The 65,791-nt window shown below is 43.1% G+C and overlaps 1 protein-coding gene and 1 long non-coding RNA gene across 2 annotated transcripts; one reads left to right on the top strand and one right to left on the bottom strand.

Moving 5' to 3' along the window:
* The first annotated feature begins 30,038 nt into the window (after positions 1-30,038).
* LOC306961156 lies at positions 30,039-30,489 on the top strand. The gene is made up of 3 exons (XR_013792740.1): positions 30,039-30,106; positions 30,234-30,261; positions 30,312-30,489. It is a non-coding gene; the product is annotated as an uncharacterized lncRNA (long non-coding RNA).
* A 3,408-nt stretch (positions 30,490-33,897) lies between these two features.
* On the bottom strand, positions 33,898-62,120 carry LOC306960525 (aftiphilin-like; the record flags this gene model as incomplete). Its single annotated transcript, XM_079552954.1, has 7 exons — positions 33,898-34,070; positions 42,152-42,266; positions 46,070-46,141; positions 55,989-56,049; positions 57,661-57,750; positions 60,888-60,944; positions 61,991-62,120. Coding segments are annotated over 7 exons (667 nt in total), but the record flags the coding sequence as incomplete, so codon positions are not given.
* Between the last annotated feature and the right edge of the window lie 3,671 nt (positions 62,121-65,791).

The raw sequence follows: 65,791 nt of genomic DNA, 5'->3' as shown, positions 1-65,791 counted from the left end.
CCATCGTTTCTACAGAACCTTCACTTCTTCACAAACTCTCCATCGTTTCTACAGAACCTTCACTTCTTCACAAACTCTCCATCGTTTCTACAGAACCTTCACTTCTTCACAAACTCTCCATCGTTTCTACAGAACCTTCACTTCTTCACAAACTCTCCATTGTTTCTACAGAACCTTCACTTCTTCACAAACTCTCCAACGTTTCTACCTCAAACATCTGAAACTTAAAGCCTTTGATTCACAGAAGCGTTTGTGTTTCTGTCGACTCTAAACTGCAGAAATAAAACACTTCTGTTCAAGTCTGTGTTTGTGGTGATTTAGGAGCCAGATGTTTTCGGATCTTTGACGTTTTTTCTTGTTTTTTTAGCTCCATCGTAGAAAAGCTAAATCATCAACTGGGTTTTGGTAAAGTTGAGGACGTTTCGCTTCGAGTCACAGAAGCTTCTCCTGAGCTCTTTAGGTCAGAGAAGACACTTTTACCCCACACTGCAAAAAGTAATTAACTAGATCAGTATAAACATCTCAATTTGAGCAAAATAATCCACATTTTAGTTGTTTTGACTGGTTAAGAAGTTGTTGGGCATTTGTCCTGGATTATTTCACTTGTTCTGAGATGTTTCTGACTCGTTTCGATACATTTCGTCCTTATTTCAGGTCATTTTCTTTGCCAATGGGGAAAGAAAATCGTTCTTATCTCATTGGCAATTTTACTTTCTTATTTCAAGCGAGATTTCCCCTAGAACTGGTCTGAAATGTCCTCAAACAAGCAAAGGAAACTCGGTCCGATCAGGAAATGTGTCTAAATGAGTGAAAACCGCTCAAAACAAGAAACATTTCCTCAATTCAAGTCATTTAAGACAATGCTTGATATTTACTTTTTGTAGTGCAGACTCCTCCAGTTCGTCTTTACCCAAATCTAAAAGCTTCTTTTAGATCTAAAAGCTTCTTTTAGATCTAAAAGCTTCTTTTAGATTTCTCTTTCTTTTTAGATTTCTTCTTCTGTGACATTTGACCCAAAGGATTTGTTTCTAAGTTGAAATGTGTTTATGTAGCGGCAATTTTAGTAAAAAACTCACGTTAAGGGAGCTTCGACACATATTGAGCTATAACTCAATGAAAGAACAATATTTTTTTTTAATGTTTGGTTTTATTTGGAGGCTGACCTCTCCTCTTGTCATACATATAAAAATAATCAAACTTTTAAAATATTAGAACCCTTTCATAGCCAACTTTAAATCGTAAAGTCACTAAAATGTATTGCCATTGTGGCCCCATTCATTTACATGGTCCATAGACTTACATTGTAATCACCATTTTTCAAAACGTTTCTAAAAAACAGATTAAAAATCTTATTTCAAACTTCTGCATATTTTCTGAACCTCGAGGCTTCAAACTAACCCTGACATGTTTTTTTCACCATGAGGTCATTTTTACCTAGTGTGGCAAGAGGAAGAACATGCCTGTTATTTACAGTATTAATACAGTCATAAATAACAGAAACACCTGCATTACTTCATTGTTACTGAATCTTTCCCTTTATTTTGTGCCAGTGAGTCTGTGGAAGTGTTTAGGAAGGGGAAAGACAGAGTTAAAGGTTTTTGAACTGGTATTTGGACAAAAAATATTGTAATTCTGCAGTCGTCTCCACACACCCTGTAAACAGCTGGTCATCAAGCCTGACAGTCTTTATTTACCTCTGCAAATGTTCCTTGTTTTTGTACAAATACCAAAAAAATAAGTAGGTTTTGAACTGAAATAGCCTAACGATCGTTATTAGACAGTATTTATAACCGTCGAACACAATTGTCAATGCTTTCAAAGCTGCTGTAGAATAAAATGTACCTCCGGGCTCACAATACGTGAAAGCAAAATAGAAAACAAATGGTCCAGCAGCAAAGTAAAAAAACACAAAAAAGGTAAAAAATGTTGTGTCAAAGCTCCCTTAACGTGAGTTTTTTTTTTTTGAGTGTTTACAATGGGATAAAAATCCAAATGACATCAAATCATCTTTCCTCCGGGGAAGTTTCACTCAACTGGCTTTAAAAATGTAGGAGTTATGCAAAAAACAAAAGTCCAAAAGCACAAAAATGTGCTTGGGTGTAATTAAGGTTAAACCCAGGAGTGACCGGGAGTGACAGTGAGTGCCCGTGAGTGCCCGGGAGTGACCGGGAGTGACCGGGAGTGACCGGGAGTGACAGTGAGTGCCCGTGAGTGCCCGGGAGTGACCGGGAGTGACCGGGAGTGACCGGGAGTGACAGTGAGTGCCTGTAAGTGCCAGTGAGAGACAGTGACGGTGTCAGGGCGGGGCTTCCTCATACCTGGGCTGTGTTTAAGTCTCTGCTGAACTGGACTGACTGAATTCTTCAGACGCCGTCGGTCGAGCTGCAGCTGCGACTCCGCGGTGAGTAACAAACAAACACTAAACACTTTATGTATTTATTAAAGACAGAAACAAAACGTCTCCTCGGCTGCAAAGAGGATGTTTCTCTAAGTTCACATGACTTTGTTTTCGTCGCTTACGTTTAGCAGAAACAAACTGGACACAATGTGCTCGGTTCAGGAGGGACAGTTCTGAGTCAGAGCATGAACAGTTTTTATTGTAGTTGTTTCTTGTGTCCACACTGTAATGTCATCTGGGATCAATAAAGTTTATATTTATCTCATGCTGACTCACTAAGTGTAAAATCTGCCTGGAATAAGTGTTTTTAGAATGATTTTGTTTTGGTTGTGACGAGACGCTGCCGGTAAACAGAGCTTTGAGGAAGTTCCTGAACATTATGACGTTTCCAGGAAGCGACTCCAACACGTCTTTCTCACACTGTTTGGTATCCACGTGTAGCACGACTAAACCAAATCCAACATCTCAAAATAAAACCACACTTTTAACCTCTTAACTCCCGCCTGAACCGACAAGATCTTTTTCCTCACGTCAGATTTTTTTTCCATCATTTTTTTGTTGGGTGTTCAACTCATTTTTGTCATTTTTTTGTCATTTTTTGTCATTTTTTGTCTTTTTTTTTGTCATTTTTTGTCATTTTTTTTGTCTTTTTTTTAGTCATTTTTTTCACATTTTTTTCACATTTTTGAGTTTTTTGTCAATTTTTGTCACATTTTTGAGTTATTTTTGTCACATTTTTTGTCATTTTTTTGGTCAAATTTTTGTCATTTTTTGGTCAGATTTTGGTCAGATTTTGTCTTTTTTTTTATCACATTTTTGTCACATTTTTTGACCATTTCTTTGTAACTTTTTTCATCCATTTTTTTGTCATTTTTTTTGTCAATTTTTTGTCAATTTTTTGTCAATTTTTTATCACATTTTTGTTACATTTTTGTAATTTTTTCACACTTTTTTGTCAGATTTTTGTCATTTTTCGTCATTTTTTTTATCACATTTTTTCACATTTTTTGTCATTTCTTTTGTCATTTTTTGTCATTTTTTGTCAATTTTTTTGTCAATTTTTGTCACATCTTTCAGTTTTTTTAGTCAATTTTTTGTCACATTTTTTTGTCATTTTTTGTCATTTTTTGTCCATTTTTTGGTCATTTTTTGTCCATTTTTTGTCCATTTTTTGGTCATTTTTTGTCCATTTTTGTCACATTTTTGAGTTTTTTTTGTCAATTTTTTGTCACATCTTTTGTCACATTTTTTGTCATTTTTTGTCCATTTTTTGTCACATTTTTTGTCCATTTTTTTGTCATTTTTAGTCCATTTTTTGGTCATTTTTTGGTCATTTTTTGTCCATTTTTGTCACATTTTTTTTGTCAATTTTTTGTCACATCTTTTGTCACATTTTTGAGTTTTTTTCGTCAATTTTTGTCATTTTTTCGTCAATTTTTGTCAGTTTCTTGTGACATTTTTGTGACATTTTTGCCACTTTTTCATCAATTTTTCGTCACTTTTTTGTCCCATTTCCATCATTGTTTTCATCTCAGTTTTGTCGCTATTTTCACACCTTTTATCCAGAAGCTTTTGGATTGGGGTAAAGCCAAACTGGAGAACATGTGCTCGGTTCAGGCGGGAGTTAAGGGGTTAATTAATTTGTTTGAGATGAATTGTGTCATATGCACTTTCAACGCCTGGTTTAAAAGTGTGGTTTTATTTTGAGATGTTGGATTTGGTTCAGTCGTGCTACACGTGGATACCAAACAGTGCGAGTGAATCAGTGTGAGAAAGACGTGTTGGAGTCGCTTCTTTAAACGTCATAATGTTTAACCCCTTAACTCCCGCCTGAACCGAGCACATGTTCTCCAGTTTGGCTTTACCCCAATCCAAAAGCTTCTGGGAAAATGTGTGAGAATAGAGACAGAACTGAGACGAAAACAATGATGGAAATGTGACAAAAAAGTGACGAAAACATTGATGAAAATTTTATGAAAAAGTGGCAAAAATGTCACAAAAATGGACCAAAAAATACCAAAAAATGACAAAAAGAATGGACAAAAAAGTGACAAAAAAATGACAGAAATGTGACAAAATGACAAAAATTTGATAAAAAAAAGGACTAAAAAAATGACAACAAATGATTAACATTTCACACAAAAAATGACAAAAATGTGACAAAAAATTGACCAAAAAAATGACAAAAATTTGATCAAAAAACTTGATGAAAAAAGTGACAAAATGAGTTGAAAACCCCACAAAAAAATGATGAAAACAAACCTGCTGACGTGAGGAAACAGATCCTCTCGGTTCAGGCGGGGGTTAAGAGGTTAACAAATTAATGAGTACTTTTTGTGATGTTTAAAGCTTCCTTATAAACTATATTAAACCGTTGCCGTGCCGACCATGTCAATGAGTCAAACTTTGCCTCCATCTGTGTCACTTCATGTCAGATTAAAAATTCAAATAACTTTTCTGCCGAACGTTTCTTCATTAAAACTGCTGCTTCACTGAAATAAAATGATAATTATTATTAAAAACAAATATTATCCATGTGAATGAGTCAGATTTTGTTAAGACTTTAAACCTGGCTCTGTCTGTTATTTAGATTCTGTTGCTGAAAATCTTCTTATAAGAAAACAGAAAACGACAGAAAACATGCAACACATTTGTTCCTCATATTCATTTCAGTTTGTTTAGCAGTATTTACTGTCTCACCGTCTCATTCGTCTCAGGGCAAAAGCACTCGTTTCAGTGACAGATTTCTTTACCTTAACCTCTTAACTCCCGCCTGAACTGAGAGGATCTGCTTCCTCACGTCAGCACATTTTCCATCACTTTTTTGTTGGGTTTTCAACTCATTTTTGTCACTTTTTATCAATTATTTTTATCACATTTTTGGTCATTTTTTGTCAAATTTTTTGTCAATTTTTTGTCACATTTTTGGTCATTTTTTGTCCATTTTTTTGTCGTTTTTTGTCACATTTTTTGTCATTTTTTGTCATTTTTTGTCATTTTTTGTCACATTTTTTGTCCATTTTTTGTCATTTTTTGTCATTTTTTGTCATTTTTTGTCCATTTTTTGTCCATTTTTTTGTCATTTTTTTGTTACATTTTTGTCATTTTTTTGTTGCATTTTTGTAATTTTTTTATCAATTTTTTGTCATTTTTTGTCACATTTTTGTCACATTTTCTGTCCATTTTTTGTCATTTTTTTGTCATTTTTTGTCAATTTTTTGTCATTTTTTGTCAATTTTTTGTCAATTTTTGTCCATTTTTGTGTCATTTTTTGTCCATTTTTTTGTCGTTTTTTGTCACATTTTTTGTCACATTTTTTGTCACATTTTTTGTCATTTTTTGTCATTTTTTTGTTAATTTTTTGTCATTTTTTGTCATTTTTTGTCATTTTTTGTCACATTTTTTGTCCATTTTTTGTCCATTTTTTGTCATTTTTTGTCATTTTTTGTCATTTTTTGTCCATTTTTTGTCCATTTTTTGTCATTTTTTGTCATTTTTTGTCCATTTTTTGTCCATTTTTTTGTCATTTTTTGTTAAATTTTTGTCATTTTTTTGTTGCATTTTTGTAATTTTTTTATCAATTTTTTGTCATTTTTTGTCACATTTTTGTCACATTTTCTGTCCATTTTTTGTCATTTTTTTGTCATTTTTTGTCAATTTTTTGTCATTTTTTGTCATTTTTTGTCAATTTTTTGTCAATTTTTTGTCAATTTTTTGTCAATTTTTGTCCATTTTTTTGTCGTTTTTTGTCACATTTTTTGTCATTTTTTGTCATTTTTTGTCAATTTTTTGTCAATTTTTGTCAGTTTCTTGTGACATTTTTGCCTCTTTTTCATCAATGTTTTCATCACTTTTTTGTCACATTTCCATCATGTTTTCGTCTCAGTTCTGTCTCTATTTTCTCACCTTTTTTCCAGAAGCTTTTGGATTGGGGTAAAGCCAAACTGGAGAACATGTGCTCGGTTCAGGCGGGAGTTAAGGGGTTAAAAGAAAAGCCTCCAAAAACAAAAATGTGCTGGAAAAGCAACAAAAAAGTGACAAAAAAGTGACGAAAACGCAGTGACAACGTGACATAAAGTTACCGTCACTTTTCTAGATTTTATCTTTCAAATGAGACGTTACAGTGTCGCTCTCCAGTCAAGAAGCTTTTAGATTTGGGCAAAGCCGAACTGGAGAAAATGCTCTGGGTGAAGGCGGGGGGTCAGAGGGTCACATGTTTATTTGCGGAAGTGTCACATTTACGCTGATTTGGGCCAGACTGACCAGAGTCCAGGGCTGGTTTTCCGTCCGGCCCTGGCAAGAGGAGATGGTTTGTACCACATTCAGCTCAGCAGATATATACTTAACCAGTCAAAACAACTAAAATCTGGATTATTGTGCTCAAACTGAGATGTTTATACTGATCTAGTTAAATACTTTTTGCAGTGTGCACACAAAAACACGAAACAATCTCTATAGTTTACAATACGTTCATTAATGCCGACACGACTGATGATCTAAAATGTACATTTTCAAATTTCGAGTAAAACTATTAAAACCCACAGACAGTTTCAGACGAAAGTTCATTCCTCTGTTTAATGGAGCGAAACGAGGAGGCTCATTGTGCGAAGGCCGACCATCTTTTTGGTTTGACACAGTTTTTATTTGCAGTGGATCGAGCAGCTCTTGTGTTTTGCTCAGAACAAAGTCTGACAAAGTTCTTCAGTGGTGGTGGAGCTGCGTTATTGGTGATTTTGAAAATAGTTCTTAGATTATTGTATAAAATTAGATAGTTTGTACTTACTCAGGATATAGGCTTGTTGCACAATGTGGCTACGCTAGTTCCTCTGAGCTGAAGCTGTGGGCGCTAGCACTTCCTGTCCGTATTCATTTCCATTAAGATGAGCTCAGACCAGTGAGTTTCTGGTAGAAATATTTCCATAGAGGAGACGTTTATGTTTGTGAGGATCAGAGAGTGTGTCTTGAAGCTAAAGGCTAATTTAACCTCTTAACTCCCGCCTGAACCGAGAGGATCTTTTTCCTCACGTCAGCAGATTTTTTTTCCATCATTTTTGTCATTTTTTGGTCACATTTGTTTTATTTTATTTTTTTTCGTCAATTTTTTGTCACATTTTTGCCATTTTTTGGTCAAATTTTTATCATATTTTTTTGTCATTTTTCGTCCATTTTTGGTCAATTTCTTGTGACATTTTTATCACATTTTTGCCACTTTTTCATAAATTTTTTGTCCCTTTTTTGTCCATTTTTTATCACATTTTTCTAATTTTTGTGTCACATTTTTGCCATTTTTGTGTCACATTTTTATCACATTTTTGTCACATTTTTGCCACTTTTTCATCAATTTTTCGTTCCTTTTTCATCAATTTTTTTGTCACATTTTTGTAATTTTTTGGTCATTTTTGGTCATATTTTTGTCATTTTTCGTCAATTTTTTGTCAATTTCTTGTGACATTTTTGTGACATTTTTGCCACATTTCCATCATTGTTTTCGTCGAGAAAATGTGCTCGGTTCAGGCGGGAGTTAAGGGGTTAATGCTTTACACAACTTGAAATAGTGCCTTTATATTTATATTCTTTTATAGCATGTTAGCCTTTAGCTTCAAGACAAACTATCGATCCTTCATGATCGTCTACCGGGAACTCACCGCCCACAACATAATCTTTAGAAAATATGATGATTATTCCAGGAAAAGAAAACAGACAGGAAGTCCAGGCGCTCACACCTTCAGGTCAGAGGAACTAGCATAGCCACACCGTGCAACAAGCCAATTGCAATGATGATGATGAAGTGGTTTTTTTTCAGTGACAGATTTCTTTCCCTTAAATCAACTGGCTGCTTTACTAATCGCATGAACATCCTCATTTCCAGATTAATCCCCCAGGCCGTGACCCTCCGTCGGTTCCTGCAGACATGTCCCGGAGCAGCAGCTGCTCCATCTGCCTGGACGTCTTCACCGACCCGGTGTCCACCCCCTGTGACCACACCTTCTGCAAAGCCTGCATCACCACGCACTGGGACAGCAGCGGCCGGTGCCAGTGCCCGCTGTGCATGAGGAGCTTCAGCGTGAGGCCCTACCTGCGCATCGACTCCCAGATCGCCTCCCAGGTGAAGGAAGGGCTCCGGCCTGTGCAGGGGACGAGACAGGGCTGCCACAGGTCTCCACAGGTCTCCACAGGTCTCCACAGGTCTCCACGGGTCTCCACAGGTCTCCACGGGTCTCCACAGGTCTCCACAGGTCTCCACAGGTCTCCACAGGTCTCCACAGGTCTCCACGGGTCTCCACAGGTCTCCACAGGTCTCCACGGGTCTCCACAGGTCTCCACAGGTCTCCACAGGTCTCCACAGGTCTCCACAGGTCTCCACGGGTCTCCACAGGTCTCCACGGGTCACCACAGGTCTCCACAGGTCTCCACAGGTCTCTACAGGTCTCCACGGGTCTCCACAGGTCTCCACAGGTCTCCACGGGTCTCCACGGGTCTCCACAGGTCTCCTCGGCTTTACTGTTGAGTTTTATCCAAACAAGAGCTCTTTCTTCTTTAGATAAATGATAGAAGGTTTGTTCAGGAGACGAGACAGGGCTGCCACAGGTCTCCACAGGTCTCCACAGGTCTCCACAGGTCTCCTCGGCTTTATGTGTCTTTACTGTTGGGCTTTATCCAAACGAGAGCTCTTTCAGCTTTACATAAATGATAGAAGGTTTGTTCAGGAGACGAGTCAGGGCTGCCACAGGTCTCCTCGGCTTTACACATCTTTACTGTCAGGCTTTATCCAAACGAGAGCTCTTTCAGCTTTAGATTTTTGTCACATTTTTGTCATTTTTTCGTCAATTTTTGTCAATTTCTTGAGACATTTTTGTGACATTTTTGCCACTTTTTCATCACATTTTTGTCATTTTTTTGTCAAATTTTTCTTTACTTTTTTGTCACATTTCCATCACTGTTTTCGTCTATTTTCGAAGCTTTTTTCCAGAAGCTTTTGGACTGTTCAGGAGACGAGACAGGGCTGCCACAGGTCTCCACAGCTTTACTGTTGAGCTTTATCCAAACGAGAGCTCTTTCTTCTTTAGATAAATGATAGAAGGTTTGTTCAGGGGACGAGACAGGGCTGCCACAGGTCTCCACAGCTTTACACGTCTTTACTGTCAGGCTTTATCCAAACGAGAGCTCTTTCAGCTTTAGATTTTTGTCATTTTTTCGTCAATTTTTGTCAATTTCTTGAGACATTTTTTGTGACATTTTTGCCACTTTTTCATCACATTTTTGTCATTTTTTGGTCAAATTTTTCTTTACTTTTTTGTCACATTTCCATCACTGTTTTCGTCTATTTTCGAAGCTTTTTTCCAGAAGCTTTTGGACTGTTCAGGAGACGAGACAGGGCTGCCACAGGTCTCCACAGCTTTACACGTCAGTCCTGTTAGGCTTTATCCAAACGACAGCTCTTTCTTAGATAAATGATAGAAGGTCAAGCTTTCCAACGACCCATCGCTCCTTCTACACCTTCTATGCAACATCCCTGAGAATCTGTAACTTTACTTCAGATGTACAGGTTCCTCCTTCCTGCAGTGACACGTTTCATGATGCACATGTTCTGATTTCATGTTGTGTTTTTATGAATAGATAATCATAATAAAATATAACGATGATCATCTAAATGAAATAAAGTAAAAACAACCTAAAATGCTACTTTTTTTTAACCTTTATTTTAACATACTGCATATTATTCATTATTTACATTTGTTTTAATCTGCTTTGCCCCACTTTTATAGATGATCCCGACTGAAAGTGGGTCATAGATCTGTCAGTGACTTCATTTACGATTAAATAAACAGTCCTGTTTCAAAAGGAATAAATCAACCTCAAATTAATCTAATTTATGAATATAAAAACTATGTGTATGTGTATGTAGTGCTGCCCCACAAAAATAATATAGCCACTTTTTTTAACCATTTTTAATCATCTTTTGAGCTTACAGTATCTTGGAGATCGGAGATATTTGCTTATATAGAAACTGTGATATGGTTTTGTGGACAGTAATATTGCTCACCTCTAATGCTGTGATGTTTCCTGTTTCTCAGGTGAAGAGCCAGGCCAAGGAGGAGGTGAAGAGCCAGGCCAAGGAGGAGGTGAAGAGCCAGGCCAAGGAGGAGGTGAAGACCCAGGCCAAGGAGGAGGTGAAGACCCAGGCCAAGGAGGAGGTGAAGAGCCAGGCCAAGGAGGAGGTGAAGAGCCAGGCCAAGGAGGTGAAGACCCAGGCCAAGGAGGAGGTGAAGAGCCAGGCCAAGGAGGTGAAGAGCCAGAAAAAGAAGAAGGCTGTCCCTGATGTTGGTGCTTCGGGTCCACAGAAGTCCAAACCCGGACACGTCCTCTGTGACTCTTGTACCGAGCCCAAACTGAAGGCCCTGAAGTCCTGCCTGGTCTGTCTGTCCTCGTTCTGCGAGAGCCACCTCCAGCCTCATCTGACCATGCCTGGGCTGAAGAGACACCAGCTGATGGAGCCTGTGGACGACCTGGAGGACAGGATGTGTCCCACACACGACCGGCCGCTGGAGCTCTACTGCATCACGGATCAGAAGACCGTCTGCATGATGTGCTCGGTGCTGGAGCACAAGAACCACGACTTCGTCCCCCTGAAGGAGGCGGTCGAGCAGGAGAAGGTCTCTCTGCAGCAGACTGTGGAGCTGAACCAGCGCCTGGTGGGGCAGAGGAGGCTGAAGGTCCAGGAGATCACAGCTGCCGTGGACCGGACTCAGAGAGAGGCTCAGAGAGAGACACAGCAGATGGTGAAGGTGCGTCCACACATGAAACTGTTACTGTGGTGAACGTCAGAGCCAGAAAAACAGATATTTGATTTAAGATTTTAGTATTTTATATTTCACCTATATTTTATTTTTCATGCAAATCAGCTGCAGATAAACGTCTAAAACTGCTGGTAAACATCATGATTACATTTCAGCTGAGCAGCTACAGTCAACAGTGAGTTCCTGGTCGAGGATACTTTCTGTGTGTTCAAAACATTATGTAGGATGTAACGAGTTCATAAAGGATGGAGAGTTTGTCTTGAAGCTAAAGGCTAACATGCATTAAAAAAAATAAATACTTATAAACATTTTTAAAATAGAGTAACTATCAACATTTCCAGAGGAGAACGAGCTATCTTACGAAGTCCTATAGTCGCTTGAATTTACATGATCAATGTATTTTCCTACAGCCGTTAGCATTAGCATTATCAATGTATTTTTCCTATAGCCGCTAGCATTAGCATGAGCAATATATTTTGCCTATAGCCATTAGCATTAGCAATGTATTTTTCCTATAGCCAAAATATATTAGCATGAGCAATGTATTTTTCATATAGCCATTAGCATTAACTTGAGCAATGTATTTTTCCTATAGCCGTTAGCATTAGCATGAGCAATGTATTTTTCCTACAGCCATTAGCATTAGCAATTAATTTTTCCTAAAGCCGTTAGCATTAGCATGAGCAATGTATTTTTCATATAGCCATTAGCATTAACTTGAGCAATGTATTTTTCCTATAGCCGCTAGCATTAGCATGAGCAATGTATTTTTCCTACAGCCATTAGCATTAGCAATTAATTTTTCCTAAAGCCGTTAGCATTAGCATGAGCAATGTATTTTTCCTATAGCCGCTAGCATTATCATGAGCAATGTATTTTTCCTATAGCCGTTAGCATTAGCATGAGCAATGTTTTTTTCCTATAGCCGTTAGCATTAGCATGAGCAATGTATTTTTCCTATACCCGTTAGCATTAGCATGAGCAATGTATTTTTCCTATAGCCGATAGCATTAGCATGAGCAATGTATTTTTCCTATAGCCGATAGCATTAGCATGAGCATAACCTTTGGAAAAATAGGCTGGAAATCGGCATCGGCCAGTGAAAATCCCTCAGATCAGGAAGCATTGACTGAGCAGGTGTTTCGTTAGCGTTTCGTTGACTTCTCGCTCCTCCGGGACTTCACGGTGACTCTGGTGGTTCCAGGTGTTCGGCGACATCGTGGCGCTGATGCAGAAATGTCTGGACCGTCACACGAAGGTCATCGATGAGACGCAGGCGCAGGTGGTGACGCGAGCGCAGACGCTCATCACGGAGCTGCTGCAGGAAGTGTCCGAGCTGGAAAAGAGGAACGCGGAGGCCAAGCAGCTGCAGCGCTCCACCGACGCGCTCCACTTCCTACAGCACTACGTCGCGCTGTCGCCCCCTGCTGGGCTCAAGGACTGGAGCAGCATGAGCTTCCAACATTCAGCATTTCAGGTAATGACAAAACAGGAAGCAACTTTCAGATCGGTTTAGGCTGTTCAATGTATTTTCCTATAGCCATTAGCATTAGCATGTTCAATGTAGTTTCCTATAGCCACGAGCACTAGCATGATCAATGTAGTTTCCTATAGCCGTTAGCATTAGCATGATCAATGTATTTTCCTATAGCCATTAGCATTAGCATGATCAATGTAGTTTCCTATAGCCATTAGCATTAGCATAATCAATGTATTTTCCTATAGCCATTAGCACTAGCATGATCAATGTATTTTCCTATAGCCATTAGCATTAGCATGATCAATGTAGTTTCCTATAGCCATTAGCATTAGCATGATCAATGTAGTTTCCTATAGCCATTAGCATTATCAATGTATTTTCCTATAGCCATTAGCACTAGCATGATCAATGTATTTTCCTATAGCCATTAGCATTAGCATGATCAATGTAGTGTCCTATAGCCATTAGCACTAGCATGATCAATGTAGTTTCCTATAGCCATTAGCACCAGCATGATCAATGTAGTTTCCTATAGCCATTAGCATTAGCATGATCAATGTATTTTCCTATAGCCATTAGCATTAGCATGATGAATGTAGTTTCCTATAGCCATCAGCATTAGCATGATCAATGTATTTTCCTATATCCATTAGCATTAGCATGATCAATGTAGTTTCTTACAACCGTTAGCATTAGCATGATCAATGTATTTTCTTACAACCATTTGCATTAGCATGATCAATGTAGTTTCCTATAGCCATTAGCACTAGCATGATCAATGTATTTTCTTACAACCGTTAGCATTAGCATGATCAATGTAGTTTCCTAAAGCCATTAGCACTAGCATGATCAATGTAGTTTCCTATAGCCATTAGCATTAGCATGATCAATGTATTTTGTTACAAGCGTTAGCATTAGCATGATCAATGTAGTGTCCTATAGCCATTAGCACTAACACGATCAATGTATTTTCCTATAGCCACTAGCACTAGCATGATCAATGTAGTTTCCTATAGCTATTAGCATTATCAATGTATTTTCCTATAGCCATTAGCACTAGCATGATCAATGTAGTTTCCTATAGCCATTAGCACTAGCATGATCAATGTAGTTTCCTATAGCCATTAGCATTATCAATATATTTTCCTATAGCCATTAGCACTAGCATGATCAATGTAGTTTCCTATAGCCATTAGCACTAGCATGATCAATGTAGTTTCCTATAGCCATTAGCACTAGCATGATCAATGTAGTTTCCTATAGCCATTAGCATGATCAATGTAGGTTTCCAATAGCCGTTAGCATTGGCATGATCAATGTATTTTCCTATAGCCATTAGCATTAGCAAGAGCAATGTATTTTCCTATAGCCACTAGCATTAGCATGATCAATGTAGTTTCCTTTAGCCATTAGCATTAGCATGATCAATGTAGTTTCCTATAGCCATTAGCATTAGCATGATCAATGTATTTTGTTACAAGCGTTAGCATTAGCATGATCAATGTAGTTTCCTATAGCCATTAGCACTAGCATGATAAATGTAGTTTCCTATAGCCATTAGCATTAGCATGATCAATGTATTTTCTTACAAGCGTTAGCATTAGCATGATCAATGTAGTGTCCTATAGCCATTAGCTCCAACACGATCAATGTAGTGTCCTATAGCCATTAGCTCCAACACGATCAATGTAGTTTCCTATAGCCATTAGCATTAGCATTATCAATGTATTTTCCTATAGCCACTAGCACTAGCATGATCAATGTAGTTTCCTATAGCCAATAGCAGTATCAATGTATTTTCCTATAGCCATTAGCACTAGCATGATCAATGTAGTTTCCTATAGCCATTAGCATTGGCATGATCAATGTATTTCCTATAGCCATTAGCATTAGCATGATCAATGTATTTTCCTATAGCCATTAGCATTAGCATGATCAATGTAGTTTCTTACAACCGTTAGCATTAGCATGATCAATGTAGTTTCCTATAGCCATTAGCATTAGCATGATCAATGTATTTTCCTATAGCCATTAGCATTAGAATGATCAATGTATTTTCTTACAAACGTTAGCATTAGCATGATCAATGTAGTTTCCTATAGCCATTAGCATTATCAATGTATTTTCCTATAGCCATTAGCACTAGCATGATCAATGTATTTTCTTACAACCGTTAGCATTAGCATGATCAATGTAGTTTCCTATAGCCATTAGCATGATCAATGTTCACGTTTCTGACAGATTTGGAGCTCATAAACAAAAACATGTACAATGTGCTGCAGGGAGCGACGGCTCGCGCTGTCGCGGCGCTGAACCGTGACCTCAGAAGGACGAGCGAGAGCCTCGTCATGGTGGAGCTGCAGCGCGTGAAGAGTCTCGCCATCGACGTGACCCTCGACCCCGACACGGCTCACTTCCAACTGGTCCTGTCCAAAGACAAGAAGCAGGTCCACCACAACGACAAGAAGAAGGAGGAGAAGAAGAAGGACGAGAAGGTGGAGGAGGAGAAGAAGGAGGAGGAGAAGAAGGGGAAGGCGGAGGAGAAGAAGAAGGTGGGGGAGGAGAAGGAGAAGAAGGAGGAGAAGGAGAAGAAGGAGGAGAAGGAGAAGAAGGAGGAGAAGAAGGAGAAGAAGGAGGAGAAGGGAACTCTAGAAAACACAAAGAGGTCAGTGATCCCACTTTTTTGTTTTCCCCCATATCCGCCAGGGGACACGACAAGAAATGTTTTATTACGTTATTTCCCAGTTTTGCCAAACAAAACAATCACATTTTGGTGGAGAATGAGGCCATTTACAGCGACTTCCACCCAAATATGATGGCGTTATTAAGACGTGTTATTACATAAAGACGTGTTATTACATAAAGATGATGTTATTACATAAAGATGATGTTATTACATAAAGATGATGTTATTACATAAGGATCATGTTATTACATAAAGATAATGTTATTACATAAAGATGATGTTATTACATAAAGATGATGTTATTACATAAAGATGATGTTATTACATAAAGATGATGTTATTACATAAAGATAATGTTATTACATAAAGATAATGTTATTACATAAAGATGATGTTATTACATAAAGATGATGTTATTACATAAAGATCATGTTATTACATAAAGATAATGTTATTACATAAAGATGATGTTATTACATAAAGATGATGTTATTACATAAAGATGATGTTATTACATAAAGATCATGTTATTACATAAAGATAATGTTATTACATAAAGAAAATGTTATTACATAAAGATGATGTTATTACATAAAGATGATGTTATTACATAAAGACCTGTTATTACATAAAGATGATGTCATTACAGGTTCTCTGACAGCCTGGCGGTGCTCGGGAAGCCGTTCTCGGGCAGGGCGTACTTCGAGGTGCAGGTGGAGGGAAAGACCCAGTGGGAGGTGGGAGTGGCCAAAGAGTCCATCAACAGGAAGGGGAGGAGCCTCGCCGCAGGTTGGTCACTCCTCTTTTTAACATGAACCATCGACACAGCGCTGTCGCTTCGAACTTCAGCCCCGTTTGGCCCCACAGAGGAGGAGGCGGAGCTTAATGAGGAGCTAAACGAGGAGCTAAATGAGAAGCTAAATGAGGAGCTAAATGAGGAGCTAAATGAGAAGCTAAATGAGAAGCTAAATGAGAAGCTAAATGAGGAGCTAAATGAGAAGCTAAATGAGGAGCTAAATGAGGAGCTAAATGAGAAGCTAAATGAGGAGCTAAATGAGGAGCTAAATGAGGAGCTAAATGAGAAGCTAAATGAGGAGCTAAATGAGGAGCTAAATGAGAAGCTAAATGAGGAGCTAAACGAGGAGCTAAATGAGGAGCTAAATGAGGAGCTAAATGAGGAGCTAAATGAGGAGCTAAATGAGAAGCTAAATGAGGAGCTAAACGAGGAGCTAAATGAGGAGCTAAATGAGAAGCTAAATGAGAAGCTAAATGAGGAGCTAAACGAGGAGCTAAATGAGGAGCTAAATGAGGAGCTAAACGAGGAGCTAAATGAGGAGCTAAATGAGGAGCTAAATGAGGAGCTAAATGAGGAGCTAAACGAGAAGCTAAACGAGGAGCTAAACGAGGAGCTAAACGAGGAGCTAAATGAGAAGCTAAATGAGAAGCTAAATGAGGAGCTAAACGAGGAGCTAAACGAGGAGCTAAATGAGGAGCTAAATGAGGAGCTAAATGAGGAGCTAAATGAGAAGCTAAATGAGAAGCTAAATGAGAAGCTAAATGAGAAGCTAAATGAGGAGCTAAATGAGAAGCTAAATGAGGAGCTAAATGAGGAGCTAAATGAGGAGCTAAATGAGAAGCTAAATGAGAAGCTAAATGAGAAGCTAAATGAGAAGCTAAATGAGGAGCTAAATGAGAAGCTAAATGAGAAGCTAAATGAGAAGCTAAATGAGAAGCTAAATGAGAAGCTAAATGAGAAGCTAAATGAGGAGCTAAATGAGAAGCTTAATGAGGAGCTAAATGAGAAGCTAAATGAGGAGCTAAACGAGGAGCTAAACGAGGAGCTAAACGAGAAGCTAAACGAGGAGCTAAATGAGAAGCTAAATGAGGAGCTAAACGAGGAGCTAAACGAGAAGCTAAACGAGAAGCTAAACGAGGAGCTAAACGAGGAGCTAAACGAGGAGCTAAACGAGAAGCTAAACGAGGAGCTAAATGAGAAGCTAAATGAGAAGCTAAATGAGGAGCTAAATGAGAAGCTAAATGAGGAGCTAAATGAGAAGCTAAATGAGAAGCTAAATGAGAAGCTAAATGAGAAGCTAAATGAGAAGCTAAATGAGAAGCTAAATGAGGAGCTAAATGAGGAGCTAAATGAGGAGCTAAATGAGAAGCTAAATGAGAAGCTAAATGAGAAGCTAAATGAGGAGCTACATGAGAAGCTAAATGAGAAGCTAAATGAGGAGCTAAATGAGGAGCTAAATGAGAAGCTAAATGAGAAGCTAAACGAGGAGCTAAATGAGGAGCTAAATGAGAAGCTAAACGAGGAGCTAAATGAGGAGCTAAATGAGGAGCTAAATGAGGAGCTAAATGAGGAGCTAAACGAGGAGCTAAATGAGGAGCTAAATGCTAAATGCTAAAACTGGATGTTTTGCCGTGTGTCTGTAGGCGGGCTCTGGGCGCTGGCTCTGCAGGACGGCGGCGAGTACGTGGCGTTGAGTGACCCGCCCGTGCGCCTGGCTCCTCGCCGCCCCCCGCTGGTGGTGGGCGTGTTCGCGGACGGCGTGGAGGGCGTGGTCTCCTTCCACGACGCCGACACCGCGGAGCTGCTGCACTCCTTCAGCCGCTGCGACTTCGCCGCCCGCCCCCCCCGCCCGTACCTCAGCCCCGGCGCCAAGGACAGCAAGAACTCCGCCCCCCTGGTCCTGGTGGGAGGAGCCAAGCACGACCCCACCCCTCCCGCCAAGAGGAAAATATCTCTGTTGAAATCCTTGTGAAAACCGAAGTAAACGATCGAGGAATCTGAATCGAACTCTCCAATAAAACATCTGCACTCGTGATGACGTGTTTTCAGAAACCACATCTGGATGAACAACACTGATGTTCGAGCTTCTGCACATCTGCATCTATGAATCAAGTAACATGTGTGTTTTAACAAGATGGAAAAGGCTTCAGTTTTATATTTAGTGATACAAATGTTTAACCCCTGAACTCCCATCTGAACCGAGCGCATTCTCTCCAGTTTGGCTTTACCCCAATCCAAAAGCTTCTGGAAAACCGGTGTGAAAATAGCAACAAAACTGAGACGAAAACGATGATGGAAATGTGACAAAAAAAGTGACGAAAAATGTCACAAGAAATTGACAAAAAATTGAAGATTTTTTTTTTTTTAAATGTCAAAAAATGTGACAAAAAAGTGACCAAAAAATGTAAAAAAAAAATGACAAAAAATGTCAAAAAAAATGTCAATAATGTGACAAAAAAGTGACAAAAAAATGACAAAAAATGTGAAAAAAAAATGAAGAAAAAGTGACAAAAAAGTGACAAAAAATGACAAAAAAGTGACAAAAAATGTCAAAAAAAAAACTGTCAAAAATGTGACAAAAAATGACCAAAAAATGACCAAAAAAATGTCAAAAAAAATGTCAAAAAAAATGTCAATAATGTGACAAAAAATGACAAAAAAGTGACAAAAAATGACCAAAAAATGACCAAAAAAATGACAAAAATGTGACAAAAAATTGAAGAAAATATGACAAAAATGTGACAAAAAAGTGACAAAAAACTGTCAAAAATGTGACAAAAAAGTGACTAAAAAATGACCAAAAAAATGACAAAAAATGTCAAAAAAAACTGTCAAAAAAGTGCCAAAAAAATGACAACAATGTGACAAAAAATTGAAAATGACAAAAATGTGACAGAAAAGTGACAAAAAGTGACCAAAAAATGACCAAAAAAGTGACCAAAAGATGAAAAAAAGTCAAAAATATGACAAAAAATTGAAGAAAAACTGACTAAAAAAATGTCAAAAATGTGACAAAAAAGCGACAAAAAAGTGACCAAAAGATGAAAAAAAAACCTCAAAAATGTGACCAAAAATTGAAGAAAAAATGACAAAAAAATGACAAAAAATTGAAGATTAAATCACAAAAATAGTGACAAAAATTTGATTAAAAAAAAAGACTAAAATGTGATATAAATGACCAAAAAGCTACAAACATGAGTTGAAAACCCAACAAAAAAATGATGGAATAATAATGTGTTGACGTGAGGAAAAAGATCCTCCTGGTTCAGGCGGGAGTTAAGACGTTAAAGTCAATGTAAACTGAGCTTTTGTTTTTCTCAGGGATCCAGTGTTCGCTGTTGTTGTAATTCTCCGTTAGCGTTAGCATTAGCTTCTTCTGAAACTTTACTTTTATACAGTTCGATGGTTGTTGGGTTTGTTTTTAATCTGTCAAATAAACGAAATAAACGGTGACAAACAGAGCTTTGATTCATTTATAAAAACAGTCAAACAGAACTTTATCTTTAGGTTTATTGATAAAACTGAAGTGCTGAGTTTACAATAAAAGCTTTAAATCATTTCCATAATTAAGATGAATTAGTTTGTAAAGAATAAAGAAAAGTGAAATGGAGGGAAAGGGAAACAGTTTTTATACTGAAGAAAAGAAAAGTGCAAAAAGAAGTGATTCTGAACCAAAGTCTGGGAACTTTTCCTCAAACGTCCTGGACTCAGCAGCCCGGTCCAGACGATCGCTTGTCCTTCGCTGCTTTGACTGAACACCTTCACGTCGGCGCTCGGAGGCAGCTGATTGGCTGGTGGGCGGGTCTCTGGCTGCTGACTGGCTGGTGGGCGGGTCTCTGGCTGCTGATTGGCTGGTGGGCGGGTCTCTGGCTGCTGATTGGCTGGTGGGCCTGTAGTCGTTGGCGTCTTCGCTCCAGCGCCTGCTTCTTCTTCAGCTCGATCTCGGCGGCGGAGCATTTACCGCCCCCTGCAGGAGGAAACAGACAGGTTTAGTCACAGGTACAGTATTGTTGACTAGCAGGGTTCTCACCTCGGGGCCCGGGGCCCACGGGGTCCGGCCTCTTGAAGGTGAAGTCGTCTGTGGCTCCGCCCCCTGGGAGGGGCCTCTGAGGAGGAGCTAAAAGAGACAAACAGGTGTGACGATCACAGCTCTGGTCCCAAATGAAAACATGACTTTCACGTGCTATGCTAACGGTTAGCATCAGTATGCTAAAGCTAGCATCAGCATGCTAAAGCTAGCATCAGCATGCTAAAGCTAGCATCAGTCAAAACCAAGACTGGGACAGAAGCTAACATAGAAATACCTAAAGTCACTAAAATCAAATGGAGAAAAGAGTCAAGTAAATTTTTCACTCAGAGAAAGACGCGTAAGAAAGTGGTATCGGTAAATATCGGATATCGGCAGATACTCAAAACCCAGTATCGGCATCGGTAGCAAAACAGCTGGATCGGTGCATCTCCAGAAACAGTGGCTGTATCACAATGTCCACACTATTATATAGTGACTATATAGTCACTATATAGTCACTATATAGTGACTATATAGTGACTATATAGTCACTATATAGTCACTATATAGTGACTATATAGTGACTATATAGTGACTATATAATGACTATATAGTGACTATATAGTCATTATATAGTGACTATATAGTGACTATATAATGACTATATAGTCATTATATAGTGGTCACATGTTGTAGGGGTGTCTGAATGTCCAGAGAGAAAAAAGTCGTCCACTCGGAATTTCCCACAATGCATCTGGAAAAGTAGTGAGCATCGATGGTCACTAAACGGGTCAGTATTAAACACGACTGAAGTAAATCAGCTGTTTCAGTCGAGTGTTTGTGTTTGTCAGGAATAAACGACCAAAATATAAACGGCTACGGTGAAAGATGCTAACGTTAGCCGCTAACCTTTAGCTGGAGCTGTTAAATGACCGATAGCTTCATGCTAACGTTAGCTGCTAACCTTTAGCTGGAGCTGTTAAATGACCGATAGCTTCATGCTAACGTTAGCTGCTAACCTTTAGCTTGAGCTGTTCAATGACCGATAGCTTCATGCTAACGTTAGCCGCTAACCTTTAGCTTGAGCTGTTAAATGACCGATAGCTTCATGCTAACGTTAGCTGCTAACCTTTAGCTGGAGCTGTTAAATGACCGATAGCTTCATGCTAACGTTAGCTGCTAACCTTTAGCTGGAGCTGTTAAATGACCGATAGCTTCATGCTAACGTTAGCTGCTAACCTTTAGCTGGAGCTGTTAAATGACCGATAGCTTCATGCTAACGTTAGCTGCTAACCTTTAGCTGGAGCTGTTAAATGACCGATAGCTTCATGCTAACGTTAGCTGCTAACCTTTAGCTGGAGCTGTTAAATGACCGATAGCTTCATGCTAACGTTAGCCGCTAACCTTTAGCTTGAGCTGTTAAATGACCGATAGCTTCATGCTAACGTTAGCTGCTAACCTTTAGCTGGAGCTGTTAAATGACCGATAGCTTCATGCTAACGTTAGCCGCTAACCTTTAGCTTGAGCTGTTAAATGACCGATAGCTTCATGCTAACGTTAGCTGCTAACCTTTAGCTTGAGCTGTTAAATGACCGATAGCTTCATGCTAACGTTAGCCGCTAACCTTTAGCTTGAGCTGTTAAATGACCGATAGCTTCATGCTAACATTAGCCGCTAACCTTTAGCTGGAGCTGTTAAATGACCGATAGCTTCATGCTAACGTTAGCCGCTAACCTTTAGCTGGAGCTGTTAAATGACCGATAGCTTCATGCTAACGTTAGCTGCTAACCTTTAGCTGGAGCTGTTAAATGACCGATAGCTTCATGCTAACGTTAGCTGCTAACCTTTAGCTGGAGCTGTTCAATGACCGATAGCTTCATGCTAACGTTAGCCGCTAACCTTTAGCTTGAGCTGTTAAATGACCGATAGCTTCATGCTAACGTTAGCCGCTAACCTTCAGCTGGAGCTGTTAAATGACCGATAGCTTCATGCTAACGTTAGCCGCTAACCTTTAGCTTGAGCTGTTAAATGACCGATAGCTTCATGCTAACGTTAGCTGCTAACCTTTAGCTTGAGCTGTTAAATGACCGATAGCTTCATGCTAACGTTAGCTGCTAACCTTTAGCTGGAGCTGTTAAATGACCGATAGCTTCATGCTAACGTTAGCCGCTAACCTTTAGCTTGAGCTGTTAAATGACCGATAGCTTCATGCTAACGTTAGCTGCTAACCTTTAGCTGGAGCTGTTAAATGACCGATAGCTTCATGCTAACGTTAGCCGCTAACCTTTAGCTTGAGCTGTTAAATGACCGATAGCTTCATGCTAACGTTAGCCGCTAACCTTTAGCTGGAGCTATTAAATGACCGATAGCTTCATGCTAACGTTAGCCGCTAACCTTTAGCTGGAGCTGTTAAATGACCGATAGCTTCATGCTAACGTTAGCTGCTAACCTTTAGCTGGAGCTGTTAAATGACCGATAGCTTCATGCTAACGTTAGCTGCTAACCTTTAGCTGGAGCTGTTAAATGACCGATAGCTTCATGCGAACGTTAGCCGCTAACCTTTAGCTGGAGCTGTTAAATGACCGATAGCTTCATGCGAACGTTAGCCGCTAACCTTTAGCTGGAGCTGTTAAACGACCGATAGCTTCATGCGAACGTTAGCCGCTAACCTTTAGCTGGAGCTGTTAAATGACCGATAGCTTCGAATAATCCAGGTCATTCATGTAAAATCCATGTGAAGTAAAAGCGTATCTGACTCGTATTCATACATAAATATTCCACTGTCTCTGAGTTTGGTTTTTATCACAGAAATACTTTATTCCCGGAGTTTCGCGAACTTTTAGCAGATGTAGTCGCTCAGTCTGCTGGTGTTCGGACACCGGGCTGTGACCGACTCTCGGCGTCTCTGAGCTCACGCTGGGGTAATATTTTTTTCCTTTTTTTGTGATGACAGTAACGCCTGTAAAAGTGACAAAACAGTCGTTCTGCTTCATAAAATAAACGTTTGGAACAATAAATAAATTCAGATAAAACATTTTTTTTTTAAACATATCTGTGATGTCACACAGCGCGGAGAAAGTCGTGGCTTGTGACTGAATCGCCAACAGAATCAGTGACTATATAATGACTATATAGTGACTATATAGTCATTCACTATATAGTCACTATATAGTGACTATATAATGACTATATAGTGACTATATAGTCATTCACTATATAGTCACTATATAGTGCGGCCTGTGTAGTGAATGAGAGGTCAGGGACGAGGGTGGACATTCGGATACAGTCAGTAAAACCACTCACCTTCATTGTGGCTCCACGTCTGACCGCTCCTCTGCCCCGCCCCCTGAGTCTGACCGCTCCTCTGCCCCGCCCCCTGAGTCTGACCGCTCCTCTGCCCCGCCCCCTGAGTCTGACCGCTCCTCTGCCCCGCCCCCTGAGTCTGACCGCTCCTCTGCCCCGCCCCCTGAGTCTGACCGCTCCTCTGCCCCGCCCCCTGAGTCTGACCGCTCCTCTGCCCCGCCCCCTGAGTCTGACCGCTCCTCTGCCCCGCCCCCTGAGTCTGACCGCTCCTCTGCCCCGCCCCCTGAGTCGGACCGCTCCTCTGCCCCGCCCCCTGAGTCTGATTGGTCCCCTGATGTAAACGACTGTTGTCATTGGGCATTTGTCCCGCCCCCTGCGTCCCATTGGTCCGTTGTTCAAAAGTCGGCCCTGGATATGGCGTCTGTTTGATTTGAGAATTCTCACTGTTCCACTGCCCCGCCCCCTGACTCTGACCACTCCTCTGCCCCGCCCCCTGAGTCTGATTGGTCCTCTGATGTAAACGACTGTTGTCATTGGGCTTTTGTCCCGCCCCCTGCGTGCGATTGGCTGAGCTCTGCATCTGCGTCTCCACATCGTGGCAGACTTCGCACAGCAGGTCGTCGTCGTCGTCGTCCCACGGCGGCTCCGACGAGAAAATGGAGTCCAGGTCGTCGTCCAGGTCGCCGTCCAGGTCGTCGTCGTGGAAACGGTCGCCGTCTCCCGCGGCGACGCTCCCGCCCGTTTCAGACGAGGACGAGTGAGACGAAGGAAACGCCACCAAACCGTGTGAGCCGACGCCTCGCGGCCACGGCGACCCCGAGGCCTCAGAAGAACCTTGAGTGGCTCTGGTGACGTGTGTGGAGAACACTCTGGTCCTGAGACTCTGACCCACGTGAGCTTCAGCATCAGCCCTGAAGCTCTGCTGAGATCTTCCTCTGAACTCCTTTGAAGAACTGGCTCGGTTTTCTTTATCAGGAGCAGAACTTCTCACGTCGCTGGTTGGAAAACCTCCTGACTGTGAAGCTGAGCTGGAGAGGGAGTGAGAGCTGAACATCTCCGGGCGTCTGGAGCCGTTTTCTGCTTTTGAAGAACCAAGAAGTCGCTCCTGAAAAGGTTTGGAAGCGTCAGACATGTTTGTGATCTGCTGAAGCCTCGTGGTCTGAAGGTCCTCGTCCTGGAGCTGGACGTCCTGGAGCTGGACGTCCTGCCGCGCCCTCAGGTCTGCGTAGAAGCCCTGGTCCTTCAGAGTGAAGGTCCTCCGCCCTGGCTCCGGCCTCTCGTTCCTCTCGTTCCTCTCGTTCCTCTCGCTCCTCTCGTTCCTCTCGTTCCTCTCGTTCCTCTCGTTTCTCTGCGTGGACGTGCACCTGGGCGAGGTGAACGTGGGCGGGTTCTGCGTCAGCTCCATCAGCAGCGAGTCGTCCATCAGGGCGTCGTCGCCCCAGTCGTCCTGGACCGGGGACCTGGCCACGGTCAGCGGCTGGAACGAGAAGGTCCTTCCTGGAGTGTGGTCAGAAGGTTTGTGTGCAGATTCCTCCATGGCGTTTCTCTGCGTGTGTTTGCTGGGCTCAGATCTCGGAGGAAACGGTCGCGCCGCGGTGGAGAAGCCGGTGGAGAGGGTGGTGGAAGGACTCGTTTCTTTGGGCGTTTTGGGTAAACTCTGACTGAAGGCCCCGCTGATGTTCTGGGTGGAGCCGTCGAACAGATAATCCAGGTCTTCGTCTGAGACCCAGTCCTGATCCTGATCCTGATCCGGGGCCGGGTGGGCGGGGCCTGCAGGGTCTGAGTCCGGGTCCAGGTCCTCGTGGAGCATGTTGAAGTCGAACTGTTTGGCGAGTCTCAGCAGGTCGTCCACTCCGCTCGGCCTGAAACACAGAAGGACTTCAGTCTGAACATCACGGTGGTCCTCACGTGTGGAGGTCTGAGGGTCACGAGGGGGTTCTAACCTGAAGTCTATGAGTGTCCTCACTGAGATAGAAGTACAGGATTGTGTGTTGTGTGTGTGTGTACCTGGGACTCTTCTTCTTGGGTTTGGACGGCTGCAGTTCTGGGGTGCAGGGGATGGTGGCGCTGTCTCCGATCCACTGCTGCAGCGCCGGCTCCAGGACCCGAGGACGACCGGTCTGAGGACGAGGAGGAGGAACATGAGGAGGAACATGAGGAGGAACATGAGGAGGAACATGAGGAGGAACATGAGGAGGAGGAACATGAGGAGGAAGAGCTTAGGAGTAGAGAAGCTGCTGTGACCTCTGACCTCTGGAGCGATGCGGCTCACGATGTCGGAGATGTTCACCACGGCAACTCGGCGTCCGCGCTTCCCTGGAACAGACGAGACCAAACTCAGACACAAACATCCTGAAGAAACATCTCATGAAGCCTTGGATCTGCTGCTGGTGTAGCTCTGTGAGAGGAACATCTGGACAGGGGTCACACAGGGTCGTGAGTGGGAGTCAGATGTTGGTCTGTGGTGGTTTAGAAGGTTCAGGATCAGCTCCATCCTGACCATAAATGAGCTCAGTCAGACTCACTGCAGTAACGCCTTTTCACCACCAGATGGAGCCAAAGCCCAACACTGTGACTCCCTGAGGATCATCTACATCACAAGACCTGGCGGTGAGGGGGGGGGGGGGGGTCTTACCGAGGCGCTGTGAGGGAGGGGGGGGGGTCTTACCGAGGCGCTGGGGTGAGGGGGGGGGGGTCTTACCGAGGCGCTGGGGGGAGGGGGGGGGGGTCTTACCGAGGCGCTGGGGGGAGGGGGAGGTCGTGTCCCAGACGATGTCCTGAAGGTCACAGCTGGACTCGTTGTGAGGAGACTCTGTGGAGATGCTGAGCCTGGACCGAGTCTGCGTCTGGACCGGGTTCTGCTGCTCTGGAACACAAACTACTTTGTTTACACGAGGCAGAGGCGGGACTAATCACGGACTACTCACTGACTACTCACTAACTAATGTAACTACTCACTAACTACTCACTAACTAATGTAACTACTCAGTAACTAGCTACATTTACTCCACTACAAATACTCAAGTAACTTTTGGAAGTTCTTCTTCTTGAGTCATGTTATTATACAGTTTCCTCCAAGAATCTTTACTCTTAGTCATTTGGGCGAAAGTATTGCTATTATTTGAGTAAAATGATCTTAAAGTAAAGTTACTGTTACTCAAGTAAATATTCTGACGTGTTTCTCTTTTGTAAACGATGAAAGGACCGTCAGCCAGAGGATGAAGAGTTGTGTCGTCATATTTTAACCTCTTAACCCCCGCCTGAACCGACAGGATCTTTGTCCTCACGTCATCAGATATTTTTTGTTGTGTTTTCAACTCATTCTCTTTTTTGTCACATTTTTGTCATTTTTTTGGTCAAGTTTTATCCCATTTTGTCATTTTTTGTCACATATGTCATTTTTTCGTCAATTCTTTATCCCATTTTTTGTCACATGTTTTGTAATTTTTTGGTCATTTTTTGCAAAATTTTGTCCAATTTTTATCCCATTTTTGTCTTTTTTTTGTGTAATTTTTTGACCAATTTTGTAATTTTTCCGTCAATTCTTTATCACATTTTTTGTCAATTTTTTGTCATTTTTTGGTCAAATTTTTGTAATTTTTTGGTCACATTTTTATCCCATTTTTGTCACATGTTTTGTAATTTTTTGACCAATTTTGTAATTTTTCCGTCAATTCTTTACCCCATTTTTGTCACATGTTTTGTAATTTTTTGGTCATTTTTTGCAAAGTTTTGTCTAATTTTTATGCCAGTTTTGTACTTTAAAAAAAAAAATTGTCACATTTTTATAATTTTTTCGTCAATTCTTTATCACATTTTTTGTCAATTTTTTGTAATTTTTTTGTCCAATTTCTATCCCATTTTTGTCATTTTTTTTTGTAATTTTTTGACAAATTTTGTAATTTTTCCGTCAATTCTTTATCACATTATTGTCACATTTTTGTCACATTTTTTGTATTTTTTGTCAATTTTTTTGTAATTTTTTTGGTCATTTTTTGTCACATTTTTTCGTCAAATTTTTCTCACTTTTTTGTCACATTCCCATCACTGTTTTCGTCTCAGTTCTGTTGCTATTTCCTCACCTTTTTTCCAGAAGCTTTTGGATTGAGGTAAAGCCAAACTGGAGAAAATGTGCTCGGTTCAGGCGGGAGTTAAGGGGTTAAAACACTGGAGTTATTGTTCACATTAAAACACTCGGACGCCACAGGGTGTTATATATTTACGGCTTACTAACAACTGCAAACATGGCGGATCTCCATGGTTACCGTGGATCTTCCCATATACGTGGCAGGCGCCTTATTTATTTGTATTTGTAAAGTGCAATAAGGAACAAATAACAAATCTGCGGTGACACAAAGGAGAAAAATAAACTCTAACGAAACTTTTACTATTAGGAATAAATAATAACCAGATATATATACTGTCAGTAAACCCTGGTCCGTACCGTGCGGCTCCTGCCTGGACTTGTCCCCGGGGGAGAGCAGCCTGAGGGCGGCCTGGTGGCTCGGTCCGTCCCCGGGGGAGAGCAGCCTGGGGGCGGCCTGACTCGGTCTGTTGACGCTGCGGCGGAGGCGGTTGGTCCTGGCTCTGGTCTCGCGCATGTTAACGGCAGACTTAACGGCAGATTTAACGGCAGATTCACCGGCTCTAACGGGGGGACCGCTGCGGGAGGGGGAGGCGGTTTCTGACCGGGTTTAGTGTCTGTTTTCGGAGAGTTTTTGGGAACAGTTCGGGAACATTTGAAGCGCCCGCCGCCATCTTGTCGTCACAGCCTGTTCCTGAGGCCGCGGAGGGAAACCGCGCCCTCTGTCGGAGCGGAGCACAGCCACGTTACGTGTCATTTGTAAACCGGTATGAAAGAGTGGGCATTATAAGGACACATTTTCTCCAGTTCGGCTTTACCCAAATCTAAAAGCCTCTTGAAAAAAAAGTGTTAAAATAGCGGCGAAAACGAGACAAAAACAACAAACACATAAGTTCGGGAATGTGACGTCATACCGCTAAGCATCATGGGATTAGCAGCAGAGTTAAAATACTGGCGTTATTGTTCACATTGAAACACTTGGACGCAGCTTTTTCTCCACTTTTAATACCGTTTTTAGCTAATGTTAGTCAATGGAAATGTATGCTAACAGCTGCGAAGATGGCGGATCTCCATGGTAACCGTGGAATAGCTACAGACGGCATCTCGTCATAGAAGGGGGCGTGGCTTCGCCGAGGGGGAAAATAGAATCTTTAGAGAAACACAATTTTTCCTCTTTTTAGCCATTTTCTGGTGCAATATGAACTTATTTATCACATAAATAAAGTCAGGTGTAAATCAGGCCCATATGGATATTTTCTCACAGCAGATTGTTCAGGAGAAGTGAAAAAACGGCAGTTGTAGCTCGCGCTAGCTAACCGTTAGCATTAGCCCGATGCTAACATGTAGCATCATGTTAGCATTCTCCGTTATTCATGTATTTATGGGCTGTTGAACCACTTTGCTCCTCCCCATGTCTTTGTATCTTTATTTAGTAGAAACTATTTTCATAATTCAGCGTTTGTTAAAGTCGTTTTTGAATAATTAGAGAAAGTTTAGATTTTTTCAAAATTGTTTTCCCCCTAAACTGTTTTCAAACATGACCATATATGGGAGATTCCAGAGATGCCGTCTGTATTTGGCCCTGATAGAACATTTGAAGGCGATCAAAACTAAAAATGTGAGCAAAAAGTTTGATATTACGTAAATAGTACTGCTGCTGGTCTAGATGTGCATTCAAAATAAAAATAAAAAAAAGAAATAAAAAAAACATGTAACAAAGTGTTGCGTAACTGTTTCTGTTTCTTGCTTCGATACCATTATTTTTTTGGGTCTTGTATACCCCTGGCTCTGTTCTTTTTTGTTGTTTTTGTTTTTTTTGCTTCAAAAAAAATAAAAAAAATAAAAAATAAAAAAAATGCATGTGTACAATAAAAAATAAAATAAAATAAAAAAAGTTCAGACGGAGAATGCTAACATGATGCTACATGTTAGCATCGGGCTAATGCTAACGGTTAGCTAGTGCGAGCTACAACTGCCGTTTTTTTCACTTCTACTGACGTCCTGCCGCTAAGCATCATGGGAGTGGCAACGTTAAAACACTTATTATTCACATTGACACACGGCCTTTTCTCCACTTTTAATACCGTTTTTAGCTAATGTTAGTCAATGCAAATGTATGCTAACAGCTGCGAAGATGGCGGATCTCCATGGTAACCAAAGCAATCAAAAAGTGACAAAACAAACACGTACGTGACCAAAAAAAGCCACAGCGCCACGAGGAGAAAAATTACATCAGTTTCGTAGGTCTTAGCTTTCAAATGAGGCTGGCCCGGCCAACAAGACGGCCAGCTCCAGTCAACAAGCTTTTAGATTTGGGTAAAGCTGAACTAGAAAAAACGCGGGAAACTGTTAGGCTACTACCGCAGTTAGCTAACACTACTGTAACTTTAAAATGCACACACTGACATACTAAAACATGCACAACAGGAGACAGGCATCGTTCAATACATCTAAACGAACACAAAGAAGCAGCGACACCAGAGCTTTGTCTTAAATAGTTTAATTTCTTGTTTACACTAAAAGATTTACACGAGGCGGATCTGGAAGTCCCGGTCCAGTCCCGGTCCGGTCCCGGATCAGTCCCGGTCCAGTCCCGGTCCAGTCCCGGTCCAGTCCCGGTCCGGTCCGGTCCCGGTCCAGTCCCGGTCCAGTCCCGGTCCAGTCCCGGTCCCGGTCCAGTCCCGGTCCCGGTCCAGTCCCGGTCCCGGTCCAGTCCCGGTCCAGTCCCGGTCCAGTCCCGGTCCAGTCCCGGTCCAGGTCCGGTCCGGGTCCTCCTCAGATCCTCGTCAGACCGAGCCCAGAGTCCGGACACAGTGAGTTTCTTCACAAAGTGCAAAAATCCAGATCCTCCTCCAGCAGTGACTCGACCCGAACACGAGAAACAGACGACGGCGAGAGACGAAGGCCGAGCCCACGCACACGCCCGGACCGGGCCCACGCCGAGCCCACGCACACGTCCGGACCGGGCCCACGCCGGGCCCACGCACACGTCCGGACCGGGCCCACGCCGCGCCCACGCACACGTCTGGACCGGGCCCACGCCGAGCCCACGCACACGTCCGGACCGGGCCCACGCCGAGCCCACGCACACGTCCGGACCGGGTTCACGCACACGCCCGGACCGGGCCCACGCCGAGTCAGAGGCGACACCACACAACACAATCCACATTTTTAGGGACTTTCTCCATCATTTTTACTCAAGTTTTTCCCAATTTTATCCCCATTGTTTCCCAAATTCTTCCATTTTGTGTTTTCCTCCGGCTGAGCTCCGGCTGAGCTCCGGCTGGGCTCCGGCTGGGCTCCGGCTGGGCTCCGGCTGAGCTCCGGCTGGGCTCCGGCTGGGCTCCGGCTGAGCTCCGGCTGGGCTCCGGCTGGGCTCCGGCTGAGCTCCGGCTGAGCTCCGGCTGAGCTCCGGCTGAGCTCCGGCTGGGCTCCGGCTGGGCTCCGGCTGGGCTCCGGCTGAGCTCCGGCTGGGCTCCGGCTGGGCTCCGGCTGGGCTCCGGCTGGGCTCCGGCTGGGCTCCGGCTGAGCCCCGGCTGAGCCCCGGCTGAGCTCCGGCTGGGCTCCGGCTGAGCTCCGGCTGAGCTCCGGCTGGGCTCCGGCTGGGCTCCGGCTGGGCTCCGGCTGAGCTCCGGCTGAGCTCCGCCTGAGCTCCGGCTGAGCTCCGGCTGGGCTCCGGCTGGGCTCCGGCTGAGTGGTGCGTGCTCCGGCTGGGCTCCGGCTGAGCTCCGGCTGGGCTCCGGCTGGGCTCCGGCTGAGCTCCGGCTGGGCTCCGGCTGAGCTCCGGCTGGGCTCCGGCTGAGCTCCGGCTGAGCCCCGGCTGGGCTCCGGCTGAGCTCCGGCTGGGCTCCGGCTGAGCTCCGGCTGAGCTCCGGCTGAGCCCCGGCTGGGCTCCGGCTGAGCTCCGGCTGGGCTCCGGCTGAGCTCCGGCTGAGCGGTGCGTGGGCGCGGCCGCCGGACGAACGCGTTGGTCCCTTAAAGTCCTTCGCTGCTGCAGTGGTTTCGACCCAAAAAACGTCCCGTTTTCAACTTCGCACAAAAAAACAAACCAAAAAGTGGAATCACAATAAACATAATTAAAGTAAGACTCGACACGACTGGACCGGGCTCCTGCAGGAACCAGGATATTTATCACCTTTAACCTCTCGTTTCTGCAGGAACTCGGATTTACATTTTCAAGACGAAACAAACAAATGAAACAAACAAAATCAGCCAAACCAAAGTTGAATAAAGATGGACGTGAGAAAAGCTCTAAGACAGTGTTGAACTAAGGCCTTGGACACATTCAGCTGGACTCAGGCAGTGTGGCTTCCTTTATCTACAGACCTCCCCTTCAACAAAACACGCAGAGCAGACATGTTCCCTGAAAAGATGAGCTTTCCTTCCACAGGCGCAGCTTCAGAGAGACCTCAGAGAGACCTCAGGGAGACCTCAGAGCTTCAGAGAGACCTCAGAGAGACCTCAGAGCTTCAGAGAGGCTTCAGAGAGACCTCAGAGAGACCTCAGGGAGACCTCAGAGAGACCTCAGAGAGACCTCAGGGCTTCAGAGAGACCTCAGAGAGACCTCAGAGCCTCAGAGAGACCTCAGAGAGACCTCAGAGAGACCTCAGAGCTTCAGAGAGACCCTGGAGCTCCAGAGAGACGCAGGAGTCTCTAGTTGGTTCTCCAGATCTCCCGGCGTCTCAGAGGGATCAGTAACTCTGTACATTTCCTACAGCCCTGTCCTTAAAGAGGCTTGTACGGCCTGTGCTTTAAACTCGGGCTGGAACGTTCAAGGCCGGATCTAAGCAGGGGCTCACGGGAACCAGGACTAAACCAGGACTAAACCAGGACTAAACCAGGACTAAACCAGGACTAAACCAGGACTAAACCAGGACTAAACCAGGACTAAACCAGGACTAAACCAGGACTAAACCAGGTCTAAACCAGGTCTAAACCAGGACTAAACCAGGGCTAAACCAGGACTAAACCAGGACTAAACCAGGACTAAACCAGGTCTAAACCAGGTCTAAACCAGGGCTAAACCAGGGCTAAACCAGGACTAAACCAGGACTAAACCAGGACTAAACCAGGACTAAACCAGGACTAAACCAGGACTAAACCAGGACTAAACCAGGACTAAACCAGGTCTAAACCAGGTCTAAACCAGGACTAAACCAGGGCTAAACCAGGACTAAACCAGGACTAAACCAGGTCTAAACCAGGTCTAAACCAGGTCTAAACCAGGACTAAACCAGGACTAAACCAGGTCTAAACCAGGACTAAACCAGGTCTAAACCAGGACTAAACCAGGGCTAAACCAGGACTAAACCAGGACTAAACCAGGACTAAACCAGGTCTAAACCAGGTCTAAACCAGGGCTAAACCAGGGCTAAACCAGGACTAAACCAGGACTAAACCAGGACTAAACCAGGACTAAACCAGGACTAAACCAGGACTAAACCAGGTCTAAACCAGGACTAAACCAGGACTAAACCAGGTCTAAACCAGGACTAAACCAGGTCTAAACCAGGACTAAACCAGGTCTAAACCAGGACTAAACCAGGACTAAACCAGGTCTAAACCAGGACTAAACCAGGACTAAACCAGGTCTAAACCAGGACTAAACCAGGACTAAACCAGGTCTAAACCAGGACTAAACCAGGTCTAAACCAGGACTAAACCAGGACTAAACCAGGTCTAAACCAGGACTAAACCAGGTCTAAACCAGGACTAAACCAGGTCTAAACCAGGACTAAACCAGGTCTAAACCAGGACTAAACCAGGACTAAACCAGGTCTAAACCAGGACTAAACCAGGACTAAACCAGGACTAAACCAGGGCTAAACCAGGTCTAAACCAGGACTAAACCAGGACTAAACCAGGTCTAAACCAGGACTAAACCAGGACTGAGTCATTTCCATTCCGTTGCCATTGGGAAAAACCATGTACCCCAGACCCCCCTTTTAAATGAGCCCCCCCACCAGGCTTTTTCACTCATTTTAAGCTAGTGCTGTGTAACTTCTGTATGTTCATTTATTCTTTAATTGCAGTACTACAGGATGCACAGCTGTGGTTAAGGCGCTATATAAATAAATATTGATAGATTATGGGGGCCCTGATAAAGCTTTAGCCCCGGGGCCCGCTTTCCTTAAATCCGGCCCTGGTCCCGTCACACCGGTGTGTACTGGGCTCCACAGATCCCTCAGGACGGACCAGACGAACGCTCAGAAAAAGCTTCGTTTCCAGCCCGACTTTAAAGCAGCACAAACGGATCAGCTTCTTTTAGCTCACAGCGAAGTCTCGTTTCTTTGGATGGTTCTGAGGAGGTAACCCCGGGCGTCTCTCTGAAGCTAAGTGTCCGAGCGCAGAGGAGGAGGAGGAGCCTCAGACCCTCAGTCCGCTGCAGGCTCCGCCCCCCGCGGCGTTAAGGTGGCGGGGAACATGAGGACCTTGGCCGTCATGAAGGACAGGTCTGGAAACCTGGAGATGACCTTCAGAGCCTCCTCGCTCAGGTTCTCGTCCCGCCGCGGCCGCCTGCACACACACAGACAGGGGTCACTACAGGGTTATTGTAGAGCACACAGACAGACAGGGGTCACTACAGGTCAGTCACTACAGGGATATTGTAGAGCACACACACAGACAGGGGTCACTACAGGGATATTGTAGAGCACAAGGTCAGGTCAGGGGTCACTACAGGTCAGTCTCTACAGGGATATTGTAGAGCACACACACAGACAGGGGTGACTACAGGGTTATTGTAGAGCACAAGGTCAGGTCAGGGCCTCAGAGCAGCAGAAACTACAAGAAACAAAGAAATAAAAAGATGAAACATTACAGTAGAGACACGAGAGCAGAAACGCCTGGATCTGAGGCTGTTCCTCAGGTCACACAGGACGTCCTCCAGCTGGGACTCGAACCAGAGACGCCACTGAAGCTCATCACAGGTGTAGAGAATAGTACTGCAGTAGTATATGCAGTAGTATTTGTAGTAGTACTGCAGTAGTATTTGTAGTACCTGGCTGTAGACGTGCTGGTGGTGTGGACGGTGTAGAGAATAGTATTGCAGTAGTATTGCAGTAGTATTTGTAGTAGTATTTGTAGTAGTATTGCAGTAGTATTGCAGTAGTATTTGTAGTAGTACTGCAGTAGTATTGCAGTAGTATTTGTAGTAGTATTGCAGTAGTATTGCAGTAGTATTGCAGTAGTATTTGTAGTAGTATTGCAGTAGTATTGCAGTAGTATTTGTAGTAGTACTGCAGTAGTATTGCAGTAGTATTGCAGTAGTATTGCAGTAGTATTTGTAGTAGTATTTGTAGTAGTACTGCAGTAGTATTGCAGTAGTATTGCAGTAGTATTTGTAGTAGTACTGCAGTAGTATTGCAGTAGTATTGCAGTAGTATTTGTAGTAGTATTGCAGTAGTATTGCAGTAGTATTGCAGTAGTATTTGTAGTAGTATTTGTAGTAGTACTGCAGTAGTATTGCAGTAGTATTGCAGTAGTATTGCAGTAGTATTGCAGTAGTATTTGTAGTAGTATTTGTAGTAGTATTGCAGTAGTATTGCAGTAGTATTTGTAGTAGTACTGCAGTAGTATTGCAGTAGTATTTGTAGTAGTATTGCAGTAGTATTGCAGTAGTATTGCAGTAGTATTTGTAGTAGTATTGCAGTAGTATTGCAGTAGTATTTGTAGTAGTACTGCAGTAGTATTGCAGTAGTATTGCAGTAGTATTGCAGTAGTATTTGTAGTAGTATTTGTAGTAGTACTGCAGTAGTATTGCAATAGTATTGCAGTAGTATTTGTAGTAGTACTGCAGTAGTATTGCAGTAGTATTGCAGTAGTATTGCAGTAGTATTTGTAGTAGTACTGCAGTAGTATTGCAGTAGTATTGCAGTAGTATTTGTAGTAGTACTGCAGTAGTATTGCAGTAGTATTGCAGTAGTATTGCAGTAGTATTGCAGTAGCATTTGTAGTAGTATTTGTAGTAGTACTGCAGTAGTATTAAAGTAGTATAGCAGTAGTATTTGTAGTAGTACTGCAGTAGTATTGCAGTAGTATTGCAGTAGTATTTGTAGTAGTATTGCAGTAGTATTGCAGTAGTATTGCAGTAGTATTTGTAGTAGTATTTGTAGTAGTATTGCAGTAGTATTGCAGTAGTGCAGTAGTATTTGTAGTAGTACTGCAGTAGTATTGCAGTAGTATTGCAGTAGTATTGCAGTAGTATTTGTAGTAGTATTGCAGTAGTATTGCAGTAGTATTGCAGTAGTATTGCAGTAGTATTGCAGTAGTATTGCAGTAGTATTTGTAGTAGTACTGCAGTAGTATTGCAGTAGTATTGCAGTAGTATTGCAGTAGTATTTGTAGTAGTACTGCAGTAGTATTGCAGTAGTATTGCAGTAGTATTTGTAGTAGTACTGCAGTAGTATTGCAGTAGTATTGCAGTAGTATTTGTAGTAGTACTGCAGTAGTATTGCAGTAGTATTGCAGTAGTATTTGTAGTAGTACTGCAGTAGTATTGCAGTAGTATTGCAGTAGTACATGCAGTAGTATTTGCAGTAGTATTGCAGTAGTATTGCAGTAGTATTGTAGTAGTATTTGTAGTAGTATTGCAGTAGTATTGCAGTAGTATTTGTAGTAGTATTGCAGTAGTATTGCAGTAGTATTGTAGTAGTATTTGTAGTAGTATTGCAGTAGTATTGCAGTAGTATTTGTAGTAGTATTTGTAGTAGTACTGCAGTAGTATTTGTAGTAGTATTGCAGTAGTATTTGTAGTAGTATTGCAGTAGTATTGCAGTAGTACTGCAGTAGTACCTGGCTGTAGACGTGCTGGTGGTGTGGACGGTGTAGAGAATAGTATTGTAGTAGTATTTGTAGTAGTATTGCAGTAGTATTGCAGTAGTATTTGTAGTAGTATTTGTAGTAGTACTGCAGTAGTATTTGTAGTAGTATTGCAGTAGTATTTGTAGTAGTATTGCAGTAGTATTGCAGTAGTACTGCAGTAGTACCTGGCTGTAGACGTGCTGGTGGTGTGGACGGTGTAGAGAATAGTATTGCAGTAGTATTTGTAGTAGTACTGCAGTAGTATTGCAGTAGTATTGCAGTAGTATTTGTAGTAGTATTGCAGTAGTATTTGTAGTAGTATTTGTAGTAGTATTGCAGTAGTATTGCAGTAGTATTTGTAGTAGTATTGCAGTAGTATTGCAGTAGTATTTGTAGTAGTACTGCAGTAGTATTGCAGTAGTATTTGTAGTAGTACTGCAGTAGTATTGCAGTAGTATTGCAGTAGTATTTGTAGTAGTATTGCAGTAGTATTGCAGTAGTATTTGTAGTAGTATTGCAGTAGTATTGCAGTAGTATTTGTAGTAGTACTGCAGTAGTATTGCAGTAGTATTGCAGTAGTATTTGTAGTAGTATTGCAGTAGTATTGCAGTAGTATTGCAGTAGTATTTGTAGTAGTATTTGTAGTAGTACTGCAGTAGTATTGCAGTAGTATTGCAGTAGTATTTGTAGTAGTATTGCAGTAGTATTGCAGTAGTATTGCAGTAGTATTTGTAGTAGTATTGCAGTAGTATTGCAGTAGTATTTGTAGTAGTATTGCAGTAGTATTGCAGTAGTATTTGTAGTAGTACTGCAGTAGTATTGCAGTAGTATTGCAGTAGTATTGCAGTAGTATTTGTAGTAGTATTTGTAGTAGTACTGCAGTAGTATTGCAGTAGTATTGCAGTAGTATTTGTAGTAGTACTGCAGTAGTATTGCAGTAGTATTGCAGTAGTATTGCAGTAGTATTTGTAGTAGTACTGCAGTAGTATTGCAGTAGTATTGCAGTAGTATTTGTAGTAGTACTGCAGTAGTATTGCAGTAGTATTGCAGTAGTATTGCAGTAGTATTGCAGTAGTATTTGTAGTAGTATTTGTAGTAGTACTGCAGTAGTATTAAAGTAGTATAGCAGTAGTATTTGTAGTAGTACTGCAGTAGTATTGCAGTAGTATTGCAGTAGTATTTGTAGTAGTATTGCAGTAGTATTGCAGTAGTATTGCAGTAGTATTTGTAGTAGTATTTGTAGTAGTACTGCAGTAGTATTGCAGTAGTATTGCAGTAGTATTTGTAGTAGTACTGCAGTAGTATTGCAGTAGTATTGCAGTAGTATTGCAGTAGTATTTGTAGTAGTACTGCAGTAGTATTGCAGTAGTATTGCAGTAGTATTTGTAGTAGTACTGCAGTAGTATTGCAGTAGTATTGCAGTAGTATTTGTAGTAGTACTGCAGTAGTATTGCAGTAGTATTGCAGTAGTATTTGTAGTAGTACTGCAGTAGTATTGCAGTAGTATTGCAGTAGTATTTGTAGTAGTACTGCAGTAGTATTGCAGTAGTATTGCAGTAGTATTTGTAGTAGTACTGCAGTAGTATTGCAGTAGTATTGCAGTAGTACATGCAGTAGTATTTGCAGTAGTACCTGGCTGTAGACGTGCTGGTGGTGTGGACGGTGTAGAGAATAGTATTGCAGTAGTATTGCAGTAGTATTTGTAGTAGTACTGCAGTAGTACCTGGCTGTAGACGTGCTGGTGGTGTGGACGGTGTAGAGAATAGTATTGTAGTAGTATTTGTAGTAGTATTGCAGTAGTATTGCAGTAGTATTTGTAGTAGTATTTGTAGTAGTACTGCAGTAGTATTTGTAGTAGTATTGCAGTAGTATTTGTAGTAGTATTGCAGTAGTATTGCAGTAGTACTGCAGTAGTACCTGGCTGTAGACGTGCTGGTGGTGTGGACGGTGTAGAGAATAGTATTGCAGTAGTATTTGTAGTAGTACTGCAGTAGTATTGCAGTAGTATTTGTAGTAGTATTGCAGTAGTATTGCAGTAGTATTGCAGTAGTATTTGTAGTAGTATTGCAGTAGTATTGCAGTAGTATTTGTAGTAGTACTGCAGTAGTATTGCAGTAGTATTGCAGTAGTATTTGTAGTAGTATTGCAGTAGTATTGCAGTAGTATTGCAGTAGTATTTGTAGTAGTATTTGTAGTAGTACTGCAGTAGTATTGCAGTAGTATTGCAGTAGTATTTGTAGTAGTATTGCAGTAGTATTGCAGTAGTATTGCAGTAGTATTTGTAGTAGTATTGCAGTAGTATTGCAGTAGTATTGCAGTAGTATTGCAGTAGTATTGCAGTAGTATTTGTAGTAGTATTTGTAGTAGTACTGCAGTAGTATTGCAGTAGTATTGCAGTAGTATTTGTAGTAGTACTGCAGTAGTATTGCAGTAGTATTGCAGTAGTATTTGTAGTAGTATTGCAGTAGTATTGCAGTAGTATTTGTAGTAGTATTGCAGTAGTATTGCAGTAGTATTTGTAGTAGTACTGCAGTAGTATTTGTAGTAGTATTTGTAGTAGTATTGCAGTAGTATTGCAGTAGTATTGCAGTAGTATTTGTAGTAGTACTGCAGTAGTATTACAGTAGTATTGCAGTAGTATTTGTAGTAGTATTGCAGTAGTATTGCAGTAGTATTGCAGTAGTATTTGTAGTAGTATTTGTAGTAGTACTGCAGTAGTATTGCAGTAGTATTGCAGTAGTATTTGTAGTAGTACTGCAGTAGTATTGCAGTAGTATTGCAGTAGTATTTGTAGTAGTACTGCAGTAGTATTGCAGTAGTATTGCAGTAGTATTTGTAGTAGTACTGCAGTAGTATTTGCAGTAGTATTGCAGTAGTATTGCAGTAGTATTTGTAGTAGTACTGCAGTAGTATTTGTAGTAGTATTGCAGTAGTATTGCAGTAGTATTGCAGTAGTATTTGTAGTAGTACTGCAGTAGTATTTGTAGTAGTATTGCAGTAGTACTGCAGTAGTATTGCAGTAGTATTGCAGTAGTATTTGTTGTAGTACTGCAGTAGTATTTGTAGTAGTATTGCAGTAGTATTGCAGTAGTATTTGTAGTAGTATTGCAGTAGTATTGCAGTAGTATTTGTAGTAGTACTGCAGTAGTATTTGTAGTAGTATTGCAGTAGTATTGCAGTAGTATTTGTAGTAGTACTGCAGTAGTATTTGTAGTAGTATTGCAGTAGTATTGCAGTAGTATTTGTAGTAGTACTGCAGTAGTATTTGTAGTAGTATTGCAGTAGTATTGCAGTAGTATTGCAGTAGTATTTGTAGTAGTACTGCAGTAGTATTGCAGTAGTATTTGTAGTAGTACTGCAGTAGTATTTGTAGTAGTATTGCAGTAGTATTGCAGTAGTATTTGTAGTAGTACTGCAGTAGTATTTGTAGTAGTATTGCAGTAGTATTTGTAGTAGTACTGCAGTAGTATTTGTAGTAGTATTGCAGTAGTATTGCAGTAGTATTGCAGTAGTATTTGTAGTAGTACTGCAGTAGTATTTGTAGTAGTACTGCAGTAGTATTTGTAGTAGTATTGCAGTAGTATTGCAGTAGTATTGCAGTAGTATTTGTAGTAGTACTGCAGTAGTATTGCAGTAGTATTTGTAGTAGTACTGCAGTAGTATTTGTAGTAGTATTGCAGTAGTATTGCAGTAGTATTGCAGTAGTACTTGTAGTAGTACTGCAGTAGTATTTGTAGTAGTATTGCAGTAGTATTTGTAGTAGTACTGCAGTAGTATTTGTAGTAGTATTGCAGTAGTATTGCAGTAGTATTGCAGTAGTATTTGTAGTAGTACTGCAGTAGTATTGCAGTAGTATTTGTAGTAGTATTGCAGTAGTATTGCAGTAGTATTGCAGTAGTATTTGTAGTAGTATTGCAGTAGTATTGCAGTAGTATTTGTAGTAGTACTGCAGTAGTATTTGTAGTAGTACCTGGCTGTAGACGTGCTGGTGGTGTGGACGGTGTAGAGAATAGTATTGTAGTAGTATTTGTAGTAGTATTGCAGTAGTATTGCAGTAGTATTTGTAGTAGTATTTGTAGTAGTACTGCAGTAGTATTTGTAGTAGTATTGCAGTAGTATTTGTAGTAGTATTGCAGTAGTATTGCAGTAGTACTGCAGTAGTACCTGGCTGTAGACGTGCTGGTGGTGTGGACGGTGTAGAGAATAGTATTGCAGTAGTATTGCAGTAGTATATGCAGTAGTACTGCAGTTGTACCTGGCTGTAGACGTGCTGGTGGTGTGGACGGTGTAGAGAATAGTATTGCAGTAGTATTGCAGTAGTATATGCAGTAGTACTGCAGTAGTACCTGGCTGTAGACGTGCTGGTGGTGTGGACGGTGTAGAGAATAGTATTGTAGTAGTATTTGTAGTAGTACTGCAGTAGTACCTGGCTGTAGACGTGCTGGTGGTGTGGACGGTGGAGAGAATAGTATTGCAGTAGTATTTGTAGTAGTACTGCAGTAGTATTTGTAGTAGTACTGCAGTAGTACCTGGCTGTAGACGTGCTGGTGGTGTGGACGGTGGAGAGAATAGTATTGCAGTAGTATTTGTAGTAGTACTGCAGTAGTACCTGGCTGTAGACGTGCTGGTGGTGTGGACGGTGTAGAGAATAGGATTGCAGTAGTATTGCAGTAGTATTGCAGTAGTACTGCAGCAGTACCTGGCTGTAGACGTGCTGGTGGTGTGGACGGTGTAGAGAATAGTATTGCAGTAGTATTTGTAGTAGTACTGCAGTAGTATTGCAGTAGTACCTGGCTGTAGACGTGCTGGTGGTGTGGACGGTGTAGAGAATAGTATTGCAGTAGTATTTGTAGTAGTACTGCAGTAGTACCTGGCTGTAGACGTGCTGGTGGTGTGGACGGTGTAGAGAATAGTATTGTAGTAGTACTGCAGTAGTATTGCAGTAGTACCTGGCTGTAGACGTGCTGGTGGTGTGGACGGTGTAGAGAATAGTACTGCAGTAGTATATGCAGTAGTATATGCAGTAGTATTGCAGTAGTACCTGGCTGTAGACGTGCTGGTGGTGTGGACGGTGTAGAGAATAGTACTGCAGTAGTATATGCAGTAGTATATGCAGTAGTATTGCAGTAGTACCTGGCTGTAGACGTGCTGGTGGTGTGGACGGTGTAGAGAATAGTACTGCAGTAGTATATGCAGTAGTACATGCAGTAGTATTTGCAGTAGTACCTGGCTGTAGACGTGCTGGTGGTGTGGACGGTGTAGAGAATAGTATTGCAGTAGTATTGCAGTAGTATTTGCAGTAGTACTGCAGTAGTACCTGGCTGTAGACGTGCTGGTGGTGTGGACGGTGTAGAGAATAGTATTGTAATAGTATTGCAGTAGTATTTGTAGTAGTATTGCAGTAGTATTTGTAGTAGTACTGCAGTAGTACCTGGCTGTAGACGTGCTGGTGGTGTGGACGGTGTAGAGAATAGTACTGCAGTAGTATTGCAGTAGTATATGCAGTAGTACTGCAGTAGTACCTGGCTGTAGACGTGCTGGTGGTGTGGACGGTGTAGAGAATAGTACTGCAGTAGTATTGCAGTAGTATATGCAGTAGTACTGCAGTAGTACCTGGCTGTAGACGTGCTGGTGGTGTGGACGGTGTAGAGAATAGTACTGCAGTAGTATTGCAGTAGTATATGCAGTAGTACTGCAGTAGTACCTGGCTGTAGACGTGCTGGTGGTGTGGACGGTGGAGAGAATAGTATTGCAGTAGTATTGCAGTAGTATATGCAGTAGTACTGCAGTAGTACCTGGCTGTAGACGTGCTGGTGGTGTGGACGGTGGACATCAGCTTCTCGAAGGCGTCGGTCACTTTACTCGAGTCCATCTTGGCCGTCGTCAGCTCGTAAAGCTCAGGGTCGACTCCTGAAACACACTCAGGATCAAACTGGAGAAACTGCAGCTTCAGGAACACTGAGCGGGTTAGGAGTGAGCAGGAGTGAGAAGGAGTGAGAAGGTGTGAGCAGGTGTGAGAAGGTGTGAGCAGGTGTGAGAAGGTGTGAGCAGGAGTGAGAAGGTGTGAGCAGGTGTGAGAAGGTGTGAGCAGGTGTGAGAAGGTGTGAGCAGGAGTGAGAAGGTGTGAGCAGGTGTGAGAAGGTGTGAGCAGGAGTGAGAAGGTGTGAGAAGGTATGAGCTGGAGTGAGCAGGTGTGAGCAGGTGTGAGCAGGTGTGAGCAGGTGTGAGAAGGAGTGAGGAGTGAGCAGGAGTGAGAAGGAGTGAGAAGGAGTGAGCAGGTGTGAGAAGGAGTGAGAAGGAGTGAGAAGGAGTGAGAAGGAGTGAGAAGGAGTGAGAAGGAGTGAGAAGGAGTGAGAAGGAGTGAGAAGGAGTGAGCAGGTGTGAGAAGGAGTGAGAAGGAGTGAGAAGGAGTGAGAAGGAGTGAGAAGGAGTGAGAAGGAGTGAGGAGGTGTGAGGAGTGAGGAGTGAGAAGGAGTGAGAAGGAGTGAGAAGGTGTGAGAAGGAGTGAGAAGGAGTGAGAAGGAGTGAGAAGGAGTGAGAAGGAGTGAGAAGGAGTGAGGAGGTGTGAGGAGTGAGGAGTGAGAAGGAGTGAGAAGGAGTGAGAAGGAGTGAGAAGGAGTGAGAAGGAGTGAGGAGGTGTGAGGAGTGAGGAGTGAGAAGGAGTGAGAAGGAGTGAGAAGGAGTGAGAAGGAGTGAGAAGGAGTGAGAAGGAGTGAGAAGGAGTGAGAAGGAGTGAGAAGGAGTGAGAAGGAGTGAGGAGGTGTGAGGAGTGAGGAGTGAGAACGAGTGAGGAGTGAGAAGGAGTGAGAAGGAGTGAGAAGGAGTGAGGAGGTGTGAGGAGTGAGAAGGAGTGAGAAGGAGTGAGAAGGAGTGAGGAGTGAGAAGGAGTGAGAAGGAGTGAGAAGGAGTGAGGAGGTGTGAGGAGGTGTGAGGAGTGAGGAGTGAGAAGGAGTGAGAAGGAGTGAGCAGGTGTGAGGAGGTGTGAGGAGTGAGGAGTGAGAACGAGTGAGGAGTGAGAAGGAGTGAGGAGTGAGAAGGAGTGAGAAGGAGTGAGAAGGAGTGAGAAGGAGTGAGAAGGAGTGAGAAGGTGTGAGGAGGTGTGAGGAGTGAGGAGTGAGAAGGAGTGAGGAGTGAGAAGGAGTGAGAAGGAGTGAGAAGGAGTGAGAAGGAGTGAGCAGGTGTGAGAAGGAGTGAGAAGGAGTGAGAAGGAGTGAGAAGGAGTGAGAAGGAGTGAGAAGGAGTGAGAAGGAGTGAGAAGGAGTGAGAAGGAGTGAGAAGGAGTGAGAAGGAGTGAGAAGGAGTGAGCAGGTGTGAGAAGGAGTGAGAAGGAGTGAGGAGTGAGGAGTGAGAAGGAGTGAGAAGGAGTGAGAAGGAGTGAGAAGGAGTGAGAAGGAGTGAGCAGGTGTGAGAAGGAGTGAGAAGGAGTGAGGAGTGAGAAGGAGTGAGAAGGAGTGAGAAGGAGTGAGAAGGAGTGAGCAGGTGTGAGAAGGAGTGAGAAGGAGTGAGAAGGAGTGAGAAGGAGTGAGAAGGAGTGAGCAGGTGTGAGAAGGAGTGAGAAGGAGTGAGAAGGAGTGAGGAGGTGTGAGGAGTGAGGAGTGAGAAGGAGTGAGAAGGAGTGAGAAGGAGTGAGCAGGTGTGAGAAGGAGTGAGAAGGAGTGAGGAGGAGTGAGGAGTGAGGAGTGAGAAGGAGTGAGAAGGTGTGAGAAGGAGTGAGAAGGAGTGAGGAGTGAGGAGTGAGAAGGAGTGAGAAGGAGTGAGAAGGAGTGAGAAGGAGTGAGAAGGAGTGAGAAGGAGTGAGAAGGAGTGAGAAGGAGTGAGGAGTGAGGAGTGAGAAGGAGTGAGAAGGAGTGAGAAGGAGTGAGGAGGTGTGAGGAGTGAGGAGTGAGAAGGAGTGAGAAGGAGTGAGAAGGAGTGAGAAGGAGTGAGGAGGAGTGAGGAGTGAGGAGTGAGAAGGAGTGAGAAGGTGTGAGAAGGAGTGAGAAGGAGTGAGGAGTGAGGAGTGAGAAGGAGTGAGAAGGAGTGAGAAGGAGTGAGAAGGAGTGAGAAGGAGTGAGAAGGAGTGAGGAGTGAGGAGTGAGAAGGAGTGAGAAGGAGTGAGAAGGAGTGAGGAGGTGTGAGGAGTGAGGAGTGAGAAGGAGTGAGAAGGAGTGAGAAGGAGTGAGCAGGTGTGAGAAGGAGTGAGAAGGAGTGAGGAGGAGTGAGGAGTGAGGAGTGAGAAGGAGTGAGAAGGTGTGAGAAGGAGTGAGAAGGAGTGAGAAGGAGTGAGAAGGAGTGAGAAGGTGTGAGAAGGAGTGAGAAGGAGTGAGGAGTGAGGTGTGAGAAGGAGTGAGAAGGAGTGAGGAGGTGTGAGGAGTGAGGAGTGAGAAGGAGTGAGAAGGAGTGAGAAGGAGTGAGAAGGAGTGAGAAGGAGTGAGGAGTGAGGTGTGAGAAGGAGTGAGAAGGAGTGAGGAGGTGTGAGAAGGAGTGAGGAGGAGTGAGGAGTGAGGAGTGAGAAGGAGTGAGAAGGTGTGAGAAGGAGTGAGAAGGAGTGAGGAGTGAGGTGTGAGAAGGAGTGAGAAGGAGTGAGGAGGTGTGAGGAGGTGTGAGGAGGTGTGAGAAGGAGTGAGAAGGAGTGAGGAGGTGTGAGGAGGTGTGAGGAGTGAGGAGTGAGAAGGAGTGAGAAGGAGTGAGGAGGTGTGAGGAGGTGTGAGGAGGTGTGAGGAGTGAGGAGTGAGAAGGAGTGAGAAGGTGTGAGAAGGAGTGAGAAGGAGTGAGGAGTGAGGAGTGAGAAGGAGTGAGAAGGAGTGAGAAGGAGTGAGGAGGTGTGAGGAGGTGTGAGGAGGTGTGAGAAGGAGTGAGAAGGAGTGAGGAGGAGTGAGGAGTGAGGAGTGAGAAGGAGTGAGAAGGAGTGAGAAGGAGTGAGAAGGAGTGAGGAGTGAGGTGTGAGAAGGAGTGAGAAGGAGTGAGGAGGTGTGAGGAGTGAGGAGTGAGAAGGAGTGAGAAGGTGTGAGAAGGAGTGAGAAGGAGTGAGGAGGTGTGAGGAGGTGTGAGGAGGTGTGAGAAGGAGTGAGAAGGAGTGAGGAGGTGTGAGGAGGTGTGAGGAGTGAGGAGTGAGAAGGAGTGAGAAGGAGTGAGGAGGTGTGAGGAGGTGTGAGGAGGTGTGAGGAGTGAGGAGTGAGAAGGAGTGAGAAGGTGTGAGAAGGAGTGAGGAGGTGTGAGGAGGTGTGAGGAGGTGTGAGAAGGAGTGAGAAGGAGTGAGGAGGTGTGAGGAGGTGTGAGGAGTGAGGAGTGAGAAGGAGTGAGAAGGAGTGAGAAGGAGTGAGGAGGTGTGAGGAGGTGTGAGGAGGTGTGAGAAGGAGTGAGAAGGAGTGAGGAGGTGTGAGGAGGTGTGAGGAGTGAGGAGTGAGAAGGAGTGAGAAGGAGTGAGAAGGAGTGAGGAGTGAGGAGTGAGAAGGAGTGAGAAGGAGTGAGAAGGAGTGAGGAGGTGTGAGGAGTGAGAAGGAGTGAGAAGGTGTGAGAAGGAGTGAGAAGGAGTGAGGAGGTGTGAGGAGTGAGGAGTGAGAAGGAGTGAGAAGGAGTGAGAAGGAGTGAGAAGGAGTGAGAAGGAGTGAGGAGGTGTGAGAAGGATTGAGGAGTGAGAAGGAGTGAGAAGGAGTGAGAAGGTGTGAGGAGTGAGGAGTGAGAAGGAGTGAGAAGGAGTGAGCAGGTGGTGTTAGTGCAGAGGTTAGTGAGACCTGGGATGGACGGAGCTCCACTCTCAGAGTCGTCCACAGGACCAAAGAAGTCCAGGTTCAGCAGAGACGAGCCTGAAGCACGAGCAGCAGGTCCAACAGACAGAGGCAGAGTCAGAAACTACAGGAAACTACAGGAAACTACAGGAAAAACTACCGGAATCTACTGGAAACTACAGAGATGAGCCTGAAGCACGAGCAGGAGGACGAGGAGGTCAGGGCAGCTCAGGTTTGGAGCCCTCTGGTGGAGTAAACCTGAACTGCCCTGAGTCCTGACGTCAGGAAAGTCACAGGTCGTTTTCTGCACGTCGTCACTGGAGGTCAGAGGGAGGTCAGAGGGACAGGAGGTCAGAGGGAGGTCAGAGGGAGGTCAGAGTCTCACAGCCTGGACGTGCAGAAAGCGGCGCTGAGATGAAGGTGCAGGAGGAGCCGCTGTGTAAAGTGTGTTACTGTGTAAAGTGTGTTACTGTGTAAAGTGTGTTTCTGTGTAAAGTGTGTTACTGTGTAAAGTGTGTTACTGTGTAAAGTGTGTTTCTGTGTAAAGTGTGTTACTGTGTAAAGTGTGTTACTGTGTAAAGTGTGTTACTGTGTAAAGTGTGTTTCTGTGTGTTACTGTGTAAAGTGTGTTACTGTGTAAAGTGTGTTACTGTGTAAAGTGTGTTTCTGTGTAAAGTGTGTTTCTGTGTAAAGTGTGTTTCTGTGTAAAGTGTGTTACTGTGTAAAGTGTGTTACTGTGTAAAGTGTGTTTCTGTGTAAAGTGTGTTACTGTGTAAAGTGTGTTACTGTGTAAAGTGTGTTTCTGTGTAAAGTGTGTTTCTGTGTAAAGTGTGTTTCTGTGTAAAGTGTGTTTCTGTGTAAAGTGTGTTTCTGTGTAAAGTGTGTTACTGTGTAAAGTGTGTTACTGTGTAAAGTGTGTTACTGTGTAAAGTGTGTTACTGTGTAAAGTGTGTTACTGTGTAAAGTGTGTTACTGTGTAAAGTGTGTTACTGTGTAAAGTGTGTTTCTGTGTAAAGTGTGTTACTGTGTAAAGTGTGTTTCTGTGTAAAGTGTGTTTCTGTGTAAAGTGTGTTTCTGTGTAAAGTGTGTTTCTGTGTAAAGTGTGTTTCTGTGTAAAGTGTGTTTCTGTGTAAAGTGTGTTACTGTGTAAAGTGTGTTATTGTGTAAAGTGTGTTTCTGTGTAAAGTGTGTTTCTGTGTAAAGTGTGTTTCTGTGTAAAGTGTGTTACTGTGTAAAGTGTGTTACTGTGTAAAGTGTGTTACTGTGTAAAGTGTGTTACTGTGTAAAGTGTGTTACTGTGTAAAGTGTGTTACTGTGTAAAGTGTGTTACTGTGTAAAGTGTGTTTCTGTGTAAAGTGTGTTACTGTGTAAAGTGTGTTACTGTGTAAAGTGTGTTTCTGTGTAAAGTGTGTTACTGTGTAAAGTGTGTTTCTGTGTAAAGTGTGTTTCTGTGTAAAGTGTGTTTCTGTGTAAAATGTGTTACTGTGTAAAGTGTGTTTCTGTGTAAAGTGTGTTACTGTGTAAAGTGTGTTTCTGTGTAAAGTGTGTTACTGTGTAAAGTGTGTTACTGTGTAAAGTGTGTTTCTGTGTAAAGTGTGTTTCTGTGTAAAGTGTGTTACTGTGTAAAGTGTGTTACTGTGTAAAGTGTGTTTCTGTGTAAAGTGTGTTACTGTGTAAAGTGTGTTTCTGTGTAAAGTGTGTTTCTGTGTAAAGTGTGTTACTGTGTAAAGTGTGTTTCTGTGTAAAGTGTTTCTGTGTAAAGTGTGTTTCTGTGTAAAGTGTGTTACTGTGTAAAGTGTGTTTCTGTGTAAAGTGTTTCTGTGTAAAGTGTGTTTCTGTGTAAAGTGTGTTTCTGTGTAAAGTGTGTTTCTGTGTAAAGTGTGTTTCTGTGTAAAGTGTGTTACTGTGTAAAGTGTGTTTCTGTGTAAAGTGTGTTACTGTGTAAAGTGTGTTTCTGTGTAAAGTGTGTTTCTGTGTAAAGTGTTTCTGTGTAAAGTGTGTTACTGTGTAAAGTGTGTTACTGTGTAAAGTGTGTTTCTGTGTAAAGTGTGTTACTGTGTAAAGTGTGTTTCTGTGTAAAGTGTGTTTCTGTGTAAAGTGTGTTACTGTGTAAAGTGTGTTTCTGTGTAAAGTGTGTTTCTGTGTAAAGTGTGTTACTGTATAAAGTGTGTTTCTGTGTAAAGTGCGTTTCTGTGTAAAGTGTGTTTCTGTGTAAAGTGTGTTTCTGTGTAAAGTGTGTTTCTGTGTAAAGTGTGTTACTGTATAAAGTGTGTTACTGTATAAAGTGCGTTTCTGTGTAAAGTGTGTTTCTGTGTAAAGTGTGTTTCTGTGTAAAGTGTGTTACTGTGTAAAGTGTGTTACTGTGTAAAGTGTGTTTCTGTGTAAAGTGTGTTACTGTGTAAAGTGTGTTTCTGTGTAAAGTGTTTCTGTGTAAAGTGTGTTTCTGTGTAAAGTGTGTTTCTGTGTAAAGTGTGTTACTGTGTAAAGTGTGTTTCTGTGTAAAGTGTGTTACTGTGTAAAGTGTGTTACTGTGTAAAGTGTGTTACTGTGTAAAGTGTGTTTCTGTGTAAAGTGTGTTTCTGTGTAAAGTGTGTTTCTGTGTAAAGTGTGTTTCTGTGTAAAGTGTGTTTCTGTGTAAAGTGTGTTACTGTGTAAAGTGTGTTTCTGTGTAAAGTGTGTTACTGTGTAAAGTGTGTTTCTGTGTAAAGTGTGTTACTGTGTAAAGTGTGTTTCTGTGTAAAGTGTGTTTCTGTGTAAAGTGTGTTTCTGTGTAAAGTGTGTTTCTGTGTAAAGTGTGTTTCTGTGTAAAGTGTGTTACTGTGTAAAGTGTGTTACTGTGTAAAGTGTGTTTCTGTGTAAAGTGTGTTTCTGTGTAAAGTGTGTTTCTGTGTAAAGTGTGTTTCTGTGTAAAGTGTGTTACTGTGTAAAGTGTGTTTCTGTGTAAAGTGTGTTTCTGTGTAAAGTGTGTTTCTGTGTAAAGTGTGTTACTGTGTAAAGTGTGTTACTGTGTAAAGTGTGTTACTGTGTAAAGTGTGTTTCTGTGTAAAGTGTTTCTGTGTAAAGTGTGTTTCTGTGTAAAGTGTGTTTCTGTGTAAAGTGTGTTTCTGTGTAAAGTGTGTTTCTGTGTAAAGTGTGTTTCTGTGTAAAGTGTGTTTCTGTGTAAAGTGTGTTTCTGTGTAAAGTGTGTTTCTGTGTAAAGTGTGTTTCTGTGTAAAGTGTGTTTCTGTGTAAAGTGTGTTACTGTGTAAAGTGTGTTACTGTGTAAAGTGTGTTACTGTGTAAAGTGTGTTACTGTGTAAAGTGTGTTTCTGTGTAAAGTGTTTCTGTGTAAAGTGTGTTACTGTGTAAAGTGTGTTTCTGTGTAAAGTGTGTTTCTGTGTAAAGTGTGTTTCTGTGTAAAGTGTGTTACTGTGTAAAGTGTGTTTCTGTGTAAAGTGTGTTACTGTGTAAAGTGTGTTTCTGTGTAAAGTGTGTTTCTGTGTAAAGTGTGTTACTGTGTAAAGTGTGTTTCTGTGTAAAGTGTGTTTCTGTGTAAAGTGTGTTTCTGTGTAAAGTGTGTTTCTGTGTAAAGTGTGTTTCTGTGTAAAGTGTGTTTCTGTGTAAAGTGTGTTACTGTGTAAAGTGTGTTTCTGTGTAAAGTGTGTTTCTGTGTAAAGTGTGTTTCTGTGTAAAGTGTGTTTCTGTGTAAAGTGTGTTACTGTGTAAAGTGTGTTACTGTGTAAAGTGTGTTTCTGTGTAAAGTGTGTTTCTGTGTAAAGTGTGTTTCTGTGTAAAGTGTGTTACTGTGTAAAGTGTGTTTCTGTGTAAAGTGTGTTACTGTGTAAAGTGTGTTACTGTGTAAAGTGTGTTACTGTGTAAAGTGTGTTTCTGTGTAAAGTGTGTTTCTGTGTAAAGTGTGTTTCTGTGTAAAGTGTTTCTGTGTAAAGTGTGTTTCTGTGTAAAGTGTGTTTCTGTGTAAAGTGTGTTTCTGTGTAAAGTGTGTTTCTGTGTAAAGTGTGTTTCTGTGTAAAGTGTGTTACTGTGTAAAGTGTGTTTCTGTGTAAAGTGTGTTTCTGTGTAAAGTGTGTTTCTGTGTAAAGTGTGTTACTGTGTAAAGTGTGTTTCTGTGTAAAGTGTGTTACTGTGTAAAGTGTGTTACTGTGTAAAGTGTGTTTCTGTGTAAAGTGTTTCTGTGTAAAGTGTGTTTCTGTGTAAAGTGTGTTTCTGTGTAAAGTGCGTTTCTGTGTAAAGTGCGTTTCTGTGTAAAGTGCGTTTCTGTGTAAAGTGCGTTTCTGTGTAAAGTGCGTTTCTGTGTAAAGTGCGTTTCTGTGTAAAGTGCGTTTCTGTGTTAAGTGCGTTTCTGTGTAAAGTGTGTTTCTGTGTAAAGTGTGTTACTGTGTAAAGTGTGTTACTGTGTAAAGTGTGTTACTGTGTAAAGTGTGTTACTGTGTAAAGTGTGTTACTGTGTAAAGTGTGTTTCTGTGTAAAGTGTGTTTCTGTGTAAAGTGTGTTTCTGTGTAAAGTGTGTTTCTGTGTAAAGTGTGTTACTGTGTAAAGTGTGTTTCTGTGTAAAGTGTGTTACTGTGTAAAGTGTGTTACTGTGTAAAGTGTGTTTCTGTGTAAAGTGTGTTTCTGTGTAAAGTGTGTTTCTGTGTAAAGTGTGTTACTGTGTAAAGTGTGTTACTGTGTAAAGTGTGTTTCTGTGTAAAGTGTGTTACTGTGTAAAGTGTGTTTCTGTGTGTTACTGTGTAAAGTGTGTTACTGTGTAAAGTGTGTTTCTGTGTAAAGTGTGTTACTGTGTAAAGTGTGTTTCTGTGTGTTACTGTGTAAAGTGTGTTACTGTGTAAAGTGTGTTACTGTGTAAAGTGTGTTACTGTGTAAAGTGTGTTACTGTGTAAAGTGTGTTACTGTGTAAAGTGTGTTACTGTGTAAAGTGTGTTACTGTGTAAAGTGTGTTTCTGTATAAAGTGTGTTTCTGTGTAAAGTGTGTTTCTGTGTAAAGTGTGTTACTGTGTAAAGTGTGTTACTGTGTAAAGTGTGTTACTGTGTAAAGTGTGTTTCTGTGTAAAGTGTGTTACTGTGTAAAGTGTGTTTCTGTGTAAAGTGTGTTACTGTGTAAAGTGTGTTTCTGTGTAAAGTGTGTTTCTGTGTAAAGTGTGTTTCTGTGTAAAGTGTGTTTCTGTGTAAAGTGTGTTTCTGTGTAAAGTGTGTTACTGTGTAAAGTGTGTTTCTGTGTAAAGTGTGTTTCTGTGTAAAGTGTGTTTCTGTATAAAGTGTGTTACTGTGTAAAGTGTGTTTCTGTGTAAAGTGTGTTACTGTGTAAAGTGTGTTTCTGTCTAAAGTCTGTTTCTGTGTAAAGTGTGTTTCTGTGTAAAGTGTGTTTCTGTGTAAAGTGTGTTACTGTGTAAAGTGTGTTTCTGTGTAAAGTGCGTTTCTGTGTAAAGTGCGTTTCTGTGTAAAGTGCGTTTCTGTGTAAAGTGCGTTTCTGTGTAAAGTGTGTTTCTGTGTAAAGTGCGTTTCTGTGTAAAGTGTGTTTCTGTGTAAAGTGTGTTACTGTGTAAAGTGTGTTTCTGTGTAAAGTGTGTTTCTGTGTAAAGTGTGTTACTGTGTAAAGTGTGTTTCTGTGTAAAGTGCGTTACTGTGTAAAGTGTGTTTCTGTGTAAAGTGTGTTACTGTGTAAAGTGTGTTTCTGTGTAAAGTGTGTTTCTGTGTAAAGTGTGTTTCTGTGTAAAGTGTGTTACTGTGTAAAGTGTGTTACTGTGTAAAGTGTGTTTCTGTGTAAAGTGTGTTACTGTGTAAAGTGTGTTTCTGTGTAAAGTGTGTTTCTGTGTAAAGTGTGTTTCTGTGTAAAGTGTGTTACTGTGTAAAGTGTGTTTCTGTGTAAAGTGTGTTTCTGTGTAAAGTGTGTTTCTGTGTAAAGTGTGTTTCTGTGTAAAGTGTGTTTCTGTGTAAAGTGTGTTTCTGTGTAAAGTGTGTTTCTGTGTAAAGTGTGTTTCTGTGTAAAGTGTGTTACTGTGTAAAGTGTGTTACTGTGTAAAGTGTGTTTCTGTGTAAAGTGTGTTTCTGTGTAAAGTGTGTTACTGTGTAAAGTGTGTTTCTGTGTAAAGTGTGTTACTGTGTAAAGTGTGTTACTGTGTAAAGTGTGTTTCTGTGTAAAGTGTGTTACTGTGTAAAGTGTGTTTCTGTGTAAAGTGTGTTTCTGTGTAAAGTGTGTTTCTGTGTAAAGTGTGTTACTGTGTAAAGTGTGTTTCTGTGTAAAGTGTGTTTCTGTGTAAAGTGTGTTTCTGTGTAAAGTGTGTTTCTGTGTAAAGTGTGTTTCTGTGTAAAGTGTGTTTCTGTGTAAAGTGTGTTTCTGTGTAAAGTGTGTTACTGTGTAAAGTGTGTTACTGTGTAAAGTGTGTTACTGTGTAAAGTGTGTTACTGTGTAAAGTGTGTTTCTGTGTAAAGTGTGTTTCTGTGTAAAGTGTGTTTCTGTGTAAAGTGTGTTACTGTGTAAAGTGTGTTTCTGTGTAAAGTGTGTTTCTGTGTAAAGTGTGTTTCTGTGTAAAGTGTGTTTCTGTGTAAAGTGTGTTTCTGTGTAAAGTGTGTTTCTGTGTAAAGTGTGTTTCTGTGTAAAGTGTGTTACTGTGTAAAGTGTGTTACTGTGTAAAGTGTGTTTCTGTGTAAAGTGTGTTTCTGTGTAAAGTGTGTTTCTGTGTAAAGTGTGTTTCTGTGTAAAGTGTGTTTCTGTGTAAAGTTTGTTTCTGTGTAAAGTGTGTTTCTGTGTAAAGTGTGTTTCTGTGTAAAGTGTGTTTCTGTGTAAAGTGTGTTTCTGTGTAAAGTGTGTTTCTGTGTAAAGTGTGTTTCTGTGTAAAGTGTGTTACTGTGTAAAGTGTGTTTCTGTGTAAAGTGTTTCTGTGTAAAGTGTGTTTCTGTGTAAAGTGTGTTTCTGTGTAAAGTGTGTTTCTGTGTAAAGTGTGTTACTGTGTAAAGTGTGTTTCTGTGTAAAGTGTGTTTCTGTGTAAAGTGTGTTTCTGTGTAAAGTGTGTTTCTGTGTAAAGTGTGTTTCTGTGTAAAGTGTGTTACTGTCTAAAGTGTGTTACTGTGTAAAGTGTGTTACTGTGTAAAGTGTGTTACTGTGTAAAGTGTGTTACTGTGTAAAGTGTGTTTCTGTGTAAAGTGTGTTTCTGTGTAAAGTGTGTTTCTGTGTAAAGTGTGTTTCTGTGTAAAGTGTGTTTCTGTGTAAAGTGTGTTACTGTGTAAAGTGTGTTTCTGTGTAAAGTGTGTTTCTGTGTAAAGTGTGTTACTGTGTAAAGTGTGTTACTGTGTAAAGTGTGTTTCTGTGTAAAGTGTGTTTCTGTGTAAAGTGTGTTTCTGTGTAAAGTGTGTTACTGTGTAAAGTGTGTTACTGTGTAAAGTGTGTTTCTGTGTAAAGTGTGTTACTGTGTAAAGTGTGTTTCTGTGTGTTACTGTGTAAAGTGTGTTACTGTGTAAAGTGTGTTTCTGTGTAAAGTGTGTTACTGTGTAAAGTGTGTTTCTGTGTGTTACTGTGTAAAGTGTGTTACTGTGTAAAGTGTGTTACTGTGTAAAGTGTGTTACTGTGTAAAGTGTGTTACTGTGTAAAGTGTGTTACTGTGTAAAGTGTGTTACTGTGTAAAGTGTGTTACTGTGTAAAGTGTGTTTCTGTATAAAGTGTGTTTCTGTGTAAAGTGTGTTTCTGTGTAAAGTGTGTTACTGTGTAAAGTGTGTTACTGTGTAAAGTGTGTTACTGTGTAAAGTGTGTTTCTGTGTAAAGTGTGTTACTGTGTAAAGTGTGTTTCTGTGTAAAGTGTGTTACTGTGTAAAGTGTGTTTCTGTGTAAAGTGTGTTTCTGTGTAAAGTGTGTTTCTGTGTAAAGTGTGTTTCTGTGTAAAGTGTGTTTCTGTGTAAAGTGTGTTACTGTGTAAAGTGTGTTTCTGTGTAAAGTGTGTTTCTGTGTAAAGTGTGTTTCTGTATAAAGTGTGTTACTGTGTAAAGTGTGTTTCTGTGTAAAGTGTGTTACTGTGTAAAGTGTGTTTCTGTGTAAAGTGTGTTTCTGTGTAAAGTGTGTTACTGTGTAAAGTGTGTTTCTGTGTAAAGTGTGTTTCTGTGTAAAGTGTGTTTCTGTGTAAAGTGTGTTTCTGTGTAAAGTGTGTTTCTGTGTAAAGTGTGTTTCTGTGTAAAGTGTGTTTCTGTGTAAAGTGTGTTTCTGTGTAAAGTGTGTTTCTGTGTAAAGTGTGTTTCTGTGTAAAGTGTGTTACTGTGTAAAGTGTGTTACTGTGTAAAGTGTGTTTCTGTGTAAAGTGTGTTACTGTGTAAAGTGTGTTTCTGTGTAAAGTGTGTTACTGTGTAAAGTGTGTTTCTGTGTAAAGTGTTTCTGTGTAAAGTGTGTTTCTGTGTAAAGTGTGTTTCTGTGTAAAGTGTGTTACTGTGTAAAGTGTGTTACTGTGTAAAGTGTTTCTGTGTAAAGTGTGTTACTGTGTAAAGTGTGTTTCTGTGTAAAGTGTGTTTCTGTGTAAAGTGTGTTTCTGTGTAAAGTGTGTTTCTGTGTAAAGTGTGTTTCTGTGTAAAGTGTGTTTCTGTGTAAAGTGTGTTTCTGTGTAAAGTGTGTTTCTGTGTAAAGTGTGTTTCTGTGTAAAGTGTGTTTCTGTGTAAAGTGTGTTTCTGTGTAAAGTGTGTTTCTGTGTAAAGTGTGTTTCTGTGTAAAGTGTGTTTCTGTGTAAAGTGTGTTACTGTGTAAAGTGTGTTTCTGTGTAAAGTGTGTTTCTGTGTAAAGTGTGTTTCTGTGTAAAGTGTGTTTCTGTGTAAAGTGTGTTTCTGTGTAAAGTGTGTTACTGTGTAAAGTGTTTCTGTGTAAAGTGTGTTTCTGTGTAAAGTGTGTTACTGTGTAAAGTGTGTTTCTGTGTAAAGTGTGTTTCTGTGTAAAGTGTGTTTCTGTGTAAAGTGTGTTTCTGTGTAAAATGTGTTACTGTGTAAAGTGTGTTACTGTGTAAAGTGTGTTACTGTGTAAAGTGTGTTTCTGTGTAAAGTGTGTTTCTGTGTAAAGTGTGTTTGTGTAAAGTGTGTTTCTGTGTAAAGTGTGTTTCTGTGTAAAGTGTGTTACTGTGTAAAGTGTGTTTCTGTGTAAAGTGTGTTTCTGTGTAAAGTGTGTTTCTGTGTAAAGTGTGTTTCTGTGTAAAGTGTGTTTCTGTGTAAAGTGTGTTTCTGTGTAAAGTGTGTTTCTGTGTAAAGTGTGTTTCTGTGTAAAGTGTGTTTCTGTGTAAAGTGTGTTTCTGTGTAAAGTGTGTTTCTGTGTAAAGTGTGTTTCTGTGTAAAGTGTGTTACTGTGTAAAGTGTTTCTGTGTAAAGTGTGTTTCTGTGTAAAGTGTGTTACTGTGTAAAGTGTGTTTCTGTGTAAAGTGTGTTTCTGTGTAAAGTGTGTTTCTGTGTAAAGTGTGTTTCTGTGTAAAGTGTGTTACTGTGTAAAGTGTGTTACTGTGTAAAGTGTGTTACTGTGTAAAGTGTGTTTCTGTGTAAAGTGTGTTTCTGTGTAAAGTGTGTTACTGTGTAAAGTGTGTTACTGTGTAAAGTGTGTTTCTGTGTAAAGTGTGTTTCTGTGTAAAGTGTGTTACTGTGTAAAGTGTGTTACTGTGTAAAGTGTGTTACTGTGTAAAGTGTGTTTCTGTGTAAAGTGTGTTTCTGTGTAAAGTGTGTTTCTGTGTAAAGTGTGTTACTGTGTAAAGTGTGTTACTGTGTAAAGTGTGTTACTGTGTAAAGTGTGTTTCTGTGTAAAGTGTGTTACTGTGTAAAGTGTGTTTCTGTGTAAAGTGTGTTTCTGTGTAAAGTGTGTTTCTGTGTAAAGTGTGTTTCTGTGTAAAGTGTGTTTCTGTGTAAAGTGTGTTACTGTGTAAAGTGTGTTACTGTGTAAAGTGTGTTTCTGTGTAAAGTGTGCGTGAAGAGCGTCTCGTACCGTCCAGAGGGTTGGTAAGGCCACTGCTGCTCCAGTCGAACTGCACAGGGGGCAGCGCCTCCTGGTGGACACAAGCAGGTCAGACAAACTGAGCACAAAGACATCGAGCTGTTCAGGGCGAGTGTGGGCGGGGCCAGGAGGATGACGAGTGTGTGGGCGGGGCCAGGTGGATGAGGAGTGTGTGGGCGGGGCCAGGTGGATGAGGAGTGTGTGGGCGGGGCCAGGTGGATGATGAGTGTGTGGGCGGGGCCAGGTGGATGACGAGTGTGTGGGCGGGGCCAGGTGGATGATGAGTGTGTGGGCGGGGCCAGGTGGATGATGAGTGTGTGGGCGGGGCCAGGTGGATGATGAGTGTGTGGGCGGGGCCAGGTGGATGATGAGTGTGTGGGCGGGGCCAGGAGGATGATGAGTGTGTGGGCGGGGCCAGGTGGATGAGGAGTGTGTGGGCGGGGCCAGGTGGATGATGAGTGTGTGGGCGGGGCCAGGTGGATGAGGAGTGTGTGGGCGGGGCCAGCTGGATGAGGAGTGTGTGGGCGGGGCCAGCTGGATGAGGAGTGTGTGGGCGGGGCCAGGTGGATGATGAGTGTGTGGGCGGGGCCAGCTGGATGAGGAGTGTGTGGGCGGGGCCAGCTGGATGAGGAGTGTGTGGGCGGGGCCAGCTGGATGAGGAGTGTGTGGGCGGGGCCAGGTGGATGATGAGTGTGTGGGCGGGGCCAGCTGGATGAGGAGTGTGTGGGCGGGGCCAGGAGGATGACGAGTGTGTGGGCGGGGCCAGGTGGATGATGAGTGTGTGGGCGGGGCCAGCTGGATGAGGAGTGTGTGGGCGGGGCCAGGTGGATGATGAGTGTGTGGGCGGGGCCAGGAGGATGATGAGTGTGTGGGCGGGGCCAGCTGGATGAGGAGTGTGTGGGCGGGGCCAGCTGGATGAGGAGTGTGTGGGCGGGGCCAGCTGGATGAGGAGTGTGTGGGCGGGGCCAGGTGGATGAGGAGTGTGTGGGCGGGGCCAGGTGGATGATGAGTGTGTGGGCGGGGCCAGCTGGATGAGGAGTGTGTGGGCGGGGCCAGCTGGATGAGGAGTGTGTGGGCGGGGCCAGGTGGATGATGAGTGTGTGGGCGGGGCCAGGTGGATGAGGAGTGTGTGGGCGGGGCCAGGTGGATGATGAGTGTGTGGGCGGGGCCAGGTGGATGGTTGGAGGAGGGTAACGTGTGTGGGCGGGGCCAGGCTGATGGGTGGAGGAGGGTAACGTGTGTGGGCGGGGCCAGGCTGATGGGTGGAGGAGGGTAACGTGTGTGGGAGGGGCCAGGCTGATGGGTGGAGGAGGGTAACGTGTGTAGGCGGGGCCAGGTGGATGTGTGTGGGCGGGGCCAGGCTGATGGTTGGAGGAGGGTAACGTGTGTGGGCGGGGCCAGGCTGACGGGTGGAGGAGGGTAACGTGTGTGGGCGGGGCCAGGCTGACGGGTGGAGGAGGGTAACGTGTGTGGGCGGGGCCAGGCTGACGGGTGGAGGAGGGTAACGTGTGTGGGCGGGGCCAGGCTGATGTGTGTGGGCGGGGCCAGGCTGACGGGTGGAGGAGGGTAACGTGTGTGGGCGGGGCCAGGCTGACGGGTGGAGGAGGGTAACGTGTGTGGGCGGGGCCAGGCTGACGGGTGGAGGAGGGTAACGTGTGCAGACCTGGACAGACTCAGCAGCACAGGGGGAGTTGTGGGCGATGGAGGCGATCATCTCTGCAGCAGAAACAGGCTTCACCGGCTCCAACATGCCCTGAAACACAGAGGAGGAGGAGGTCAGAGGAGGAGGTCAGAGGTCAGAGGAGGAGGAGGTCAGAGGAGGAGGTCAGAGGTCAGAGGAGGAGGAGGTCAGAGAGACAGAGGAGGAGGTCAGAGGAGGAGGTCAGAGGAGGAGGAGGTCAGAGAGACAGAGGAGGAGGTCAGAGGAGGAGGAGGAGGAGGTCAGAGGAGGAGGTCAGAGGAGGAGGTCAGAGGAGGAGGAGGTCAGAGGAGGAGGTCAGAGGAGGAGGTCAGAGGAGGAGGAGGTCAGAGAGACAGAGGAGGAGGTCAGAGGAGGAGGAGGAGGAGGTCAGAGGAGGAGGTCAGAGGAGGAGGTCAGAGGAGGAGGAGGTCAGAGGAGGAGGTCAGAGGACGAGAAGGAGGAGAAGGAGGTCAGAGGAGGAGGTCAGAGGAGGAGGTCAGAGGAGGAGGTCAGAGGAGGAGGTCAGAGGAGGAGGTCAGAGGAGGAAGAGGTCAGAGGAGGAGGTCAGAGGAGGAGGAGGTCAGAGGAGGAGGTCAGAGGAGGAGGAGGTCAGAGGAGGAGGTCAGAGGAGGAGGTCAGAGGAGGAGGTCAGAGGAGGAAGAGGTCAGAGGAGGAGGTCAGAGGAGGAGGAGGTCAGAGGAGGAGGTCAGAGGAGGAGGAGGTCAGAGGAGGAGGTCAGAGGACGAGAAGGAGGAGAAGGAGGTCAGAGGAGGAGGAGGTCAGAGGAGGAGGTCAGAGGAGGAGGTCAGAGGAGGAGGTCAGAGGAGGAGGTCAGAGGAGGAGGAGGAGGAGAAGGAGGTCAGAGGAGGAGGAGGTCAGAGGAGGAGGTCAGAGGACGAGAAGGAGGAGAAGGAGGTCAGAGGAGGAGGTCAGAGGAGGAGGTCAGAGGAGGAGGAGGTCAGAGGAGGAGGTCAGAGGAGGAGGAGGTCAGAGGAGGAGGTCAGAGGAGGAGGAGGTCAGAGGAGGAGGTCAGAGGAGGAAGAGGTCAGAGGAGGAGGAGGTCAGAGGAGGAGGAGGTCAGAGGAGGAAGAGGTCAGAGGAGGAGGAGGTCAGAGGAGGAGGTCAGAGGAGGAGGTCAGAGGAGGAAGAGGTCAGAGGAGGAGGTCAGAGGAGGAGGAGGTCAGAGGAGGAGGAGGTCAGAGGAGGAGGTCAGAGGAGGAGGTCAGAGGAGGAAGAGGTCAGAGGAGGAGGTCAGAGGAGGAGGAGGTCAGAGGAGGAGGTCAGAGGAGGAGGTCAGAGGAGGAGGAGGTCAGAGGAGGAGGAGGTCAGAGGAGGAAGAGGTCAGAGGAGGAGGTCAGAGGAGGAGGAGGTCAGAGGAGGAGGTCAGAGGAGGAGGAGGTCAGAGGAGGAGGTCAGAGGAGGAGGAGGTCAGAGGAGGAGGAGGTCAGAGGAGGAAGAGGTCAGAGGAGGAGGAGGTCAGAGGAGGAAGAGGTCAGAGGAGGAGGAGGTCAGAGGAGGAGGTCAGAGGAGGAGGAGGTCAGAGGAGGAGGTCAGAGGAGGAGGAGGTCAGAGGAGGAGGTCAGAGGAGGAAGAGGTCAGAGGAGGAGGAGGTCAGAGGAGGAGGAGGTCAGAGGAGGAAGAGGTCAGAGGAGGAGGAGGTCAGAGGAGGAGGTCAGAGGAGGAGGAGGTCAGAGGAGGAGGTCAGAGGAGGAGGAGGTCAGAGGAGGAGGTCAGAGGAGGAGGAGGTCAGAGGAGGAGGTCAGAGGAGGAGGTCAGAGGAGGAAGAGGTCAGAGGAGGAGGTCAGAGGAGGAGGAGGTCAGAGGAGGAGGTCAGAGGAGGAGGTCAGAGGAGGAGGTCAGAGGAGGAGGAGGTCAGAGGAGGAGGTCAGAGGAGGAGGAGGTCAGAGGAGGAGGAGGTCAGAGGAGGAGGTCAGAGGAGGAGGTCAGAGGAGGAAGAGGTCAGAGGAGGAGGTCAGAGGAGGAGGAGGTCAGAGGAGGAGGTCAGAGGAGGAGGTCAGAGGAGGAAGAGGTCAGAGGAGGAGGAGGTCAGAGGAGGAGGAGGTCAGAGGAGGAGGTCAGAGGAGGAGGAGGTCAGAGGAGGAGGTCAGAGGAGGAGGAGGTCAGAGGAGGAGGTCAGAGGAGGAGGAGGTCAGAGGAGGAGGTCAGAGGAGGAGGAGGTCAGAGGAGGAGGTCAGAGGAGGAGGAGGTCAGAGGAGGAGGTCAGAGGAGGAGGAGGTCAGAGGAGGAGGTCAGAGGAGGAGGAGGTCAGAGGAGGAGGATGTCAGAGGAGGAGGTCAGAGGAGGAAGAGGTCAGAGGAGGAGGTCAGAGGAGGAGGAGGAGGTCAGAGGAGGAGGTCAGAGGAGGAGGAGGTCAGAGGAGGAGGTCAGAGGAGGAAGAGGTCAGAGGAGGAGGTCAGAGGAGGAGGAGGTCAGAGGAGGAGGAGGTCAGAGGAGGAGGAGGTCAGAGGAGGAGGTCAGAGGAGGAGGTCAGAGGAGGAGGTCAGAGGAGGAGGTCAGAGGAGGAGGTCAGAGGAGGAGGTCAGAGGAGGAGGTCAGAGGAGGAGGTCAGAGGAGGAGGTCAGAGGAGGAGGTCAGAGGAGGAGGAGGTCAGAGGAGGAGGTCAGAGGAGGAGGTCAGAGGAGGAAGAGGTCAGAGGAGGAGGTCAGAGGAGGAGGAGGTCAGAGGAGGAGGAGGTCAGAGGAGGAGGAGGTCAGAGGAGGAGGAGGTCAGAGGAGGAGGAGGTCAGAGGAGGAGGTCAGAGGAGGAGGTCAGAGGAGGAGGTCAGAGGAGGAGGTCAGAGGAGGAAGAGGTCAGAGGAGGAGGAGGTCAGAGGAGGAGGAGGTCAGAGGAGGAGGAGGTCAGAGGAGGAGGAGGTCAGAGGAGGAGGTCAGAGGAGGAGGTCAGAGGAGGAGGTCAGAGGAGGAGGTCAGAGGAGGAAGAGGTCAGAGGAGGAGGTCAGAGGAGGAGGTCAGAGGAGGAGGTCAGAGGAGGAGGTCAGAGGAGGAAGAGGTCAGAGGAGGAGGTCAGAGGAGGAGGAGGTCAGAGGAGGAGGTCAGAGGACGAGAAGGAGGAGAAGGAGGTCAGAGGAGGAGGTCAGAGGAGGAGGTCAGAGGAGGAGGTCAGAGGAGGAGGTCAGAGGACGAGAAGGAGGAGAAGGAGGTCAGAGGTCACACAGGAGTGGTTAGTTTCCGGTGGTCTGTTAAACTCACCAGTCCGGCCGCGTACATGGGGACGATCACCGGCTGCTTCTTCTGCCCCGTGAACAGCTGTGAACACAACACACACCGGTCAGACCTAACCACTCTGCCACCGGTCAGGACTAACCACTCTGCCACCGGTCAGACCTAACCACTCTGCCACCGGTCAGCTCTTTCTGATCTCTGCACAAATATATTTATCCTCTAGAAGCAGAAAACAGAACAATAATGTAGCTCATCCTTCCATTTCATTTGTATCTGAGGTGAGACAACCGAGAAACTTCCTTTAACCTCTTAACTCCCGCCTGAACCGAGGGGAGCTTTTTCCTCACGTCATCACATTGTTTTTCCAGCATTTTTTTGTTGGGTTTTCAACTCATTTTTGCCACATTTTAGGAATTTTTGGTCAAATTTGTATCACATTTTTGTAACATTTTTTTTTAATCAATTTTTTGTCATTTTTTTGTCATTATTGGTCAATTTTGTCACATTTTTGTAATTTTTTCGTCATTTTTTGTCAAATTTTAATCATATTTTTGTAAAAAGAAAAAAAAATTGTAAAATTTTTTATCAAATTTTATTTATTTTTCATCACATTTGTGTCATTTTTTTTGTCAATTTTTGTCAATTTTTTATCACATTTTTGTAACTTTTTGTCACTTTTTTGTCAAAGTTTTCTCCCTTTTTGTCACATTTCCATCATTGTTTTCGTCTCAGTTCTGTCTCTATTTTCACACCTGTTTCCCAGAAGCTTTTGGATTGGGGTAAAGCCAAACTGGAGAAAATGTGCTCGGTTCAGGCGGGAGTTAAGGGGTTAAAGACAAAGGGGCAGAAAAAACACTTTCCTGCTCCGACCCGGAGGCGCAATACACACTCATGGAATCACGAAGGAGAAGCTAGCAGGCTAACGGGCTAAGCTAACTGTGGGCTAGCTCCACTTGAACAGTTTTTACAGCCAAGTGTTTCCCATATTTACACATTAAACTCTAATGATTTTGATGAATGATGTTCTTTTCTTTCAATACTTTTATTTTTTATACAAACGTGCGTGACGACGGCCTCAGTGTGTTGTTGTGTTGTGTTGTTGTGTTGTGTCGTGGTGTTGCGGCTCTTACGATGTTGCGTGTGTCGATGCCCAGGCTGCACAGCAGGGCCTTGTTGCAGAAGGAGCCCCCCCACTGGAAGCGCAGTCCGATGGCCTCGTGGATGTCCAGGAGCTGAGCCCAGACACGGACACACACCGAGCTGAGGAGGAAACACCGGGTCAGCTTCATAACACTGCAGACCGTACATGAAACACACACACCTAACACACTCCTAACACACACCTAACACACACCGAGCTGAGGAGGAAACATCACAGTTCATAAAGGTCAGCACACACTACACGGGAGGTAGTGTGGGCGGCAGAAAGACGCGACTTTACTCCAGTCGTAGGAAATCAAACATGTTAGATTTTTAAGCCCGATTTTGGACACACGGGAGGAACGTGGGTGATTTTACCGACACAAACGTGAACGACAGAGTGATATAAAGACAGGAAAACACCTTTCACTTCTCTGTTAATTTTAACATTTAACATTTTAGTCATTTTTTCATCCATTTTTTTATCACATTTTTGTAATTTTTTGTCATTATTAGTCACATTTTTGTCATTTTTTTCGTCCATTTTTTATCACATTTTTGTTTGTTTTTTGTCACATTTTTGTTTGTTTTTTGTCCATTTTTTGTCACATTTTTATCACATTCTTGTAATTTTTTGCCATTTTTTTGGTCAAATTTTTGTCATTATTTGTCACATTTTAGTCATTTTTTCATCATTTTTTTAATCACACTTTTGTCATTTTTTGTAACATTTTTCATCAAATTTTTGTCATTTATCATCACATTTTTGTCATTTCTTGAAACATTTTTTATAAAATTTTTGTCATTTTTGTCGCATTTTTGTCCCGACCCGAAGGCGCAATACACACTCATGGAATCACGAAGGAGAAGCTAACAGGCTACGCTAACTGTGGGCTAGCTCCACTCAGACCTAACCACTCTGCCACCGGTCAGGACTAACCACTCTGCAACCACAAATGTGAATGACAGAGAGATATAAAGACAGGAAAACACCGCCGCGCCTCCTTTTTTCACTTCTCTGTTAAACCAGCGGCACAAACGACTCATTTCACGGCCACAGCCCCACACACGAAACAGCACCACTTTATATCACCAAAAGTTCACCACAACCACCTTTTCCAGCTACATTTCAACCACAGAGTTTAGCGGCTCTTACTGAGTTTTTCAGCGCATTTTTGTCATTTTATGGTCAATTTTGGTCATTTTTTGTCAATTTTGGTCCATTTTTTGTCACATTTTTGTAATTTTTTTGTCAATTTTTCATCACATTTGTGTCATTTTTATGGTCATTTTTTTGGTTATTTTTTGTCAATTTTTCATCTTTTTTTTCTTCATTTTTTGGTAATTTTTTATAATTTTTTTGTCATTTTTCATCACATTTTTGTAATTTTTTGTCACATTTTCATCCATTTTTCGTCACTTTTTTGTCAACGTTTTCTCACTTTTTTGTCGCATTTCCATCATTGTTTTCGTCTCAGTTCAGCTTCACTGTTCAGAACTGTTCAGCTTCACCTCGCTGCTAATGGCGGCTAACGGCGGCTAGCCTCTCCGCTTTCTCCTCCGTCTCCTCCATCTCGAAGGCTGAGGCCCGTCTCCTTTTCTTATTAAATCCACTGAAACACGTTCTTCCTGTCGCCGACTTTTATCTCCATGTGACAGAACTATAGCCCAGTTGAAGCTTGGTAGTAGCAGTAAGCTAGCGCTGCGGTGTTGTGACATTGTTGACACCGTTGACCAATCGGGACACACACGTTATCCCGCGCTCACAAACACAGGCCTGTCTTTGTGGATTTGGGGTCAGTTTTGAAGCCGTAGAGACGACAGACGCGCTGTGTTATAAAACATCAGCTGTTTGTCAGAATCGTGAGTCGCTCTGACGATTCTCAGGCGTTAAGTGTGAACAATTGACAAAAAATTGACAAAAATGAACAAAAAAATTACAAAAATGTGACAAAATGTGACCAAAAAAATAAAATAAAATAAAAAATTCATGACAAAAAAGTGACAAAAAATTACCAAAAATCTTTAAAAATGTGACAAAAATGTGACAAAAAATTGATACAAAATTGGACGGAAAAAAAACAATGTGACAAAAAAATTACTAAAATTTGGTGCTCAAGACAGAGCGAGTCACAACAAGAATTAAAAATAGAGCTCAAGACAGAGCGAAATAGTGCTCAAGACAGAGCGAGTCCAAACACGACTTAAAATAGTGCTCAAGACAGAGCGAAATAGTGCTCAAGACAGAGCGAGTCAAAACAAGACTTAAAAATGCATATAACTGAAAGTATTTTATCTACACTCTTGCCTCTTACTGTAATTGATTAATTCTATGTTGATGTTTTATTGATTGTATTTGTTTTATTGATTCTATTTGTTTTCAACTGTGAAGCACTTTGAATTGCCTTGTGTATGAATTGTGCTCTACAAATAAACTTGCCTTGCCTTGCCTAAAATTTGACAAAAAAAATGAAAAAAAAGTGACAAAAAATAGATGAAAAAATGACCAAATGTGACAAAAAAATGACCAAAAAATTAAAAAAAAATTGACAAAATTTGACAAATAAATGAAAAAAAAGTGAGAGACGCGCTGTGTTATAAAACATCAGCTGTTTGTCAGAATCGTGTCGTGTGTTGCTCTTGTGTGAACCCCCAGATGTTCTATAATCGACCTGAATCCAGTCGTGTAGTGTGGACCCCCCCCATTCTATAGAAAATCGTTTACGACTAGAAAAATCGTGTAGTGTGTGCTGACCTGAACACTGCAGACGTACATGTAACACACACACACACACACACACAGAGCTGAGGAAGAAACACCGGGTCAGCTGTACCGTACATGTAACACAGGTGTTGAAAAGTGTGATGTGCCTAAGCCGCGCCTCCTTTCCTTTTAGTGAAACAAGTGCCTTCAGAAGTTTCCTGCATGACCACATGTCAGAGTCTGTGTGTTTCTAATGTCAGCTCAGATACAGCTGCTCTGTGATGGTCTCAGGGTCTGTGAGAGACCATTGTGGAGCAGAAGCTTCATGAAGTCCAACAACTCACCAGACCGGTCCGGGTCAAGTTACTGAGAGGTATAAAGCTGGGTTAGGCTAGAAAAACATCTGTGAAAGTCCAGGTAAATCCACCCTGGGACTTCAAAACGGCCCTGGACTCTGACCAGTGTGGCCCAAATGAGCGTAAATGCAAACAGCACAAATACATACTGACTTTACCCAAATCTAAAAGCTCCTGAACTGGAGAGCAACAGTGCAACGCCTCATTTGAAAGCTAAGACCTACAAGAGTGATTGCAACTTTTTGTCATGATTTTGTTGTTTTTTCATTACTTTTGTGGCTTTGTCGTTGTGTTTTATCACTTTTTTCATTGCTTTGTTGCTGTGTTTTTGTCTCTTTTTTTGTTGTTGTTGTTTTGTCATGTTTTTGTTGGTTTTTGACACGTTTATGCCACATTTTTGTCACATTTTTTGTTGCTTTTACGGCACATTTTTGTCCCGTGTTCATCCTCGTTTTCGTTTTTTCTGTTTTGCCGCTTTTCCAACCCTAACCCAGACCCGACCGTCCTCCTAAACTCACTGACCGAACCAGGACAGACTGAGCACAGCTGTTACAGAGACGCCTGTGATGACCCTGGAGGAACTGCAGAGAGACACAGCTCAGGTGGGGGAAACTGTCCAAGTATGAGTCATCACTGCACAGGTCTGGCCTTTATGACAGAGAGACATTTCAAACAGAAAACTCTGCAGCTTCTGGCAAACAGCAAATGGGACTTCTTATGGTTTTCTTTCA

The sequence above is a fragment of the Gobius niger genome, assembly GCF_951799975.1.
Source record: "Gobius niger genome assembly, chromosome: 3".
NCBI lineage: Eukaryota > Metazoa > Chordata > Actinopteri > Gobiiformes > Gobiidae > Gobius > Gobius niger.
This window is presented reverse-complemented; position numbering and strand designations above follow the sequence as displayed.